The sequence below is a fragment of the Eulemur rufifrons genome, chromosome 18 (genome assembly GCF_041146395.1).
Source record: "Eulemur rufifrons isolate Redbay chromosome 18, OSU_ERuf_1, whole genome shotgun sequence".
NCBI classification, from domain to species: domain Eukaryota; kingdom Metazoa; phylum Chordata; class Mammalia; order Primates; family Lemuridae; genus Eulemur; species Eulemur rufifrons.
The window spans coordinates 37,774,082-37,845,714 of record NC_091000.1 but is presented as its reverse complement, the minus strand read 5'-3'; the positions used below and the strand labels follow the sequence as shown (position 1 = coordinate 37,845,714).

General features: G+C 47.6%; 1 protein-coding gene across 1 annotated transcript; it reads right to left on the bottom strand.

Annotated features, from left to right (window-relative positions):
• Positions 1 to 41,617: 41,617 nt before the first annotated feature.
• FHDC1 (FH2 domain containing 1) lies at positions 41,618 to 70,809 on the bottom strand. The gene is made up of 11 exons (XM_069493473.1): positions 70,312 to 70,809; positions 62,055 to 62,116; positions 61,292 to 61,394; positions 55,769 to 55,854; positions 55,583 to 55,683; positions 53,443 to 53,513; positions 53,232 to 53,339; positions 51,416 to 51,486; positions 49,240 to 49,357; positions 45,731 to 45,895; positions 41,618 to 43,690 (listed from the first exon to the last, which is right to left on the bottom strand). The coding sequence occupies exons 1-11, from the start codon at positions 70,807 to 70,809 to the stop codon at positions 41,618 to 41,620; spliced, it is 3,456 nt and encodes a 1,151-aa protein (XP_069349574.1).
• Between the last annotated feature and the right edge of the window lie 824 nt (positions 70,810 to 71,633).

Sequence of the window (71,633 nt, the reverse complement as noted above, 5' to 3'; positions counted from 1 at the left end):
TTTAGCACAATAAATGATCTTTGATTAAACCTGGACATCTTTGTATCATGTTATGAGACTCTGGATCTTACCTGAATCGTCCTTTTGACTGGCTTTCTCTGACAAGACAGAATTAGGGAAAGCACCCCCTCCTCACTGAGAGGTGGAGGTGGGAGCCCAGATTCCTCACTCAGCTCAGTGACAGCCAAGGTGGGGGTCTTCATGCCTGCGGGGTAGGCTCTCCGTTGACACTGTGGTGAGCGTGACTTCATTACCTCCAGGCAATGGTGAATGTCGTGACATTCCAGTAAGCTTTCTCTGACACCACCCCACCAGGGAGGAGGAGGGGTTCCTGTCTCATTACTGCCAGGTGTTCACCGGCACTGTGTGCATGTGTGTGACTCATTATAGGCTGGCAGAGAGGAAAGTTCTGGCTCCGTGCTGGGCCTTCTCTGACCACTCCCTGGTGAGGGTGTCGAGGTGTCTCATTGCAGCCTCATGAGGGCTGACATCTGGGCTCCCCGCTTGGCCTCTGCTGGCATGGGCTTGGGTGGGGTCATGGGTTTTGGCCAGAGTAGAGTGGATATTGTCTAAAAGTTTTTTGTCTTGTTCTGTTACCCCTTTCCTGGTCCTTTGTCTAGAGAGAGGAGCTTTTGTTGCGGCTTTTCATGTCTGTGCCCACTGACCCACTGACGTTTCCAGGTTGCCAGCTTCTTTAGCGTCACGTCTGGGATACATGAGGCAAAAAGTCAACCCAGAACTTCCCATCCTGCCAGTTCTTGGGCCCTGAGGTTCCTAGTCAGTCTGCCATCCTCTATGCCCCTTTCAGAGCCTTCTTATGTTTGTTTTACACACAATGTCTACAGTTGTTAGCTGTGCTTAGTGGGAGGAAAATGGAAGTTTGTCTAATCCATCTTCCAAAACCAGAAGATTCCTCGATAATTTGTTGTTGTTTTTGGTGATGGGGTCTTGCTCTGTCACCCAGGCTGAGGTGCAGTGGCATAATCATAGCTCACTGCAGTCTCGAACTCCTGGGCTCAAGTGATCCTCCTGCCTCAGCCTCCCAAGTCACTGGGACTAGAAGCACGCACCACCATGCCTGGCAACTCCTTTATTTTTTGTAGAGATGGGGTCTAACTATGTTGCCCAGGCTGGTCTGGAACTCCTGGCCTTAAGTAATCCTCTTGCTGCAGCCTCCCAAAGTGCTGGTATTACAGGTGTGAGTGACTGCACCTGGCCCTCAATAATTTGTTAAGAGTATGAAGAGTCCTGAGTTTGAGAAACTCTGCTCTAGAGAACCCAAAATGCATTTAAGTCACAGATCCTTGTTTTTGGGTTTATAATCTTGCTGTGAATATGACATCATTAGGAGTTTTTAACATTTAGCTCTTTATGTTAGACTATATATTTTTTAATAAAAATAAGCTACCTCCAATTATAAATGGTCACAAAAAAATCTCTTTCTGGTTATATTATTATTTTAGAGGCCTACTTTTCTGTTCCCCGCCCAGCACACCACACTGCACCACACCACACTGTAATGACAGGGATAGCAACAATCTGTGTTTGCATAACCCATGACAGTTTACAAAGTGTTCCCAAGCATTATGACATTCAATCTTCACAACAGTCATATAAGGTCAGCAGAACTAGCATCATCATTACCAAGGATGACACTCTGCTCGCACACACCGGTGTGGTTGTACCGGCTGCTAGAATAACAAAATACTTCTGTAAAAGCTGCCCTGAGCCCTCAAGTGCCCCCACCACTCTTTCCCCCACCTCCTAATGACTCTGCAGCAAAAAGATTAATGCAAGGCCCACACAGGGACCTCAGCCAGTAACAGTGTGCTCGGGTAGGGCCCTCCTGCTACTCTGGGTCACATGTTTTGATCCTCACTTATTAGTTTTCTACTCATGAGACACTGAGGCTTCAAGAGTAAGTGACTTGCTCATGGTCTCTGATTAGAATTTTCAGGAACCAAAGGCCCTGATATTACCTGAGGCAGAGCAGACAGTGTGGGCTGCAGCCCCGCCAAGCCCCCCTTCCCATTCATTTCTCCTGCCTCTGTGCCTGGCCACCTGCCGGTGCCCCAGATGACCTAGAGCACCGGTCCATGCAGCCTCCTCCCGGGGGGACCCCCGTCCATGCCTGCCACTCTCCCCTCTAAACTTCCCTTCCAAACACCTTGCTGAGCACTGCACACACCAGCTTATTTTCAGGGAGCAGAGAGAGGGCTCGATAATGAATCATAGGTGTAAGTTTTATATTTTTCTCCAAAGCTCGCTCATACACTCCTTGAGGAGAAGGACCGTGTCTTAGAATCCCAACTCACCTGGCCATGTGAGGCACACAGTGAGATCTTTAAAACCCACAAAACACATTGACTGGTGGCGGGTCAGCAGATGCACAGCACGAGACGTCGTGGATAGGAGGATGCAGTCACACAACAGTTTCTGCTCGTTTTTCTCCTGCTGGTTTTCCACCCACGTAAAGTTTCATACACACGCACACACCCATGAAACGAGATCTGCACGGCTCCAGATTTATTACGCCAGTGCCCTTGAACATTTAAGGAAAGGTTTTCATTTGACAGTTATGTGATCAGTGTGTGCTCACTCCCTGTACAATTTCTTAGGATGTAAATATTTTAAGAAATAAAAAAGGATGACATAAACTCAGATGAGTTAATGGGAAAGGGAGGTTCTAAGTGGAGCCCTTCCCTCTGACCGAGGACGTCTGGGCTGGCAAGTCGCTGCATTGCGGAGGCTCTGGCTGGCGCTACCCCGTGTCCCTCAAGACCACCCCCACCCCTGGGGACAACAGAATCATTTTCAGAAAACATTGCATGAAATCCTCTCCATCTATGGCAGCAGACTTGGTGTGGGTGACCCTGGTGAGATGAGACGGCCCCTAATTACGGGGCTTGACAGTCTGAGCTGTCACTGACCACAGTGGCGGCTGGGGAGGCCTGCAAGGACTTAGCTCCACGTGGAAGGGTTCGTCTCAGCCTGCAGCAGCCAGGCGCCAGGCTGGGGTGCTCAGGGAGCTCCCCCCAGCTCACTGCTGCCCTGGAGCCTCTTCCTACTCTGTGCCGGGGGCTGCTCTTTGAATGTTTGGGGTGCAAAAAAAACATTGCTGCCACACTGGGGATTCAGAAGCTGCCCGTTGGGGCAGTGGTGCACGCTGGCCTGCGGTTTGCATCTCTCTTGAGAAAGACACCTTTGCATCTCTCTTGAGAAAGACACCGTGAGAAGGTGGAGAGGAAAGTGAGAGGATTAAACAGGACCAGGAAAGAGAAAGGGGGAGGAGAAGGCTGTGAGGAAAGGAAGTGAGCGAGAGGATCCCAGGCGCCAGCCAGCGCCGGGAACAGAGGCGCCCCCGGCAGGGACATGCAGACGCCCGGGGTGCAGACAGGAGGGCTCAGCGGGTGCTCTGGGGGCCCCAGAACCCAGTGTTTGCTTTTCTAGGACTGGAGGCAAGACAACAAGCTGAAGCATAAAACTTGCTGCTCTTTGCTGCTGTCGGGGTGGAGAAGTTGTAGGTGATTGAAGAACGCGGGTGTTCTGTGGCAGGGCTGAGACTGCCGGAGAGGCTGGCAGGCCAGCGGGGCCCGCCCTGAGGGGCTGGGGGCTTCGGGAGACTCCAGGGGCCACTTGCCATCCAGCAAGCCTAGTGGCCAGTGCTCTCTCTCTCTCTCTCTCTCACACACACACACACACACACACACACACACACACGCAGGGTGCCTTCTCTGTACCCCCTTCCCTCTGTGCTCTGCTCCCGTGCAATAGTCTCAGGTGAGACACTCAGCTAAATTTAGAAACTCACCTCAATGGCTCCTCCCAGGTAATCTGTGTCTTAACAGGTCTTTTTAAGAGAGGGCCACACCCCCAGCAACGCCAGCCCCTGGTGCAGCTGGGCCTCCTGCCCCTCAGTCCCACCCCGCAGGCCCCGGCCTGCCCTCCCCTGTCCGGGATCCTCACCTGAGCCCCCCTCGTGTGGACTCCAGTCACAAGAACTCTGTTTTACATAACAGTGATTGTGGTTGACTCAAGTGTCTAACGAAAAACAGAACAAAACAAAATCTGACGTTTCTTGCAGTTGTAAACATTTTCTCCCCCAAGGGTTGGTGAGCTCTAAGAAGAGCTGTTTTCCTGAGATAATTACATCTTTAAGAAAACTGCAGCACTGTGTCTGCATTTGCAACGCCCAGGGAGTTGTTTATTGCTGAGAGCCTTCCCGCTGTCTCATTATCCAGCACCCGATTGGGGTGCCCAGGAGGCACCCTGCCTCCCCCACACGGGCCGAGCGCCTCAGCTGCTCTGGGCACGACGGCCCGAGTGGGCGAGCTCCCTGGAGTGGGGACCCGCTGTCCTCCACGCCCAGGTGTGGGCGGCTCAGGTGGGAAAACAATACTCGCTTTCATGGGAGGCAGGTGGTTTCGTTGCAACACAGAGCGAGAAGGGGCAGGCCGGCCTGTGAGAGGCTGCCTGGAGTGGAAGGAAATGTGTTTCCAGAGGGAAGGAGCCGACCAAGTGCCGTCGACGTGCCCAGCCCTCACGCCACCGCAGGGCTCGGCGCCAGCGCAGATACTCAGCCACGGAACCGCTCTGCATGGCAAGCAGCGGCTGTCCGAGCCCTCCCCCGCCCCAAGCACCTGGGCCTCCCTTGCAAGGTCCCTGGGCCTGGCCACAGCCCAGCGACCGGGCATTCACATGGGGCCCTCCCGGAACTTGCTCTTCCCTGGTGGGTCAGGGCTTCCAACGGGACTGGCACATATTTTTAGTTGTGCCTCCTTCAGAAAGCCTCCCCACCCACCAACTAAATTGGAATTAACTGTCCCTCTGAAGTCAGATGGCACATTGCTTCCACTTCGGGCACGTGCCACACCCTTTAGCGTATTCCTGTGTAGTGTGGCTGTTTACGCTCACGCTGTCCCCCCCCCCCTTTGCACAACGAGCCCTTCCCGGGGCCCACGCACCATTCATCAAGGGGTCCCCAGCACCCAGCACGGACGAAATGCCACAGGAGCATTTGCGATGTTGGCCTGGAGGTTGGGAGTCAAGGTGAGAAAGAAATTCTGCTGCGACAAGCAACATGTCCCTGAGTGCACGGCGTGTGTGCACGGCGTGTGTGCACGGCGTGTGTGCACGGCGTGTGTGCACGGTGTGTGTGCATGGCGTGTGTACACGTGCAAGTGGCAGTGGTGAGCAGACGATTTTGCCATTTCTGCTGATCTGAATGTAGAGAATGGAGACAGGTTTGGGTGGAGGCAGGGAAGCCACCAAGCAGGACAGCTTAGGATCAGAGTGGCCCGACTGGAACCACGACAGGCCTCTCCAGGCTCTGACTCTCACCACGTCAGGCTCTTTGGCTCTGTGCAAACCAAGGCTGCCTGTTGGAAATTTTAGCTTCTGCTCACTGAGATGCTGGAGGAGAGCGAGTCTGTGCAGGGGTCCATGAGGCACTTGGCCTGAAGATGCCCCAAGAAGGCTTCTGACTCAGCCTCTGCCCTGACAATTGACAAAACATCCTAGTGCCGGCCTCTCTTTCCAAAGTCTGCAGACAGGCGACGCTGCCCACAGGACCAGGAACGCCGAAGACAGAGGAGGGACTCGTAGCTGCCCTGCTGAGGCCGCCTGGAGCTCTGCGCTGGGCAGGGCCCGGGGCGGAGCACAAACTGCAAGATGATGGCAGACCAGTAGGTCTAGGTTTTGTTGAGTCTGAGTCTTACACGATTTGGGAGGACACTGATTGTGAGAAAGAACACAAAATTGCAAACACAAAATGAAATTCAGGGCCTTAGAAGGAGCATGCACAAGGACAGGGTCTGAATATTCATGAGCTTCACCATAAACTAGCCTCTGGTGCAAGAAGCAGGAGGGGGAGTGTATTCATTTCCTGTGTATTAGCTGCTGTGCAAAGTACCACGAATCAGGTGGATTAAAGCAGCAGAAATTCATTCTCTCACAGTTCCGGCGACTGGAGGTCTGAAATCAAGGTGTCGGCAGGGCCGTGCTGCCTCTGAAACCCGGAGGGGAGTCCCTGGCCTCTTCCTGGCTTCTGCAGACTTGCTGGCAGCCCTGGGCGTCCCTTGGCTTGCAGCTGTGTCACTCGCGTCTGTGCCTCTGCTGTCACGTGGCACTCTCCCCGTGTGTCTGTGTCTTCACCAGGCCTTCCCATAAGGGCACCAGACATATTGGATTAGGGGCTCCCCCTCCTCCAGTATGACTTCATCTTAACTGATTTCATCTGTGACAATCCTTGTTTCCAAATAAGGTCACGTTCTGAGGCACTGGGGTAAGGACGTCAACATATTGTTTTTGTGTGGAGGGGGCAGAATCCAACCCATAACGGATGGTAGGACGGGAAACGGGCAGTGATAACAGTGGTAGGAACAGCAGGAGCCCTTCTGGAACCTGAGGCTGGGGAGGTCCCCATTTGCTGCCCTGCTGGGCTCTCCGGGTAAGAACACATTCCACCCAGGCCCCTTGGAGGAAACAATCTCTGCAGACACCCTGATGGCCCGAGGCCCTCTGCTTCATCTTTACTGTGGGTGTCTTTAAGCCCACGGACTTCCAGCATCACACTGCTGGTCCCAGTCTTGGCCGTCTCCACCAGAACCCCTACGCCATCCCCACGAGTGTGTGCCCGGGCGCGTGGGTGCAGCGCACGCTGGAGTGAGGCCCAGGGAACCCAGTGCTGAGAAGCCCGGGTCCCAGTGCCTGAGACTTCACAGCCTGGGAAGCATGATGAATGCAGATCTGCCCACAAAACAATGCGCCCACCCATCCAGAGCCACAGGACCATGAAGGTCAACTCCCAAATGCTCACCAAGCTAACCGAGAGGGCGGGTGCACAGGTGGCGAAAGCCGAGGGTAATTTTGGCTGGACTGCATCGCTGTTTATGGTTGTCTTTCCTCTTAGAAAGATAAGATTGCCCTCTTAATTATGTTTTGCTTTATCTCCAAAATGAATTTTTGTTCCCTGAGCACCCTGCAACACAAGGGGTGGGAGCAGCCTGGAGCGTCTGGGTGACAGGGAGAAGCCAGATGGGATTAAAAACACACAGATCATTGCAAACTGGGTGCTCCACACGCATCCAGTAAACCCGGGCCTTCCCGACAAGGTCAGCCGTCGGCTGGTCTGGCTGCGTCAGCGTTCTAACTAGCTGGATGCCAGAGATGCCGTGCCGTTTTCAAGGAATCAAGTTCCAATGAAATACACCCAACATTCAAGTGCTACCTAATGTGGTCCATCCGTGCTGGTTCCATCGACTCCTCAGAATCCAGCAGTGGCCTGGGGATGTCACTCTGCACATGAATTATACACAGATGCAGTGCTGCGCCCGTGAGCCGTTTGGGGACTGGCTACATCTTGCTGGCCCAAGTCTCGCCTTTCTGCGGGTGACGGTTCTCCTCCTGTGCTAGTGCTCGGCAGCGTCTGTCAGAAAGCAGGGCTGCCCTTCAGAGTCCACTGCTCACAGTGACATCCTGACAGCTCCGGTCCCCAGGAGGACCCACAAAACAGCAGGTCACGGATGTGTGTGCACATGTCTGCTGCCCTCAAAGGGTTAAACAGGTTGTGCCCCATCTTTGCAGCGGTCACCATGCTGGTCACAAGACAAGTGCTTGCAGTGTGGTGACTGAAGTCTGCTTGGCGTATGTCACCTATCTTTGGGACTTGGATTTGTCCTACTTGGTGGTCACCAAACCACTGCAGACTGGAAACATCCGTTAGATAATACGTGATCAGCAGGGCAGGGTCTATTTTTGCTCTCATTGGAACCCAGTGACTAGCACGGTGCCCAGCACAGAGGGGGCCCTAATGGGAGTTTTTAGTTGCATGAACAAGGGAGTAAATAAACAAATGACATATTAAAATGAGAGGCATGGCCATCTGAACAGAGAGGACCCAGGCGAATCAAGGCCATGAGGCGAGGCTTCACGGCATGAGACCCCTGCCAGGCGACTGAAACTGAGTGGGATTCACCCGAGTAATGAGGGAAAAACCAGAGCCACTCCTGTCAACCACCTTCTAGGGATAGAAGGGCCTGCGCTGCTAGGGATGTCGGGGGCTCAGTCAACCATCACCCTGGAGGCTCAAGGTGATCATTGCCCCAGGGGATCAGGCTGGATCCTGACGTGGAGGCGTTAGGACTTTGCGATCATACGGCACAGGCCAGCTGCAAGAGGCCATGCAACGGTAGGTCCGGGCAATGGGGCCCTGAGTGGGTGTGTTTCATGTGCTGAAGGAGAAGGATTAGGGAAAGTCAACCTCTCCCTCCCACTTAGTACCCCGGACTCCTAACCATTTGCACCGACAGGTTTTCCACTCGGGCTTCTTGGATTTCCCTAAGGAAGCGTTTCAGCAGCAGCACCTGCTCCCGGTGTCCCGTCCTGATTCCCGCACAGGCTCATCCACCCCACACGTGCTCACCAAGCACCCACCGTGTGCCAGGCACTCTCGGGGCAACACGAGGCACTGCTTTCATAGAGCTTACATTCTCCAGCAAGAAAGACAGACAGCAAACAAGGAAAGAGAGAAGGAGATAATTGCTGGTGTGAAAGGCACAATAAGGAACATCAAGCAGGGCCACATGATAGAGTGTGACAAGATGGGGGTGGCAACTTTAGATACGGTGGTCAAAAAAGGTAGCTCTGCAGAAGAAATATTTGAGCTGAAAGCTATAGGTAAAGTAAACTCATGCCAAAAGTCATTAAAAAAGAATAGAGAATAAAATTTTGAAATTATATTAATTAGAAACTGAGCTCAACTGTTATTAACAAGAACTAACCAGAGTGGCTTATCTAAATTAGAGGTTTAATTCTCTCATCTAAAATAAGTAGAGGTAGGCAGTCCTGGGCTAGTGCAGTAGCTCATCAGGGGCCTCGCTGTTTCTGTCCTTCCGTTCCACCACTTCTAGTATCTGACTTCCAGCTTTATGGTCACATCATGGCTCACAATGGCTGCTAGAGCTCCAGCCATCACATCTGTATTCCAGGAAGGAAGAAGAGAAAGAGAAAGGGGCAGTAGGGGAACTGTCCAGTTATCTGTCTCCCTTTGAAGAAACTTTCATGGAAATTCCGTCAGTGAATTCCCATTTATAAATCTTTAGCCAGAACTGAGTCTCATGGCCACAGCAAGATGCATGGGAGGCAGAGAGATGTAACCTAGCTAGATACTGTTGCAAAGGTATTGGGTGTCTAATTAGTCATCTGTACTACCAGAGACCAGAAGATGCCTCTGCTACAGACTCTAAGAGCACCAGCTTCTGTTAACAACACTGACAGGATAGAATTTAAAGTGGGGCCATTTCCCCACAGGTGGCACTGAGGATGTAAATCAGGCTGGCTGCTCCTCCACTCCCACAGAACCCACCCTCAACTCTCCCTTGACTTCACCTCCCCTTATTAATGTCATTTGGACACATGCTGTTCTCTGAAAAATAAGAAATACATATTTTTTTTAAGCGCTTGCAGTAGGTTTAATAATGGCTACCCAAAGACATCAAGTCCTAACCCCTAGAACTTGTACACGTCACCTTATTTGGAAAAAGGGTCTTGGCAGATGTGATTAAATTAAGGATTTGGAGATGGGATTATCCCAGATTATTCAAATAGGCCCTAAATGCCTTCACAAGTGTCCTTGTAAGAGAGAAGCCAAAGGAGTTTTGAGAGACACCCAGAAAAGAAGCGGAGGGAGCGTGACCACAGAGGCAGAGATTGGACAGGTACGGCCACAAGCCAAGGAACACCTGAAGCCACCGGCAGCTGGAAGAGGCAGCGGGTGAATTTTACCCTAGAGCCTTCACGGGGAGAGGGACCCGCCAACACCTGGATTCAGGCTTCTGACTTCCAGAACTGTGAGAGAATACATTTCTGTTGTTTTAAGCCAACCGGTTTGTGGTACTTGGTCACAACAGCTCCGGTAAACTAATATAGCAGTGTACCAGCCTGCAGGGAACACCGGGTTAGAGGCACGTCTTATATTGTATACTAGTGGATTAAAGAATTAAACTTTAAAAATTAAATCGTGGAAAACCAGCAGAAAATGGAATATATATCAGATTTGTGAGAATATAATGATGTTCTTGGTTGAAGAAATAAAAAAAATCTCAAAAAACAATCTGCAAATCTAGACGTATAAAATTATAAAAGTTTTATAAGAAAAATGATGAAACTAAAATATTTAAAACTTGTATCTTGTGACAAGAGCATAAAACTAAATTATATGAAGGATTCTTTCAAATTTATGAACAAAACAGCTAGACCCTCACACATAAAGAGAGGAAATACGTAAACAGTTCTCACAATGGGAAAGTCAGTGAATGAGCAGGTGACAGCTTAATAACAATTGCTGCTTTTCTGTTGCTTTTGTTGTGTTAGGCTCTGGGTTAGACTCTTCAGAAACATCATCTCAAATCCCTGCACAACTCCTACAAGGCAGGTGTTATTATCCCCATTTTATAGATGAATAAACTAAGGCCCAGGAGTATGGACAAGGCTTAAGGAGACGGAATTTGAACCTGAGTCTGAGAAAATAATTATCATTGCAGGTAATCATTCATTCATTTATTAAATTAGTATTCATTTTACTTCTACTCTGTAGAAATGGGAACAGTGCTAGGACTGAGGATATAAGGATGGACAAGATGCCTCTTTTTTCCTTGGAGGCCAGGATACTAAGGGAGCAGGTGACAGACGTCCATGTGCATTCAGGTTTATTTCCAATGCTAACATCCAACAGTCGCACCAGGTGGTAGTGCCATTTTGGAAAGCAATTTTGCAGTTCACAGCTGGAACCGAAAAGAAATTCATGATCTTTGACCTAGTAATTCACCCCTGGGAAGTTATCTTAATAAAATAATTCAAAAGAAGTAAAAAGAACCATGCCACTATATGCTTATTGTAACCTTTAAAGAATAACAATAAAGCCTGGAGTGGTGGCTCATGCCTATAGTTCCAGCTATTCAATTGGCTGAGGCAGGAAGATCGCTTGAGCCCAGGAATTTGAGGCTGCAGTGAGCTATGATTGTGCCACTGCACTCCAGCCTGGGCAACAGAGCAAGACCCTGTCTTTTAAAAAACAAAAAAGAATAACAATAGGAAACTGAGAGACAGCAAAAGGTATTCTGAGACATCTGGAGACAAAAGCTTGGGTGCATGTGACTGATTGATAAACAGGACCGAAGATAAAAGCTCAGCAGTGCTGATCAAGCTATTCCATGACCCGAACCCTTGAAGCCCTGGTTCCCCCGGACTTGCCCTTTTCTCTGCCTTAGTCACAGATTCAGCCGGTTCTGGTCCCAGCATGTGTCTCTGTGACCAGCTTTGCTTCTGGCCCCGTCTGTACACACAGCCAAGGTGGCCAACACGAGGGGAACATGTTTTAATAGATTATGGTAGATAAACACTATGAAATATCATTCAGTCATTAAAAAAGAGATAGTCAGGAAGCCTATGTCAAAACATGGAAAAATGTTTTACAGCAGAAATAGCCTAGACTCTCATAAGGGGAAAGGTTTAATGGATTGTGGTAGACCAACACAATGGAACATTATGGTAGCTATTTTAAAAAGGGTGATTATGAAGACCATGCAGAGAGATGGAAAAAATGTTGGGTATTGTGATAAGTAAAAATAGCTAAATACAGAATTACATGGAACAGACTAGAAAAGGTCCCTCTACTTCCCAAATCTTCTATAATGTCATATGACTTTTACCATTATAAAAAATGGAATGTATACAAACAGAAAGTGATATGCAAAAGTTTTTGAGTTATGGTGGGATACGTGATTGAAACTTTAATTTTTCATTAGCATTATTTTTTTTTCAGTAAGATTAACAAAGCTTTGAAAAGATAATACATGTCAAAATTAAGAGAACTTTTCAAAGCCAGCAGTGAAATAAATATTTCTCGAGTGTCTTCAAAAACATTGTTCTAGGATCTAGTGACAAAGGTGAAGAAGGCTGATGTGGTACCTGCCCTCCCTCCTGCTTTCCTCTGTCCCCAGCCCCGTGGTAGATTATTTGCAAAGACGGCGCCCATGGTTCCTCCCTTCTTGTGTGTGCCCCTCCCATCAGGACATGGGGACGAAATTGCTTCCCTTTACCTCTGGGCTGGCCCCGTAACTTGCTTTGGCCATCACATGTGGTGGAGGTGACACTGTACGACTCTGGACCTAGGCTTACGAGCCTTCCTGCCTCTGTTTTTGCTCTCATGGAAGTCAGCTGCTTTGTAAACAAACCCAGCTGTCCTGCTACAGAGAAACCACATGGAGAGAGGTGCTGCAGGGGGCAGGGTTCAACCCAGCCAGCCCCTGGCTGCTCCAGCCACCCAGCTGAGGGGCCAGCTCTGGTAAAGCCACCCCAGCCAAAAATATGTAGAGAAGAGATGAGCCATCTACACCAAACCCTGCTGTAATTGCAGAGTTGTAAGCAAATAAATGCTTGTTGCTGTTTTAAGTCACTAAGTTTGTGGGTATTTTGTTACGTAGCAATAGCTAACGGAAACAACTCCAATCTCAAATACGCTGAAGGACTCTAGGACTAGGGCTGAGTCTCCCCTGGCTTTGCACAGAGCCTGGCACTTTATAAATGTTGGATGGATGGATTCAGGGGAGAGAGAGGCGAGCAGCAGAACAGACATAATGGCTAAATTTGACTGAGCACATTGTAACTCCTTTCCATATATTGATTCAATGAATTCTCAGAATAGCACAGTGGAAGAAATGTGACACAGAGAAGATAATCAATTCATCCAAGGTCAGGCACGGTGACAGAGCTGGTATTCAAACCCAGGCAGTCTGCAGCCCATGCACACAACTATTTTGCTGTGTTAAATAACATGATGAAGATTAAGAAGGAGTCTAAATGCTGGCTTCCCGAGTAAGTATAGAGAGAACCAGGACAGGATAATTATCAGGCAAGGGCCTGGGGCTGGGCTTCGTGAGGATGTTCTTGGCGTGGGGAGCCCGTGTCTGGTTCCACAGGGCAATTCCGCACACACAGCCCCTGAGCAGGGCGGGCTCCTCTGTGCACCCACAGCCTCCACATTTCTGGAATTCAGGGTTTCCCCTGGGCTTACCTATACAGATGGGTAAGTTATCTGTGTCCCCAAATCCCGGGCTGCAGACTATTACCTCTCCATGGCCTGTTAGGAACTGGGCCGCACAGCAGCAGGTGAGCGAGCGAAGCTTCATCTGTATTTACAGCCGCTCCCCATCCCTGGCATCACTGCCTGGGCTCCAACTCCTGTCAGATCAGCGGTGGCATTAGATTCTCATAGGAGCGTGAACCCTACTGTAAACTGCGCATGCGAGGGATCGAGGTTGCAGCTTCTTACGAGAATCTAATGCCTGATGAGCTGAGGTGGAGCCGAGGTGGTGATGCTAGCACTGGGGAGCAGCTGCAAATACAGATTATCATTAGCAGAGAGGTTTGACTGCACAGAGACCATAATAAATCACCGTCTCCCATCACCCCCAGAGGAAACCATCTAGTTGCAGGAAAACAATCTCAGGGCTCCCACTGATTCTGCGTTATGGTGAGTTGTATAATTATTTCATTATACTGTATATTACAGTGCAATAATAGAAATAAAGTGCACAATGAATGTAATGTGCTTGAATCATCCTAAAACCATTCCCCCACACCTGGGACCGTGGAAAAATTATCTTTCATGAAACCAGTCCATGGTGCCAGAAACGCTGGGGACCACTGAGTTAAATAATCCACACCTCACACGGGCTTCCATTTTATATAAACACTATATTGGAGAAATGGTGAATCTCGACAGGCCTGAGAGTTGGCAAGTTATGGCTCTGGAGCTGAAGCCTGCCTGCCACCTGTGTTTGTACGACCTATGGGTAAGAATATTTTTCACATTGTTTTAATGGCTGAAAAGAAATGTTTTTCAATACTATTTTTTGACGCGAAAATTATATGAAATTCAAATCTTGGTGCCCATACATCAAATTTTATTGAGATGCAGCCACACCCATTCACTTACTTATTTGTGTGGGTGTTACAGTGACAGAGTGACAGAGGGAGCGTGGCCTGCAAACCCCAAAATATTTACTAGATGACCCCTGGTCTAGTTAACACTTCATATATTGACATGATCTTAGCCTGTTTTCTATATAATTATAAATAACTCAAAAGATTACGGTATTGACAAAGCTTATGTCTATGGGTAGACAGGCTAAATACAAAATACTAGCATGTAGGAGAGATGCTTTTCCCGGTGCTCAGCCGAGGATCTAAAGACCAGGGTTATAGCCTGAGCTGTGACATTGTGGTGCGACCTTGGTTGGATCTTTCAACCTTCCTTAGCTTTAGTTTCTCCATCTTAAAATGTAACACTAGCTGCAGGGCTAGTATTCGGCCATCTGCAAGGGTGAAGGCAAACTGGCTGTTAAAAATGAAATATTCCCGTGCTAGTTGGTGAGTAAGTGTTGCCTTGAGCCCCAGGTGGGCTCCCAGCAGCCGGGCCCTAGCCACCACGTTCCCGCCACCTGCTCAGGATTCGGCAGCTAAAGGGTTAACATCCAGTGCTGCTGAGCTGTCCAACATCCTGTGCCCTCTTAGGGCTGGCAGGACCTGTGCCCCGTGGGTTGTAAAGTATTTCCAATATCGTCCCTTTCCCGAGCCCCACACAGTATTCTATTAGCGGGAAGCATCCATTTTTCTCCAAAACACACTTTCAACCCTTAGGCTTCATCTTTCTTCTAAACTAGTCATTATCATAAGGTTCTGATGTTTTGTCAGACTTCAGTCCCAAAGTGAGCAATTCAAATGAAAAAAAAAAAAAAGAAAGAAAGAAAGAAAAGAAAAACCAACAAACAAAATAAATAGAGTTCTGGGAAGGAAGGTAAGGGTGTGAATATTCGTGGACTTCGGGCCCACTGAATCTTGTGCCACGCGGGTGCCGAGCTGACTGACAGCCTGTCTGGAAACAGGGTTGATTCTGACCAAGCCCTGTCCCCAGAATCCTCTCAGCTTGTTCCTCCAGGCAGCTCCAAGTTACTGCATCATCTAGAATGTGCGGGCCTCCACCGCAATGATTCCCCTGGGAACAGGGGAGAAAGAGAGAAAGGGGTCCTCATCAATGCAGAGTGTGGCCAGCTGCCGGCTGCCAGGCCTGGGCACGTCCCCACCCAGATCACCACCTTCAGCCAAGGCGAACTGGATACAGCCAGCAGCCTTCCTTCTGCAATTCAAACCAGCCCAGGGAAGGTGACCTCGGAGTTGCCTCCCTTGGGGACTTTGAGTTTGTCTGCATGCAAACATCCCCCTTTCCCCTGATGGAGGTCCCAGCACCTCGCTGTTTTCAGGGCCTCAGGTGAATCACTCCCACTGCTGCTGTAGCCCTCCTAGGTGGAAGGGACCCAGGAGGAGCCAGGAGATCTGGGTTCAAATCCAGGTTCCGATGCCAGCTGGGCGATTCACCCATCTGTAGGATAGGGTTAATGCTTATCCTGCAACCACACAGCTCTGTTTTGAGGATTAGATGAGATGAAGCAGGTCAAAATCTCCAGTAAACATAGAGCCTTTGTGGTGTTGTTTGTGGTTCGCATCCTCTCTCTTGAGAGGCTCATTTGGCTCTTTTGGAAGCAAGTGGGAAGAGGTCAGGCACTTCACTGGAAGAGGAGACAGGGAAGGGCAACCCATCTTCCACTCGCCTCTAAAAGTGGCAAACTCAAAGCTCTGATCAAGGTCCGATGGAGGATGATACTGAACGAAGCTAATGAATGGCTCTAAGGAGCCACAGCTACCCTGGCTTGATTTTTTAGCTAACTTTTCTTTACTGAGAAAAATTCTTATTGTAATGCATCATACCCTGTGCTAGACCCTGAGTGGACTATCTGTTCTGTCTGTACAGATATGGAAACTGAGGCATGGAGAAGTTAAATGATTTGGGTGCCAGAACCCAAAACATAAGGCCCAGGTGGTGGTTTGGAAACAGTTTCTTCTTCTTCTCTGTCTGATAGGTAGGTTTGACGAATGTTCCTACCAACGCTATTCCTGTCATCACTCAAATAAAATACGGAAGAATTCCCTTATCCTAGTGAAGTCTCTCCTGCCCTTTTCCAATCAGCTCCCACCCATGGAGGAAATCTCTGTTCGATTTCTATCACGCTAGATTAGTTTGACCTGTTCTTGAATTTCACATAAATAGGATCATATGGTCAATGCTCTCGTAGGTCCAGCTTTGTGCGTATGTGTGTGACAGTCAGCCGTGGCGCTGTGCACATCAGTAGCTGGCTCTTTTTATTGCTGTGTAGTATTCCATCAAAGGAATATGCCCATTTTGTTTATCCATTCTCTCGTTGCTGGAGATCTGGGGTTGTGTCCAGTTTTTGGCCACTGTGAATAAAGCTACCGTGAACATTTCACATAAATCTTTTTGAGGACACATGCTTTTATTTTTCCTGGTAAATACCCGGAAGTATGATTGCTGCATGGTACGGTAGGTAGACTTTATAAGAAACTGCCAAAACCTTTCCATAGTGGCTTCCCAACCACTTTGACAAACTGTTTGGCAGTTTCTCAGAAAGACGTTGATCAGAGCTGGGAGTTTGCATCTTTTAGAAGCAAGAGCAGGGCCTGGCTCTCCCCTTCCCTGTACCTGCTTTCAATGAAGGGCCACCTACCAGCGTGTGTGACAGCTCCGGTTGCCCCGCATTCTCCACAGCACTTGCTACGGTCAGTCCTTTTAAACCTAGCTGTCCTGGCAGGCGTGGGGAGGGCCAGGACCGTATCGCCACCTGCCAGCCCCTTCGGCTCCTGGCCTTCATGGTGATTTCTGTGCCACCCCGGCTACTTCTCCAGGAGACACCTCAGATCACTGCCCTGATCACTTTCTGGGTCCCTGAAAACTTCACTTCCCCAGGGCCCTCAGAACAAGACCGGAGATCCTGCACTGGACTCTCCAGACCTCCCAGCCTGGCCTGCGCCTGCCTTTCTGGCCTCATTTTCCTCAGTGTCCCCACACCCTCCCAGTGGCCAGCAGAACTGCCGCCTCTGCCCTTGCTGCTCCCTGAGTCCCTTCAGAGGGCTTTGGTGGGGGGCGGTTAGTAACCTGAGGTCACTGCACTCATCTCCTGGGGACAGGAGCTGCCAAGCCCTGCCCCTCCTCCTCCACTGGGCGTGAGCTGCTGTAATTCTTTCATGGCGAGGCGAGGTGGGCCCAGGGCTCGGGTGCACTTGGGTGCTTTTGGAGGCGGGGTCTTTGCAGCAGAACAATTAGTGTCCCTCACCCCTTTGCCCTCATCTCCTACTCCTCCCACTTATCTGCCAGATCCATCCTGAGGTAGGAATTAGGAAGTGACACTCCCTGGCTCTGTGTGTGTTTTATTTTCAGCTCGCAGCCACCGTTTTCCATGTGCCTGCCCCGGCCCCTTCCTAGAGCTCACAGCAGCCTGGTTCCTGTCTGGCAGCTGAGGGCAGCGCAGATCACGGGCAGGGGACGTGAGCCGCTCGGCTGCTGGAGCGAGGGGGGCCGTGCTGGGGGCTGACCTCCCTCGGCCAGCCCTCCCCACTGTGTGGATCCGCTTTCTGGGAACCCCTGTCTCAGGCTGTCCCTGAAGACTCTCAGAAAGGGCCCAGGCTCACGCTGCCGTTATTGGATTCAAGCAGACTGGCAGGGTCTGCTTCTCCCCACCCCACGGTCCCTGTGTGTGTTCCCGGCTCCACGGCAGAAGTGACAGGAGGCCCTGACTCCACCACAGCCCCCACCTAGCACCATTCCTGGTGTCATTCCTGAGAACAACACCCTAAGGTGTTCCCCAGACACCTGCAGAGCACCCTGCACCGTGGTCTGGGCCAGGCTCTGAGTAAACCACCTACTCTGGCTGCCCAGATGTGGAAACTGAGGCACAGAGAAGTTAAGTGACTTGCGTACCAGGTCCATGATGTAAGTCTCAGGCTGTGATTTTGAAACAGCATCTTCTCTTTCTAAGAGGTAGGTTTGACGAACCTAGAACAGTGTACTCCTATATGTACAATCTCTGCCAGATGCCCAATGAAAAAAAGTGTCCTAAGGTCAAATCTGGAAATCACTGCACACAAATTTAAAGTATAGTAAAGACTCTGAGAAGTTAGGAAGTTGAGAAAATGGTTTAAGCTAGTGTTTGCTGGGGCTGCCGTAACAAAGTGACAAATTTGTGAATTGGGTGGCATACACAACGGAAATGTATTGTCTTCCAATTCTGGAGGCTGGAAGTCCAAGATCAAGGGACCCACTCTACTCCACTATGACCTTAACTAATTGCACTTGCAATGACCTTATTTCCAAATAATGTCACATTCTGAGGTTCTGGGGTTAGAACTTCAACATAAGAATTTGGGGAGGACACAATTCAACTAACTATGCTAGGATTTCCCACCTTTAATTTAGACTTATTGGGATTGGAAAGAGGTTGATGATATAGCTCAGGGGAACCAGAGCACACACTCCCAGGCCAGCCCCTAACTGTGCACCTTCCCCAAACTCAGGTGTCACTGGAGGGTCTGCCACCCCCTTGGGGGTGCCCAGTCTGAGCATCAGGCCTCAGCCCCTGCTAGGGGCAGACTGGGGGTTGGCTCAGATGAGAGGGGACTCCATGGGCTCCCTGAGGGGGCAGCCTAAGCCCCTGCCCGGAGGAGAAACAGAATCAGCCCACATTTACTGTTCATCCCAGCGCTGGGCGTAGGAAGAATGCTATGTCACCTGCCACCAGACTGAGCAGAAGAAAGATCAATTCTCTCTTGCTGTTCAGCATCCCCTGAGCCCTCGCAGTTTCCAGTACTTAATGGGGAACTGGAGCTCTGGGACAGGTGGGAATTTGTCTTTTGGCTGGGGCACAAATTTGACACCATCTGCTGGGGCTGGTGTTGGAAGTCCCTGGGCAGTGAGGGGCCTCGAGCTAAGCATCTGGGTGTGGCCTTCCTCCCTCTGCCCACACGCTCTGGGGAGTGACGGAGGCTTTCTTGGGGAAGAATGGCCCTGTCCGACTTCTGTCTTCTGACTGTCTCAAGGAACAGAGGGGGAATAGAAGCCTTTTTATTAAAACTGTACGCACAGCTGGCCCTCAACAAATCACTGAACTTGACATGAGCTTCTTATGAACCAGCGGCTCCCTTAAATACCACAGTAGGGAGGCTGTCCTGAGATATTATTGGCACAAAGAGTCACATTGAAGGGGACTAGGGGTGGCATTTAGATGAGCTGGGAGAATCAGTGAGGCCAGACAAGAAGGAGGGAACTGCGGGTCTGGAAGATGAAGGTCAAAGAGAGAATATGCTTGACGTTTAAGAGACCACACACATCTCAGGCAAGGAGAACACTGTGGAATACATCTGGAATACTAGCAAGTGTTTTCCTTGAAACTTAGGAAAAGCAGTTGTTGGAAGAATAAAAGCAAGTACTCCCTTTCAAGCAGGTGATACAGAAGTCATTAGCCCAGGATGTAATGCAGGCTGATGACATTATAAATAAGTTCCAAGAGTTTAAATCAATAGACAACTGATGACGCAATCATGGACTGTAAATCTAGCCACGTGAGGCACAGCTGGGGTTCCAAACGTACAGTGGGAACCGGTCTAAAATGTCACAGACTGGTGGTGAGCCCATAGCCTGATGAAAATCTATATTTACAAACATGATTCTAACTTTTAAAAGGATGCTTCCCCTTCCTCTCTGCCACTCAGATAACTTTTTTTTTTCTTCTTTCTACTAGTAACCACAGGTAGCATGTCATGGAGAAAAGGTCACAGGCGTAAGCACAGGAAGGTAGGTTTAAATCCTGGTTTTGCCTCTCATGGGCATGACTTTAGGCGAATTATTGAACTTCATCTGTTCAATCAGGATAATAATCAAACCAAATTCTTAGGAATCAGTGGGATAAATCATGTAAAATGCTTGGCACACAGTAGATGCTCAGTAAAATTAGTTCTCTATCCTTCCCCTGTCCGCAGGATTCTAGAGTAGAAATTAGCTTTTCTGAGCTGGGACAGACACAGCAGACGCCGGCTAGACAGAGAGAGAAAGTTCCTCTAAATCTGTGTCCCCATCCCGCTGTCTGGTTTCTCATAGCGCTGAGTTCTCTCCCAGCGTTAATGGGACTTGGGGAACTGGGGGTGAAGCAGCCCCCCCTGGCAACTTCCTCTCTTGAGAAGACCTTGACAGTGACCTCAGGCTATGTTCCTCATGGCCAAAAGACCTGACCAAATTCAACAATTTTAAGAGAAGGAAACTGTAAATAAATAAAAACTGTGAACATCTCCTTCTCCTCGCTCTACCCCACTTGGCATCATCACATGCTCCTCTCATTAGAAGCTGACTTCTTTCTTATTTGTAGGTTCTCTGTGCACGTATTTACATGCCCGGCACCAGGAGACAATGGGGGACAGGGAAGACACAGTCCCTGACCTCGTGGGACTCACAGCCCAGTGGAGGAAGAATCAAAGTTAACATTTCCTGTGGGAAAAGTCATCTTCCCCTTACAGGTTTAAGAACACCGGGGGCAGGGAGGAGGCCTGGGCAAGGGACCTTCCTTCATTGACCAGGACTCAGCCATGCTGCGTTGGGTGTGGTGGGGGGAGGGGGGGGACCAGAGGGAAAGGGAAAATGAAAGTGGGGTCAGAATGGAGGAGAAAGGGGTTTATTTACTAGGGGTTGGGGAGGCAAAGAGAGGGGAAGAAGAGAGGAGGCAAAGAGAGGGGAAGAAGAGAGGAGCCAGGCAAGACAGAGGACCCAGAGAGGGCAGCATCCTGGTAATGGCCACACGGTTGCTCCCTCCTCCCTCGCCTGCTCAGCTCGAGCCCACAGGCTGCACAGGAGAAGAGGAGGACAAGCTGGGCGATCCGTCCCAGGAGGAGAGTCCTGTTCCCACCAGCCCCCAAGAGAAGCTGTGTGTGGTCCCCTAATCCTCTGCTGCCTGGTGGGGGTCCAGGAAGTTCTGCTCTTCGCTTTCAGGGAGACTGCAGGTCCAAGGCACCCTCCCTGCAAGGTGGAGATTTGAATGAAAAAGGGGGAAAGGAAAGAAAATAAGTCCCCCGGAGCAGGCCCCTGACTCCCAGCATCCCCGCAGAGCCCCAACCACCAGCAGGTGGTCGGTTTGCCAGTGTAAATACCGTCAGGAACCGTGTTTCTTCATCGTAGGAGGGTAACTCCCCCTCCCACACCTCCCACATCCCCCCAAACCCCGCCCCGCAAGATGGGAGCTGCCAGGGTGATTGATTTGGCAGGTTTGCTTAGGACTGCCCCATTGCAAGCACCGAAAGTCCCATGTCCCTGGAACCCATTCAGTCCCAGGTCACCTCAAAGCTTCCTCAGGGCCACCCAGCTTTGGGTTTTTTCTGAGGGCTCCCTTAGGCAGCCACGGGGTCCCAGCCCCTCACACTGGGTTCACCCTCAAGGACTTTGCTCCGATTCTCCACAGCCATGGCAGAGAGCCCCCCGGGGGAGGCCACCCTCACAGACTCTGCCCGGCTCCCTCTCCCACCAGACGGGTCTCCGTGTCATCCCGGCCTGGTGCCCGGGGAGGGATAGGACATGCCGGACACGTTGCATTATCTCGCATGATCCTCCCAACCCTCCTGGGGAAGGGAGCAGATGAGGAAAAGGAGTGACAGACAAGTGGTGGCCCTGGGATTAAAATCCAGGTTTGGCAAACTCCGGAGCCCATTCTCTGAAAAACAAGAAATAACGAGGGGTTTGTAGGCGGTGGTGCAGGTGGGCAGATCTGTTACGGCAAGTGTTACAGCGAGTGGTCCCGAGCGGCACACGGAGAGTCGGAGAATCAACGTTTATTCGCCGGCGGGCTCAGAGGGGTCTCGCCACCAAATTCTGAGCCCCGTCTACCTAATTTTTCCCATTTTTATTAAGTTGGGGTGATCCAAGGGGAGAGGGGTCTCAGGTGACAATGCCCGCCAGGTAGTAAGTTTAGTGTCTGCACTAGGCAATAGGATTAGTGTTATGCTGAGGTGCCAAATGTTAGGTTAGTGATATGTTAATGTACCAGGTGTTAGGTTAGTGATATGCTGATGTGGGTCCTCCGTGAGGGGTGGGGGTCTCTGGCGGCTGCCGTGCCAAATAATAGATGGGAGTTTTCCTTATCAGATCTACTCTGAAAAAGCGCCATCAGGGCCACACTCATTTCAGAGACCTCCTCCATGGCGTATTTCAAAGACAGCTGTTTGTAACCTTCTCAGAAATGCGACGCTGTGCAGCTTGAGATTTTCTCTGGGTGCGGCTTACAGTGGTTGCCCTTGAAAATAAACCAAGGCCCGTAAGAAATCCCAGTGAGCCTTGAAATGTCAGAGAAAAGGCCTTAGTTCCCCAAACTAAATAATTTTTCTCTCACTCTCCTTAGGAATGCACCGATGTTTCACTGACTTAGAAATTTTCAGGGGAACTTGGAGCACATTTGCCACCAGCAGGGGCTTAGGGCATTGCCAGATGGTTCAGGACCTCTGGCCAAAATTTCCCAAGAATCTCTCTTAATCTCTTTTAGCTGCAAAGTGAGCACATCTCTAGTCCTTTCTGTAAGTTCAGGGAAGTACTTCTTCAATATTGCTTAATTTCTGTGAGTTGTAAAATGCGGAGATCTCTGTCCTTTCTATAATTCCAAGAGAGTGTTTCCTTGGGCCGCAGGGAGGAGAATACGGAGGCGGTCCCCTGCTGGCTTGCGGCTGCCTTTCAGACTTTCCACCGAGAACCCTCCCCGGCTCCTAATCCCCGTGGAACTCCTGGGGCAGCTCGACCTCCGCACCCCAGGGCTTTAACTTGCATTTATTGAACCCTCTGCACCGGGCCTGCCAGGGGCCATCCCAGGTGAACGTGTTCTTGACGTCCATCCACACCAGCCTCTTATTTGATTTGATATTTGATTCCTCAGGCTGGTGACAATGCCTGTCCCACGGCCAGCACTTGGTCATAGTGTGGGTGTCTTGTTGTACTAAGCATTATTTCACTTAAGTCTCATCAAAACCCTGAAATGGCATCTCCTCCAGAACACCTCTGTTTCTTGCCGTCCCGGCTCCCTATGAAGAGCCACAGGCCTCAACAGCATGAACCCCTGTGTGGCCGTCATCTGTGGAGCAGTGACATATGAGCCTGTCTGACTGGCTTGCTTTCTTGCACTACGACGTTATCCACGGCCCCTACGCCTGCTGCATTATGGATGAGCATGAATCACACAGGAGAGAAGGTTCTGACGAGGCCTCCCTCCTTCCGCTAAAGGAAAAGCACAGCCGTCGCCATCTCCTCAGGTGTGTGTCATTCCTGCCAGGCTGAGGTGGGAAAACCTGGTCACTGATTGAACCTTAAAATACTGCACCTGTTTGGAGTCTCAAAAGCCCAGAGCCCTGGGCACTGTGCTCACTTTCTAAGTGACATGTGAACCTGAACATGAAAAAAGAAGCAATGGTATGAGTCACCGCCCTGTGCGGGAGGGGAAGGTGGAGATTCTCTCCACTCCTCCCTCCCACCTCTGGTTCTCAAGGGCCAAACTGGTCCTCTCTGCAAAGCAGGATTTTCTTGGTGGTGCCTGACTCAGGTCCCCTTTGGGGCTGGTCCTGAGAGCATTCGGCAAACCAGATCTGCTCGCCCTGTTTGCGGCGGAGCCGTGCCAAGGGGGATTAACCCAGTGGAGCTAGGATGTGACAAGTGGATGGGAGCCTCGTCAGCTGCCGGGCCCCGCCGTGGAGGACTCTGGTTCCCAAGGGCCCGAGAAGCTCCTGCCGTCCTCTGCTGCAGAACAGAGCCGCTTTCCTCCTCCGTCCTGCCCGGGCCCCTGGGCTCTGCCTTGCGGTTTCTGGCCGCTCGAGCAGGTGCCGGAGAACCACCAGCATCTAGGGAACCACCTGCCCTTCTTCCCATCCGGGCTTCCGGCAAAGGCCTGGAAGGCACGAAGCCACGTTGAACTTGTACAGAATATATTGGTTTCCAGGCGGGGTTCCTCTTCCTGCTGTTCTGTGTTCTCTAGAGCATTTGCCATTGTTGGCTGACGGATTTTTAACCACACTGTCCCTTCCTAGAGGCTGCAACCACAGAGAAGGGCTGCTGGGAAGAAATCGTCACAGAACATCATGTCTGAACCCCGCCTTGTGCTCTTTCTGTGGACAGAAGGAGGCACGAGGGGACTGGACCCAACATCTGCACTGTGCAGCGGAGGAGAGTAAAGTCCAGACGAGGGGAATGTCTTGTTCTGTGTCACACGGTTACCTCTTCCCGGGCCAGAACCGGACCCAAGTCTGCTGGTCTTCAGTCTCCCTCCCAGGCACCATCAACTCACCCCGTTGTATTTTCCGTACGGCAGCGCCCAGGGTCTGAAAGTGCTTATATGTTATCCTTACACCATTATTCTCTGTCTTCGCTTCACCCACACACCCACCAGCACGTCAGCTCCTTGGGACTCTGTCTCTCTCATCTGCAAGGTGTCCCTGTGCCTGCGTGGTGGCTGGCATGCTGCTCAGTGTGTGTTGCTGACTTGTCCCTGACCCTGGCCTGCCTTTAGTGGCCTTAGGACCCAGGTGTCTAAGAAGGAGCCCTAAGCCAGAGGCTCACTCAGGTAAATAAGGCAGCTTATCCTCACTAGACTCTCATTTAAATGAACCAGGCCGGTCACGATTAGACAAGTAAGGAGAACAGTGCCGTGAGTCACTCTTTGCTCCTGCCTCTGACACCGGGAGAGGTTACCTCACCCACCTCAAGGCAGGAAGAACTGCCGGATTACTCACCTGCCCGAGAGCTCGTTGCCAGCTGCAAGTTCTCCTGCGTGTCCACGGGGTGGTGTTGAGAAACCAAGGGCAGTGGCCGAATGACCTGTGGAGCGGGATCCCACTGTGGACCATGGTGCACACGTGTAGTCTGTGTATACACGCAGAGAAGAAGGACCTGGGCGACGCATATATTCCAATGAACACCATTAAGAGTGGGTGCCCTGAAGGGGAGACTTGGTTTTGGGGTGTAGTATTTAGGGAAGGCAACTCTTACTTTGTACAGTGTACATTTTCATGCATAAGTACTTGAAATAAAATTACTATGAATAATTTTTAAAAGTAAATTCTCAGGTGGGTGAGGTGGCTCACACCTGTAATGCCAGCACTTTGGAAGGCTGAGGCAGGAGAATTACTTGAGGCCAGGAGTTAGAGACCAGCCTGAGCAACATAGCGAGATCCTGTCTCTACAAAAAATAGAAAAATTAGCCAGGTGTGGTGGCATGCGCCTGTAGTCCCGGCTACTTGGGAGGCTGAGGTGGGAGGATTGCTCGAGCACAGGAGTTCGAGTTTGCAAAGAGCTATGATGATGCCACTGCACTCCAGCCCTAGTGACAGAGCGAGACCCTGTCTCAAAAAACAAACAACCCCCCCCCAAAAAACAACAAAAGAAATTCTTCCTGAGAATCCAAAATAGCTGTGTTGTGTCCACCTCCTTTCTCACTTTCTCCACCCGCTCCTTCTTTCTTTCTATTCTACCTGGCTGTCAGTAGGCCCAGGAACTCAAAACTCTGGCTTAAACCAAAGCAAATCGTTGAATATAGCAGCAGGTCTAGGCTTCAAATGTTTAGACCCCTGAGGAATCAGGTCAAAGATTTCACTGACCAGCAGGCTTGCTGGGTTCCAGGGACACAAATTGCCCCTCCAATCCCAGACAACCACCTCTTTTTTTTTCTATCCACTTTCTCAGGCCTTTTCTCTTCAGAGACACATGCCTAGATTTAGCGTCTAAATGACACGTCCTCTCCTAGCAGCAAAGAGTGCACTAAGGACATGTGATAAGGCAGCAGCTTCCCAAACTTTGGGTTGCATCTGAACGCCCTGGGGAGCTTTTGCTGTGATTTGCACCCCACTGAGACTCCTGGAGGTCCACCTGCATCCCAGGTAGGGTAGGAAGCGAGGGAGAATGGCAGAGTGCCACAGGGTGAGCTGCTTTTTGAAAACACCAACTGAATTTATTCTATTTTTATTTCAAAACATAAGCTCCCGGTGATTTTGACATCTCCCTAAGCAGAGATCCACAGCTATGTGTCACTCTGACCAAGCTGGGCTGAAAAGATTCCCCAACTCCTGTTGGCCCCCTCTCAGGAAGGGCATGGGGGTCTGGGGGGGGCGGGGGCTGCAGGCGGGAAGCGAGTGTCACCGGCGTGGCAATGGCATTAGAGGCCAGCTCTTGGCACCGGCTCACGTAGGGAGCAGGAAGCTGGTGCAGCCTGGGGTTTTCCTGCTCTATGGGGCTCTGCTGAGCACAGGTTTCAGTCGTGGCCCTCGGTGGGGAGGGACAGCTGAGGCCGCACCGGTTTTCAACTTGGCCACCTGGCGATGGTTCTGAGGTCAGGGGACAAAAGGAGAGATTCAAAGGAAACAAACAAATAGACCAAGCTGCTGGGTGGGGGGACGGTGGGAGGAGAAGAAAGAACTGAGGCGCTGGTAACCCCCAAACACTTTCCCTGAGAGCAGCAGAGCCTGAAAGTCCAGTTTGGAGAATGGGTGGAGAGGAAAAGAAAATTTCTCTCCAGCAAAGCGCACGTTGAAGTAAGCAGAAAGGTAATTATCTCTCCCTCGGGTAAGGAGGCTCCCTCCGTGCGGCACAGTCAAGACGGCCCTACTCACTTCAAAGGCCGCCTTTTAGGTTTTGATTTCAGGACAGGGGAAAGAAAACACCCCCCCCCCCCACAGCCTGTGAGCACGAGCACAAGGAGAAGGCTGTGGGGTCCCTCTGCCTTGGAGCTGTGCCCCGTCTCTCTGTCCTGAGGATGAAGACAGCAGAGAGCCTGGGTCACCTTTCCCAGGGCCCAGGTGGGAAGGAGACATGTCCTCCGTCTTCCAGGCAAGGCTGACAATTGGCCCAGCGACCTTCCCTTGTTTCTGAAAAACAATTCTGCCCACGGTTGTTTGCTTTACGTGGCTGGGGACCCCCGTTCCACAGGGGAGGTGACTCCCTGGCACAAAAGGGCTCTCTGACTATTTGCCCAGTGAGCGCCTACCTACCAGCACCTCAGATGCCTTGGCTCTTCTCTGGACACCCAGGGCCATGCATTTCTGCACCTTTCCACAGGTGTGTGTGTGTGTGTGAAGTGCTGACCCTGAGGAGCCAATGTCCGCCCCCACGTCCACTCAGAGGGCCCCCAGGCACCTGTCACCCACACCCAGGTCCACACTTCCCGCCTCTGCCCCTCCTGCAAGGCCCATCTCCCTTCACCCTGGCTGCCCACCACCAAGGCTCAGCCCCTCGTCCCCTGCCTGCCCTCAGTCTCTTCCCTCACCAATCAGCTCCAGAAAGCCTTCTAAAGTGCCAATTTGTTCCTGCCATACCTGCTTCTGCTCTTGAAACAGCCCTTTATAAAGTTAATAAAAGGCCATAAGGTGGGAACAGTGGAAGGGGCTGAACCCTGCCAAGATATAGGCAGTTCCAGCCATTGTTCCCCGGCTTGCTGTCCTATAATTGCTCACTGCTCAGGAGTCACATAGCTGATGGTCATAAAGATTCTTAGCTTTCTTAATTGCTCCCACAGATAACATCACCCTTGTGAAACCCAAGGCTGGTCTGAGATATCTTCCAGACCCTGCATTCCGGTGGCCCAACCGACCCACCCAGACCAGTGGCCCATACCAAGGAACCAACTCAACTGGTCTTGCCACCTGGAACTGACTCAGTGCAAGAAGACAATTTCTGCTTCCCGACCCTGTGAGTTCATCCCCAGCCAATCAGCAGACGCAATTCCCCAGCCCTTTGCCCGCCAAACTGCCTTTAAAAACCCTGACCCACAAATTCTCAGGGAGGTGGATTTGAGAAATTCCTCTCCTCGCATGGCGCCTTTCTCTGCTGTAACCCCTGCTGTCTCAGCGTATTGGCTTCCTCTTGAGCAGCCAGCGATGAACCTGGTTGGGTGGTCACACTCTCTGATGAATCTCTGTCCCCAAGATGCAGTCCACACGGCCCCTCTTAGCTCTTCCTCCTGCCCACACCGATTTCCTCTGCAGACTCACCTCCCTGCTCCCTGTGGCCCGAGCCTCCCACTCCAGACACCCAGGACCCCCGAGTCCCCAAGCTCGCTGCACTGTCCTCCGCAGGCCTCAGCACAGGGCCCTGCTCAGAGTGGCCCTCGCCACTGCCTCCTTGACAGAATTCAGCCCACACTTCCCTCCCCAGTGCTGCCGGAGTTGGCCAGCCCCCTTCTCTGCCTCCAATGTTCTGGGTGACAACTGTGTCTTATTTTTTTTAAAAAACTCCTCTCTATGCATTATAGTGATTTATTTTTTCACATCCCCCTCCCCTACTGGACAGTGAGCTATTGAGAGTTTCCCTAGGCCAGGCGCTAGCACAGGGTTGGCACCTAGCTGATGCTCAAAGAAAGAGAAAGAAAAGAGAGAAAAGGGGGGAGAGGAAGAGGAAGGTACTGGGCTAGTTGCTAAACTTGAAGTCAAAAGCTTTTCTTAGTTGAAACTTGTATCTGAAGCTCAGAGATGTGTCTGGTATAAGGCGAGGGAGACCCCCATTCTCAGGCCCTGCACGTGCAGATAAGCACCCGAGAGCACGACCTCCCTGGATTTTCTGCACTAGGCCCCCCTCTTCCCTCGTCCTAGTCCCTTGCCTTCCTCACGGCCCAAGCTCACTCACTGATTGGTAAATTCGGCGGCTGCTTGCTGGGCATCTGCTGTGTCAGCTCTGTCTTAGGCACAGGGCATAACACAACTGTGGATGTGGACGAGGAAAATACCGTGCCTGCCCTTAGAGAACTCGTGGTCTAGGAGAGACAGACGAGCTGATAGTAAATCAATTCACATTTGATTACAAACCATCATGTGGGCTATAAAAGAAGGGCATATATGGCTCTTAAAATAGGAGCCGATCAATGAAAAAACGTGCCTTCCCCAGAGAGAGGGGAGAATCTAGAACCAGCGTCAGAGAAGAGAATCTAGAACTCAGTCAAAATTCAACAGCTCTTGTTCGGCAAGCCCTTCTCTGGCCTCTGCCTCCCCGGGACGTGCAGCTGTTCCCGCTGCCCCACCCCCAGAACCGTCTGGCAATACCCAGTGACGCTGAACATACGGCCACTTTATGAGGCAGCAGTTCCCAAGAAACTGTTAAGGGGATGACTGTGGAAATGTTCACAGCGGTGACGTGGTGTGTAAGTAACGCAGGTGTTCAGCACTAGGGGAAAGGATAAGAACAATGCGGTGGCCACATACAAAGGAATTCTATGCATCAGTGGGAATCAACCAGCTAGATATACACACGCAAACATAGAGGGATCATAAAACAGAGTGCCGAGGGAAGAGACAGAATGATATTCATAGCATGCTGTCATTTATGAAGTTAAAAACACACACCCAAAATTGCACTAGGTATTTTACAAGGATCTGTCTAGATATAGACATGCAGATATACACACACCCCACACATACACACATACACATCTACGTGCCTCCTGGGGAGATGAGAATGGGACTGGAGATTAGAGATAAAGGGGGGAGAATAAAATAGTATCCAGAGTGAAAGGGCTTTGCACAGACGGATGATAACGGAGCACCAAGAACTGAAGAGCACAGCCAGCTCCCGCCTCTGCTCCTGTGGTCCGACACAAAGCAAGGCGATACAGAACCCACACAGCTGTAAAAATCCTGGCTTGCACGGGCACGGCAATTTTATTCCATTTTTTTCAGGGGCCTTAGGAATTGTTCCAACCCAATTTCCCACTTAAGGGTTAAGGAACCCAAGGCCCAGAGAGGGCACATGAGTTGTCCCAGTTGCACAGCTCCTTGGTGGCAAAAGAAGATGGTTCTAGCAGGTTCTAGCCTCCAGCTGGCACTGGCTGGGTTCCACTCTCTGCCTGGTTCCATTTTCCATCTGCTCAACCTGACAGCTCCACAGTGTTTGTTTAAGGGCGTGGCCATGTTTATCTCAGCACATGGGCGCCCAGTCTGAAGTAATGCACTGGCATTAACTGGCCTTTCCTCTGTGGAGTTCAAGGTGGAGAACTCATAGGAGGGAGGCTCAGGTGCTGCTTTATCTTTGTTGTTTAGTGTTTTTTCTCTTTCCTGGACAACCGCCTCAAACCTCCGATGAGCTCATTGACTCACCTGGGCAGGTAAGCGCAGCACCTGGACGGGGCTTTAATGGGAATGACTCCTGGTTGGAGGAAATGATGTCATCGTGCTGAGAGCAGGAGGAGCGAGGCGTTAAAGGACCCATCTTTCCCACAGCCAGTTCAGCATTTGCTCTGAGCGTGACATGTCCAGAAGTCCCTGCGGAGTGTGGGGATAATGTGTTGATGTCAACAATTTTGCTGGAACCCACAGACCCATAAAACTGCTGACAAGAAAATTGAACAGGGTATGAATGTGGGTGGTCGGTCAAGGTTTATGACAGGAATTTTCCTGAGGTGGGTAAGAACAACGAGTGCCTGAGAGCCTCTCAGAGAAGCACCCTTCAAAATGGGTTTCTATCAATAACGCCCCCAAATCCTGCATGGCCGGTTGTTTTTAATTATTAAAGCACAGTAAACACACATAGGGAAAATTGCACATAAGGATGAATTTTTACAGATTGCACGTGTTCACGTACTCAGCACCCTGATCATGACACAGAACATTCCCAGACCACAGAATCCCTCCTTCTTGCCCCTGGCCCTGTGTCCCTGGCCCTGTGTCCCCAGCCCTGTGTCCCTTTCGGGTTGCTCCCTCCCCTCCCGGCCTCCTGCCTTCTGGCAGCACAGATGAGTTCTGCATCCCCCACGTGAACTCCCCCGGCGTCAGGGTCAGTGGATGTCAGCAGACAAGAAAACCTGTGCTAGTTTACTGAGCTCCAGATGTTCGGGGTTCCCGCCCACTTGGACTGTGAAGCTCTTGGAAATCTCCTCTTGACATGGGTGGGCCGTGCCACCAGTTCTGTCTGTTGCTAGACTGAGGTGCAGTTGAGGGTCTGGAAGATCTCTCAGGGAGGCCAATATATCAATCAAAGTAAGGAACCTTTTTCTCGGGGGGCTGTGTTTCCATTCAGGTTGAATCTACAGCAAAATATCATTCAGATTAGCTCCTGGAAAGAATAGTACATAGTTAAAAACTCAGTTTCTACTCAGTTCTAATAAACCACCTGCCACTCAAGATTAAAGCCCCTTTAAAATGAGCTCCCTTGACCCTACTGTACCTGGTGAGATAGGCAGGTGACGAGCCATGTTCCCTTCCTGGGGCTGCAGAGGCACAAAGAGCGATGTGGCTTGCTTGGCACCAAGTCCCAGTGAGTTGGCAGAGCCCTGGCCGATCTGCCAGGGGCCGAGGCTGGCGCCCAGCTCGCCTTGCACCATCTCACATCCAGGGGCTCCATGCAACAGGCTTCGGCTCTGTGCTGAGCCCCTGGGCCATGCCGGCGGGCCGCGGGCTGCAGATGTGATGCAGGTGCCTGGGGCGACTCCTGCACTTTCCCCCACAAGGCCCCAGCGGGGACACGCCTGAAAGATGTGCTGGATTCCTGGAAGCAGCCAAACATTGAGGCCACACGAGAGAAGCGATTGTCTGGTGTGCTCAAATTGCTCTTAGAACTTCTCTTTTGGAAATTCTTTCAGAGCCAGGTGATAAGCCACAGCTCTTTCATCTCGTGGGTGCATCTCATGTGTGATGGAGCCTGTTTTGACGGCCCACAGGTTTGCTCACGTGTGTCCCCTTCAGAGAACAGAGCCCTGGCCAATTGTCACGTAGCATTCAGGAAATATTCACAGAACAGAATTCCCTAATAATCTGATCTACCATTTATTGAGCACCTCTTTTTTTTTTTTTTTTTGAGACAGAGTCTCACTCTGTTGCCTGGGCTAGAGTGCCATGGCGTCAGCCTAGCTCACAGCAACCTCAAACTCCTGGACTCAAGCAATCCTCCTGCCTCAGCCTCCCGAGTAGCTGGGACTACAGGCATGCGCCACCATGCCCGGCTAATTTTTCTATATATATATATTTAGCTGTCCATATAATTTGTTTCTATTTTTAGTAGAGATGGGGTCTCGCTCTTGCTCAGGCTGGTCTCAAACTCCTGAGCTCAAACGATGTGCCCGCCTCAGCCTCCCAGAGTGCTAGGATTACAGTTGTGGCCTATTGAGCACCTCTTACGCACCATTTAAATAGCCACCTCGAAAGATGGGCTTGGTTTTTCCCATTTTACAGATGAGAAACCGAGACTCCCCAAGGTAACCCACTTAGCAAATGCAGAGTTGGGATTTGAACCAGGTCTGTCTGGCCCCAAAGCCCAAGCTCTCACCCATCAGTGTTCGCAGGTCCTCAGATCCTGAGGAGGCAACACAAAGACCAGTGAGGGGAGGGCTCGCTGAGCCCCTTCTAGCCCCTTCTAGGAGGGGTAGGGGTGGAGGTGTTGGCGTAGATGTGAGCACGGAGGGTGGGCGTGGTGTGGGCCAGCATCCCTAACACTCTTACCGAGAACCGTGCCATTAGAATGAAAGAATGCCAACCCTGAAGGGAACTTGGAGGGTACTGAGCCCATGTCCCTCGGAGGAACGAGGCAACAGACATTTAGGGAGGATGTGTAACCAGCCCAGGTCCACCCAGGATTAGACCAGGGGGTCTCACGAATTCCAGGCCTCTGAGCTTTCCCCAGCACCTTTCGGCCTCCCCTTTGCCTGTGTCCTGCAGACTCTGGGGCGCTGGATGTCTCTTCCTTTTTTTGTCTTGCCTTCCTTGTAGCTGGGGTGGCAGCTGCAATGTGGGTGGAGGACACCCCAGTGCAGGTGGCCACAGGGAAGCAGGGGATGCCCAGGTGGGGGCAGGAAGGCACATGCCGAGCCCCAGAGTCTCCCCGTGGCTCATGTGTCTGCCGGGCTTTGTTGACCTTGTGGGAGAGCTCAGGCCTTTCCCTGCGAGAACACAGTGCCTGCTGCTGTGTAGAGAGCAAGTGTCAGGCAAGCATTACCCGGGAGAGGGACGCCTGGAGTCCTGGGCGGGAGGGATTCCTCTGAAGACTTTGGCCTCCAGGATGAGATCATGTGCTTTGGAAGCAAATGCGTTTTATAGATCCAATAAATTAGACACAATCTAGCTATGTTTGTACTGTCAGTGTCATGGAACCATGACTGCTTTCTCCATTGGAGGAAGAAGCAGAAATAAAGGCTTAGCTGGGATCAGTGACCTGCCCAAAGTCACCAAGCAGGTACGGGCAGCGCCAAGGTGAGGACCCATTGTTCTGGGTGATCAGGCTGCTGTGATCAGGGGCCTGCTGAATGTCCTGCCTGATGCACACGGGTTTCTAGAGCCTTCTCCCTCTGCAGACAGAACTCCAGGAGCCAGCCCGCATCACTCGCCCCTGCAGGAGCGCTGCTCCAGCTGAGAAGTTGGCGTGTCTGGGCTCCGACCTAGAAGAGTGATAATGGCAAACACACTGTGTCGACATACTTAGTCATTTAACCCTCTCAACTGCTCTGAAGTTACATACAGCAATGATTCCCAAGCAGAGATGTTCAGCAATTTGCCTGAGGACACTCAGCTAATAAGGGGCCAGGCGGGCAGTTCCTAGCTGCTGGTAGAGGGCAGGCACCCAGCCCGTCCATCTCCCAGTATCCCCTGGAATGTGTCGGGCCCTTTGCACATCAGGGATGTGGGGGTCATGCTTGAAATGCCTGGTGGTTGCTTCTCCCTGCTCTCAGTGCCTGAGGGCGTGCCTTAGGGGTGTCCAGGACAGGTGAAGGCAGCAGCCGGCAATGGGGCTGTGACCACAACAAGCCTGAGGGTTTGTGAGGCCTCCGTGAGGTTGCCATTCCTCAATGCAAAGCATAGGTCAGGTGCCTCAGGCACTCAGCGCTGTGTCATCTTTGCCCTCATTCCTTTTCTGGCCTCTAAGGTCCCTCCTCTCCTACAAGCCCTTTACTCCCTCTATGGGGCCTTCCGCCAGGATCCCTGGGTCCTGCCACCTCTACCTACGTGGGCCAAGCCCAGGCAGAGGCAGGGACCTGACACTGAGGGAGAGCCCTGAGGAGTGGGTCTTAATCATGCACTTTCCTAGGGAATGGAGATCCCTGAATCCGCCCCTCTTTAATTCAATTCCATCAGCCCACACGGCTGAGTACCCCCCTAGTGCTGGTCCTCGCCAGGTCCTGGAGAGCTCCACAGATGAGCAACACGCCCACACCACCCAACACGCACACCCTGAGGAGGTTGCAGCCCAGTTCAGGAGTCAAGTAAACAGGAGTCATGCTGCACAAGGTAGGTGGGGCCAAGTGTGATGACCCATGTGCCCTGAGAGCTCAGGGGAGGGACAGGTTAATGCCAAGGCGAGGGGTCAGAGGAGAGTTGATGGAGGGGATGAAGTCTTAGAGCTGGACTTGCAGGACAGTTGGGATTCTGAGAAGCCATTAGACAGCACAGGCCTGATCACCCCATTCTAGGCTCCCTGCAAGACTCAGAGCTTCCCAGAATCACGAACTTTTCTTAACTCCCACTGAGAATCTGTCATAAGGTGATGGTCCTTGTGCTCCTGAGTCCACCATATGGAGAAGCGAAGAGGAGTAAATTGTCCAAGGCGACAGTGGGCTCTAGGCCCAGGAGCTACTCAGGAAGTGCTTTCTGGTGTGCTGCTGCTGATGGTGGCCCTCAGGCTTGTTCCCATGACATATTAAAGTGCAGCTGACCCTCCAGGAGGTGATCGATCCCTGCAAAGGAAAAGTGGCCTTCAGGGGCTACTTGAGCAACCCAGCAACTGAGTCTGGGGCAGTCATTTCACAGGTTTGAAGTGGTCCGGTGGAAGGGACTTACAGACCTGCAGCCCAGCAAGCTGGGCATGCAGCTTCAGTGCAAGCTCATTCTGTCCCTGAGGATTTATCTCCATTGTGTTCCGGAACACCACAGAATAAGATGAATCCCACCACCACGTTCTCATTACCCCTTTCCAGTTTAAATGGTCCTGGTGGCCCCAGTTGCTCATCCTCAAGCATGGGGCCCAGACCCTTGGCTGTCCTGGTCATTCTCTGTCTTGCTTCAGCTCGTCAAGGTTCCTCCTGAAAGGTAGGGCCAGGGCCCAGGACAGTGTGCAGATGGGGACTGACCAGCCACTCCATGAATGTGGCCAAGGATGGTGCTTTTGGTGGCCATATGAAACCATTGGTTCACAGGTTCCCCCCTCACCTCTTCCAGAAGGAATTTCTCCACTGGCAAATGGGAATAACATTTCACCTCCTGCTTGGTGGCTGGGATGGTGAGAGTGTGGTGAGTAACTGTCTGCAAAGCCGTGCGCTTCTTGGGAGACAAGCTCTAGCCAGCGTTCAACCCACTATGAGCTGGTTGAGAAAAGCAGGGGCTTGAGAAAGGGCTGAGAACAATTAGGCACCTTATCCAGCTGCTTATCTCGTGACTCTCACTTCTATTGTATTAGAGTCGACTATGAACTTGGGAGTAGGAGGCCCTGAGCAGGAAGGGAGGCTGTTCTGCTGCCTCCAGTCTCACAGCAGTGGTGAAGAAGCCTGCCCTGCAGGCAGCCCACCTCTTCCTTCTCCTCCCTGGGGATGAATCAGCTGGTGGGAACCGCTGGTGCCTTGGGAAAGAAGGAAACAACAGCTGACTGGCGAAGCCATAGTGAATGGAGGCACTGTGCTTTCTGCGGGGGCAACTTCTAAAGCTGAACCATCGTTTTCATTCAAATGTGGTTCAAACCCTTTTTCTGCATTTGCCCAAACTGGCAAAATGGTTGTTTCTGCAAGCAGCAAGGCTGGTTCAGACTCTTTCAGCAACATTCTCAGACTGATGGAGAGCCATTTTCAACACGGAAGGGGTGAAGAGGTTAAATTATTCTGTGCTGACAGCTTTGGAAAGAAGCAGGCTCAGTCCTCCTTCCAGGGAGGGATTCCACATCCTAAAATGGGTGGGGGGCCTGTCTCCCCGTGTCCCTTCTTGCCTGTGAGCCTCCCAGGCTGCACTGAGTCAGCACCCTGGAGAGCTGCGCCCCACCCCCTTCCTAAGCGATGAGGTCAGCACAGATGCTGGTCCGCTGGCCCCAGAACACAGCAAGAGGGAAGGAGCTGCAGCCACCAGCCAAAGCCCCCAGGAACAGAGTTGAAGTGATCCTCGTGGAACAGGATTCCAAAGAGCAGATTCGCTGACAAAAATCTTACTGTGGTCACCCAGACTGGGGGAGGCGGGGAGGGTGGCATTGTTCAACACTTATGAGCAAATTGCTTCACATACACTACGTTATAATCTTTCTAAAGGGCAGCCATTGCAAGATTCGAGTGAAACGTCACTTCCGATGCTCCCCTGGAGCCGCTGTTACGGAAGCTGTCATACTGCACTCTGAGAGCGCAGACTCACAGGAGTGGGCAAGCACACGACTGGGGGGGGCTTCTGCTTTAAGGTCCAAGTTAGACCAACTAACTCCTCAGGCGCTTAGGAGGCAGCTCTCCTCCTCATCGGCGCGGAGCTCAGAGTAAATGCCTCTCCATCACCTGCTCAGGGCGAGACACATCTATATTGACCCAGTATTGGCTCCAAGAGGGGCCTAGCCCAGAGAGCAGCTCATTAGCCGGCAACCGAGTCCTGGAATTCTTACCAGTCAGCCTTCTGGCCTCTCTCCAACCCACTGGTTCTCCGTAGCAGGATGGAAAATGAATCACTGGGAAGTCGTTTAAAGTGCAAATATTGGGGCCCATTGGAAAGAGTCTGCGTTGGTAAGTCTGGGGTGGGACCAGGAATCACCAGCCCCAGGTGATCCCACTATCCACGGGATACTCCACACCGTGGGTGCCACTGGGTGCTCCAAGTCAGGAGGCCCCGAGGAGAGCTCACCACCAGCTGCGAAAATCTCAGTTCTCACGGAGGTGGTCCGCTTGCCCAGCTACCGGCTAACCTTGCTCATGGGGCCATGACCCTGGCCACACAGGTGGCCTCCTCACAACCTCTGCTACCTTGTCATTCATTGTCCAGGAAGCTAGGGGATGAACCCAGCCTTCCTCCTGGAAAATTGAAAGCTGAAGGCATGCACTTTCATTGGGCCAGTGCACTATTAAGAAGAACACACAAAAGGTAGTCGCAGATATAGAAATGGCTCATATTTCCTGGAGTTGACCTGGGAGCTGGGGAGCCCCTGTGTCTGCCTCTGCATGCAGCCTGAGGGACTGACCTCAGGAGCGGAGAGGTCTTTTCTTATCCAGCAATGGAGAGTGACCAGTAGTTCACTGGCTACCAGTGCCCTAAATTGGCAGTGTCTTAGCCTTGACGTGATGCCACGAGCTAAGAGAGAAAACTTCCTGGCACCCTGCCCTTTCCCCCAGAAACACTGCTATAAGGAAGTTCTCTTTTGCAGACATATCAGTGCCACAGTCCTTCGGTACATGGCATCTTAATCTGTTCAGGCTGCTGTAACAGAATGCCGTAGACGTAGGGCCTTATGAACATCAGACATTTACTTCTCACAGTCTGGAGGCTGAGAAGTTTGAGATCAGGGCACTGACAGATTCGTTGTCTGGGAAAGTGCATTCTGAACACCTCAAGTCTAATTGCAAGCAAACTTGGGGAGCATCTGCTTGCGAGTTACAGATTGTCTGTATGACTTAGCCCTTGACTGCCCTTGAATGATTCCGAGAGCCTGGCATGAATCTACCAATGGGGACTTCAAGCAAGCATCCTCATCGAGAGACTCAGGCACCTCCACTCCACAGGGGAACTGTCAGGGATGCCAGGCTCTGGGGGGTCCTTGGCAAAGGGGCCATGAATGAGTGGACCCTGAATGCTGCTTGGGGCCATGACCCCTCTTGCAGTGGAGTCCAATTGTCCCACTGACCAACCAGGAAGCCAAAAGCCCCATCAGGGCCCCTTCTGGGCAGAGCTGTGGCCCGGAAGCCAGAAAAAGCATTTTTTTCAACTACAAGAATGTTACCTTTATCTTCACTTAGGTGACCCAGTGCCATAGGACATTTTAACTGGCAATATTAGAGGATGAAAAAGCCCCCAGGGAGAGGTTGCTCTAGGCTACGTTTTCAGCCCTGCTACAGACTCAGACTGAGCTGCGCTTTGCTGTCCCATACAGAGGTGTGGAATAGGGTGATTCTGCAGACCCACTGCACCCCATTTTGTTTGGTTTGTGCTCATCACCCAAATAATTTTAAGAAGTATTTACTGAGTACCCAGATGCAATTTTCCTTATTGAAATTTGGTTTATATATTTGGTGCTAATATGTGTTTGGGGACACATACACACAAAAAAAGAAACCTCTTCTAATTTTTTGGCAGGGCTAGAGCATAAAGCAAAAGTATAATGAAGAACTAAAAACAAAGTTTAAGTTTCAATGGAAAATTCTGTGAAATTGCAAAATATCATCACTGCCAGATGGGAGGAGGTAGGAGAAGGATACTGCACCCTAAGAGGCAGAAGTTCATGAATTTGTACACCTGATGAATTAATAGATCTACCAGAGTATGCTGGGGCCTCTCACCACACCACCTAACTATGTAGAATCTTGAATGAACAATTAAGAAATGGTGGCCCCTTTGATTCAATGAGCATCTTTGGGAGGAGGACTGGAACACAGGTTCCTTGTGAAAGCCATAAAATAAAAAGGTGAAAAGAAAATTACTTGAGACCCACTAGGAAAATGAAAGCATTTGAGGAGGGATTATGTTAATAATCCCTTTTCCGGTGTCCCGAATTATTTATAACACAGGCACACAGGCAAAACCAGGTTTTAAATGTCCAGGGTATAAGCAGCAGCTCACAACCAGAACATCAGTGACTCTCGTGTTGATGTCTGGCCCAGGGATATCCCTCTAACCCACTACATAAAATAGGAGAGCAGCTAGGACCAAAACGTTATATAAACCCTAGGCATAAGGTGCATCTGACGCTCAATCCGCCTTTCTTTTCCAATATGCATCAACACTGCATTTCAAATAAAGCGACACCTCCCTCCCTCTCTGCTTGTTCCTGAGCCAGTCACAGAAGTGAGCCGCGATTTCCTAATGGTGCTGTGAGCCAACACACAGGACACACAGGAGCAGATCCAGACTTGCAGGGCCCACGGAGAGTACACAAAGCCTGGCCCCACATGGAATACTGCAAGGTGAACACTCCATCAACGGCCTGCGTGTCAGACGCGTGCTTGCATCCCGACGGGTCTGGGGCAAGGCCACCCCTAAGCCCTCAATTATGCGCAGGTTCCGTGCTACCAAGACGACACACAGCCAGCAGCCTCATTTTGACTCTCAAGGACAAGACTGCTGTGTCCCAACACTCCTTCGCTTCCTGTATCCCAGCTTCTCTCTGGACAGGAAATTAAGTACTGTCCCAGTAGGACCACACAGACGCATGCATAGAAGAAGCCGATGTAAAATACAACTCCCTTAAACAGGAACTTTATTAAACTACATGTTACATAAAAGAACATATAAATGGGCCTTTAAATACATTCATTTCATCTTAGACAAATTTACATAGAAACTTATTTACAGTTCTCCATTGTATACTTAAATTATTTTTCCAAGCTTACTACCAATAAAAGGTAATAGAATGATCACCTGCTCACACAGATGCATACAGAAATTGTCCACAGGGCTAAATAAAGCACCGCTTCCCAGGAAACTCAGCTTATTCACTTTTACAGCAATGACTCATTCTGAAGGTGCTTTCTTCTGAACTGTCCTTGAAGTGAGGCCTTTGCTTTAGAGATGCCCAAGTTTGGTTCTGAGAAACTGATGCAGGATAGAGACGAGTTCTGGGTTGTTTACATGCCTTGGACTCTCAGAGCTGGAAGGACCCTTGGAGACCATTGTGCCCCATGTATGTGGACCGGGAAACAGAGGTTCAGGGAGAAGAAGTGACTTGCCAAAGTCACACAGCATCAGTGATAGGGCAGGGACTGGAACCCAGTACCCAAGGTCCCTCCAAGGGGTCCCGACCCCTTCAGTATCCACAGTCCACAAATGCATGACCTCTTTCATCTGTTTCCCACCCACCCATATTTTCAACTTGTCTACCTGGCTAAGTAGATGATGTCTTGAGATGGTGAAAAGCAGCTCAGGATTCCCACAGGCATCTTAGTGGAGCCCTGGAATTCCTATTTCAGGGCTGGTTTTACAAGAGGTTTTGTGGTCAGGAGCCTCACTTCTTCAATCATAACGTTTATCTTTAAAGCCTGGCTGACTTGCGGAAGCTCAGAGTTTCCAATTAATTTGGATAAAAGGCAACATTCTACAGGACGGAGGCTGTAACATTGGACTCACCACAAATGCATCGTGTTTGCCTAAATTCCTCCACCTACCAATGTTGGATTTAAAATGAGGTTTCACTAGTAAGTGGCCCAAAGTGGAGAAAAGCAGGGAGGGGGGGCAAGTTTTAAAAAACAAAATACTTTCAAGAACTCCCCCATTTCCCAATTAACTTCAGAGAGAAGTAGTGAAATGGGCATTGGGTAGAAAAAGTACATGTTTTCAACCCTTTCTTTTGAATAAAGCCGATTTTTCCCCCCAATTTTTCCTGATGATACACATTCTTCTGAAAGCAATTTTTTGAGGTCTGTTTTAAAAAAACTCGATTTGGTTTTTATCAGGATTTAAAAACCTCTGTGATAAGAGATGTCATCAATAAAAAGATGAGGGGGGTGGGAGGACTCTCTCCAGGCCACATTAGAAAAACAAGGAAGGCCGGGAGCTGGCAGAGAGAGAAGAAAGGGAGCAGACAGACCGCGAGACAAAAGGGTTATTCTTCCCTGTAACCAGAGTGAACACAGGTCATAGCAGCCTTCATTCAGTTTTATAACAGACACACAAATGGAGAAACACAGAAAAGGAAAGATGTGCTCAGCCAAACAGCCCTGATGCCTTTCCATTAAAATATGGCACTTTTACATTGCAGAGAATCCAGCCTTCTCCCAGAGGCTGCCGCCCGCCTGCAGGGGAGGCCTGCCCTGCAGCCACGCGGCCCGAGAGGCTCACTGCCCATGACACCCACCCTGAATACACAGGGGCACCTGCTTTCTGTCCAGCGGAGCCCAACTTTCCCTCCTATTCATGCTCAAACGTCTCACCCAGAGTCACGCAAGGAGAAATGGGCAGGCCAGAAAGTCTTCAAGGAGATGGAGCCAATCACAGGATATCTAAGGGCTTTCGGAGAAGTCCAGTCGCCAGCAATGGACCAGGTGTGGGCAGGTGGAACCCCGAGGCCAGGGAACACAGGATGATAAAAATATCTTCATATTAAGGAGATATATATATATATATATATATTCCCCCCCCCCCCCCGGAGGCATTTCTTTCACTCTGCAAAAGGAACCAACTAAAACAACATTTAATTTTTATAGTATTAAAAAATAAGTCTTTAATATATAAAAACTGGCCAGAAAAAAAATTCTTATACTTGTTACATAAGAATGTCACCTTGCACGTGAGAGTGTTTGTTTGGGGGGCGGGAGTTAGGGTCAGTGCCAGGGTGTGAGAGGGGCGCTGGCCCCGCCCACCCAGGCCTGGATTTACAGCAGGAGTCGGCACAGCAGGCTGCAGTCCCCAGGCCTCCCAGACTGTACCTTCGGTGACCTGATCGTTAGCAGATGGCACCATAGGTTGCTTTATGCATAGCAAAGACATTCAGGGATGCCTCTTCCCGGGTCCTCAACCCAGAAGTCCGTCCTTCCCATCTGAATGCCAGCAGACGAGAGAGGAGGACAGGTACTCATCACTTCCGTAAGGGACTGAGGATTTTCCCCAGTGCGGTCCGATTGGAGTCCTTCAGTCTGAGCGAGGCCCTCTCCCCAGCCCCTCTGCCCTTCAGAGGGACCTCCGTGTGGGCCCTGGGGCCCGCAGCAGGCTCTGGGCACTTCCTGGGGGCCCGGGCGCTGCTGGCCCGCTTCAGGGTACCGCTGTCCTTGAGGGCAGCATCCTCAGGGCCACCCTTCACCCTCAGCTGCCGCTGCGACACTGTCCGCGTGATGCCAGGGGCTCTGGCCGCAGGAGGGGCATCCGTTCTCATGCACCGGGATGACGAGGCCACCGTGTTTCGGGCGAAGCTCGGGACCGGGGGTGGGACCCGGGGGACGCTGGGGTTCGGCGGGGTCTTGGGCTCTTCTTCGGGACTCTCTGGGCCCTGGGAGCTGGAGCGGCAGATCTTATTTTCCTCGGGCTTCTGTCTGGGGACGTTCCTAAGGGGCTTGGCGCTGGGCTTCTTGAGAGAGCCCCTGCGCTGCAGCGGGGTCTCCTTCCCCTGCCGGGCACTGCTGGTGCCAGGCACCCGCGACGGCCTCTGCTCCTCGGCCGCCGCCCCAGCCCCCACGGGCCTCCTGGGCGACGTGTCCGCGGTCCCCCTCACGGAGCTCCGGCGCGACCACGGCGTGTCTGCGCTGCTGGGGGAGTCCCGGGGGGGCGCCCGGGACGGCGGGTCCGGCCGCTTGCAGCCGCCCGCGCCGCGGCTGGCCCGGGAGATGGGCACGACCTTGCGCATGGTCTCGCTCTCCGACGCCGTCAGCGTGCGCACCGGCCGCGGCGCCGGGCCCGGGCCCCGCCGCACGCCCGGCTTGGGGGCCCCCGGAGGCGCCTCTTTGAGGAAGTTTCTCTTTGGTGCTGTAACATCCTTGCCTTTGGCGAGTCTGTCCCTGGGAAGGCCACCCTTGCAGCTGGGCTCACTCTTCACCGAGGCCGGGGCAGCAGCCTCCGCAGGAGGGCTGGATGCAAGGTCAGAGGAGACCTGGCTGCCCTTCGTTGTGTCCCCAACCCCAGAAGACACGGAGCCATCCCCTTGGCCCCCTTCCTCCGGCTCTCCTGCTCCAGGTCTGGAGTCGGTTCCCTCCGAGCAGTCCAGGGTGAGCGAGCAGTCGGTGGCGTCGGAGATGTACAAGAGAGGCCCAGGATCTTTGTTCTCAGGGTCGCTGCTACCTGCAGACACCAAGGCCGTGTCGCTGGGCTGGGCAGGGGCAGCCCGGTCATCCCCCAGGGCTAGGCTGAGAGCCCCCTGGGCATCTCTGTCCCCTGGTGCCAGGCTGCTGCTGCTGGCACTGAGTGACTGCGGGCACCCATCCCCTGGAGACACCGGCTCCGCTGGGCTCGAGTCATTCAGGGTCGGCCGGGATGTCTCCTCCACGATCTTGGGACTCTGGAGATTGAACTGGGCCAGGCCTGTCACCAGCTCATGCTCCTTAATCCCCAGAGCCAGTGGCGAGAGCGGAGGGGACCGGGCCGGACCCAAGCCCACAGGCTCGCTGTTCCTCTTTCGCAGGACGCTGCTCCCCCCGCGCCGGGCCCGGGGGAAGGCCGCGGCAACCTCTTCACCCCCGGCGGCCGCAGGCGGGTTCCGCCAAGCAGAGGGAGGCTCAGGGGCTTTCTCCTGGCTCTCCGAGGCCTGCGGTTTGTGAGCACAGTCGGAATTCTGGTCCCTTGGCTCTGCAGACTCCATCCAGGCCACCGTGGGCCGGGGCTGCCGGGAGCTGCTCCGGGGCAGGCTGTTGAACTTGTTGAGCTCCTCGGGGCTGCCGGTGGAGCTCTCCAAGAAGGTCAGCAGTTCCCGGTCGGCAGAGACGCCCAGGGAGAGGCGGGAGCGGCGGGTGTTGGGGGGCCGGTAGGAGGGGCTGATGGGCCTGGGGTGCAGGAAAGCGGGCAGGTCTTCTGCACCCTTCTTGGTCAGCAGCAACACATCGTTCTCACTGCTGCTCCGGCCAAAGCCCCCAAGCTCCCCGGCCGCCCAGGAGCGCCGCTTCTGCTCCAGCTCCTTCATCCGCTGCAGCTGCCTCAGCTCCTGTACCTCACGGTCGTGGTTGTCCTGAACCAGAGGTGGAGAGAGGCCGGAAGATGCATGAGACACGTGGGACACACCTGCGAGTCCTGAGCCACCTACCCTAAGACCCAATGAGAGAGCCATGTACAGAGGGGAGCTCTGGGTCGTGCCCCACACTGAGAAAGAGATTCTGTGTGTGTGGAGGGAGGGGGAGGCTCTCTAAAGCTAGAGGGGATCTGACCAGAGGGGCACACTAGGCCTGGCCCCAACAATCTGTCTACGGTTCACACCTGATCCTTGGGCCCAGCTACCAGCTTCCCAGCCAGGCATGGTCCCCTCAGTGTGGGCTGTGATTCCACATATGCATGCGACCTCAACTCCAAGGAAAGTCACTTGGTTTCTAAGCAGTCCAAGACGGATTTCTAGCAAAGTGCTATTATAGGCAATTGCAGAGAGAAAAATACTATGAGTGTTTGAAGAGTGAGCCTCAAATTGTACTTCTATGTTGCACGGATCTATCTGCACATGTGCACACACACACTCAAGTGCAGCACATTCTACCTAATGATTTAGATGCATAACATGTACTCAAGATATTAAGAGATGCCTTTTAACTCTGTTCTCCAACTGCTCCTTGGTTACCAAAAACAAAACAAAACACCCACCACAAATACCATGATGGCTCTGCCCCTTATGCCCCCAACCTGTTCCCACAATCAGAGAAGAGGAGCAGGTATGTTTTATTAATCCTTCAATACTTCACTGTTCTCCAAAGCACCCAGCCCTTCCCAACAAAACTGCACCAGAACAAATGCACAAACCAAATCACACTTTACTGCCCGGCTGTGTGCTTTAAATATAGTGTCATGTAAATATGTGGATCTCACAACCCAAATCTGTTATTGTTAGCAGTTTTTACTTGACAATCAGTTTCCTCCAATGGTGGCCTTTCCCTTCCAAGTTTCTGTGAGGCTCTGGCTGGGGACTCTTGGCTCCTCCTGCAGCTCTGGCCTCAGCCTCTCCCATCGTCCCCACGTCCCCACGTCTCTCAGGCTTTCTCCTTTCAAGGCTGCCTGTGGGGGGTGGGGCCGGTTCCTGGCGCTAAGGACAGCGGGGCTGAGAGCATCACACAGGTGGCCTCACGGGCCTGCAGAATTCCAAGTGGGAGTGAGGGCCTCCGAAGGAGCCAACTTGGCCTCTACACCCACCACTGCCTCCCACAGCTGAGCTCACTGCTTGGCCAGAGGAGCGAAAACGTGGCCACAGGCTGAGCCTCCTTCTCTCAGCTGGACAGAGAAAGGAGGGGTTGAGAATGCAAAGCAATTCTGAGCCTGAGAGAAAGTCCCTCAAGGAATTTCAGCCACAGACAAATCTGCAGGGGAAGAGATGACTCACAAGTATTGGGTTCCTCATCACCACCTGAAATGAAGGGATTCAAGTTGTTGTTTTGTTTTTAATTGGCAGATTAAAGTTTTATTTGCAAAGCCAAACAAACCCAGAGAGTTTTCTGGCTTCTAAATTAAACCCAGAGATTATTCGAATTGGTGGTGGAAGGGCAAGACATGTAGCTGTTGTGCTCAATATAGCAGCAGGCTTTGAAAATATTTGAGAATTTCGAAGGCTGCTCTGGCCAAGGACAACACAATTCCCGTGGTGCCAACCCCACAGGTGGAAGGGAAGGCCCTCCCGTCAGCAACAGAAGTCCCCCTGAAAGAGGACATTCTCTGCTGGGGAAGGGGTGAGAAAGACATTCAGGATCTTCGGGAGACTTTTAAATATGACTGCCACCATAGAGCAAGCTTCCTAACAAAATGCTTTTAGGGCATTGATGAGTGTGTTGGTATGAGCAGCAAAGCCGCAGAGGCGGCCAAATGCCAGGCTCCTGATGATACGGGAGCCTCAGGGCTGGGACGGCAGAGCTACTTCCCTGCAATCCCAGCCGAGAGGCTGGCAATACACCTGGGCCTGACGTCCCTGAAACCAGAGAGACACCGAACTATCTTTCTGCCATAGCAGAGGACTGCGTCAAGAAGAAAAATTAAAATCCCAACAACTCTGAAAACCCAGACATGCTACCAGCCATACCTTAACTGCTTTGTTGAATTTGGTACAGAAGTCTCTAAATATCTGAAAGCATTCGTCCAGTTTCATGGTTTCTTTGTCTTCACAGAAAAAATCTATAAGGGTGTGGGCCTCATCCTGGAGCTCTCGTTTCCAGCATTCCAGTTCTGTCAGCTTTTCTATGGCAAACTGCGGAAAAACAAATGAGCACACACTGAAGTAAAAACACAGTCAGCTGGTGAGGCACTCAGCACTGCGTCGGGTGCCCAGGGAAGATGTGCTCCTGGGGTTCAATTTCAGGTCTCGGGAAAGGCAAGGCTTATGGCAAGGCCAGTGTACTCAGAGCCAAAAGGAAAATAATTCAACCCAAGCAAAACCTTGGGGAAAGCAAAGTGAACTCCTGTGTAAGACCTAGAAGCACCAAGACAGATTTAAAAGCTTTAACCTGTAGAATGCCACTAACAAAACTTTCACCTTTAATGTTTGCTGGAAAAAATGACATAGGTATGGAGTGGGTTTTTATCAAGAAAGATCCATTTTGCATCTGTTTTTCCTTCTCTTAAAACTGAGTCTTAATCTGGCCGAGAGTCGACTTTAGGGTCCCTGAAGTTACTTGTATTGAAAAGTTGTCAGTTTTGCCCTGGGGAGAGGCAGTTTAAATTTAATCCCAAATGAGCTCTATCAGGATCCGTGTTACCTGCACTCAAGGACTGAAGCCCTTGTGCCTAAACCAGGGGTGTCTATCCACGTCAGCTGGGAGCTTTAACAGTCCACGCTGGTACCCCACTCATGCAATTCAGTAGGTTTAGGGTGGATTCAGCACTAATATTCTACTAAAACTGCCCAGGAGATTCTGATGGGTTCTTTTGGTTAGGAATTAGTCTTCTACATATCCACTGTCTTTACTTCTTTATTTTCTCCTAACTCTTCTAGGACAAATAAGTCTCTGAGGCCCCTAGAAACCCTGGTACTGCCTCAACAAAGTGGTGGCAATGAAAGAAGCTTGCTTTCCTCCAGCGAGTCCCCAAAGCTTTTAGGATGGGATCTGCCACATCCAAGGGTCACAAGCCCACTTCCCTGCCGGCAGTTCAGTGACAGTGTGTTGACTGTGTTGACGGTAAAGAGGAAGCAGCCTGGAGAGGGAGAGGAAGGACCTCAGCTAGACTCTCCAGGGGAGACCGAATACCTGGACTCACACCGAAACTTTATGCTGCTTTCTTGTTTACTGGAGAATAATGCTGATATGAAGAAGGAATGTAGAAATATGTTACTTGATGAAATTATGTGTATCGTGTTTTTAAAAAAGGCTTATATTTGAAAAAACTTTTTTTGTGAAGTGGGGATGAGCTTAGAAAATGGTAAAGCCATAAGTTGCCCACCTTCAAGGAGTGGGACTGCTGTTTGGACATGCTTGGAGAGCTACAGAACCTACAGAGAATTCTCTTAAGACACCACCTCCTACCCACTCCAACCCACGGTACCCCTTAAAAGCCCTTTTCTTAAACCAAACACATTCAAGAGGTAGTAGGAAACCAAAACTATTTAAGAAACCAAATACCAGGGAAAGTAACCATCTGAGTCAGTAGCCCAAGGCAGCATGTGCATTCATGATGTATTTTTCTTTACGGAGAGAATGGTATTAATGAAAGGATAAATCTTTGCCTGTCATTCTTTCACAGGGGGAAGATGGAGCCCAGCCAAGAACAGCTCGACTGCAGAAAAACAGGCCTCTTGAAAGAATCTACACGGGAGCTTAGCTCCACCTCGTATGTCCCCTCTCTAGATCCTGTGGGGACTGACAGAACACCAGGAAGGAAAAATTAAACTGCTGAAGTCACCCTTCGGACAGTGAAACATTCAGACTATGGATCTGAAAAGTAACCATGCTCCGAATTGTTTGCCATGAGTTCTACATGATTAGGGCCACAAATAAAAAAGTCCAAGGCTACACTGGCAAAGCAAGAATGGCAACAGGCTTGCAGTTGTGATATCAAATTCAACTTGACATCTCTAACTTGCCTGCTACAAACCAAAGTTCCAAACCAATTCACTCAGTATTTCTTGCCCACAGGTCAAAATACTGAAATAAATCTGCAAAACTGTTCCTGTTTTCTTTGTGCTCAAAAACCTTGAATGATGCCCCACTGCTTGTGGTAGAAAGTCCAGTGTTTAGAGTGGTGTTCAGAGACCTGCCTGGCCTGCCCTAACCTACCTTGAAAAACGTTATCTCACCTATTCAAAAAGAAGTTGAATTTAAGAAACAAAAGTACATAGCTATGTAGAATATTTTATTTACAGAGAGAAAAATGACTAAAATGACTAACAGAAGAGTTTAAAGAGTTAAAACAAGCTCGCTTGCCTTTGAAGACTAGTCTAGAGGTGAGGATGATCCTTTCATATTAATATTTAGTATTAGATACTAATATTTAATATAAGAACTTGGGGGAATGAAACGTCCAGAATTTTAATCTAGATGTGTGAGGGTCCTTATTCTTGAATTTCTGAATGTGATTTATGCATCTGACTGTGCTTAGTCTTTAGTATTTTTGTGGTAGTGGTGGTGGTAGTGTTTGCTTTGTTTTTGTACTTTGAGAAAAAATGTGTGTACTTTAACAGGAAAATTAGAGTTTGGTTATACTTAAAAGAAAATACAGAGCACGTGATTAATAATAAAAATAAACTCACAGCCCAGCCAAACAAAATCAAACGTCTGCCGACATGAGCTAAAGCTTATAATATTTCGAAGCAGCTGAATTAATGAGTGAAGACTTCAGCTGGCACGATCCTGGGAGCACGCTGTTCCTCCCCAGTGCCAAGGGCAGCCCTGCCGCACAGAGTCCGCCCCGCGGGTCTCAGAGCACTAGCAGCACTTCAGGTAGCACACCATTTCACCGAAGACTAAGAGCAGGAGACAGGGCCACTTTTTTTTAAAATAAGGAAGATAAAAGAAGTATGTCAGACTATGTGATTAGTGAGTCACAGTGAGCTGTCACAAACATGTCCACTCTGCTGTTTTTTGTTGATGTTATTCGGCATAGCTCCTGACACACCCTGTGGACCTGATGTATTCCGGGTGTTGATAGGCACAGCTATCGTGTGTTCCGTTCCCATTATAAAACATGCCAAAACGCAGCTTGTTTCTTCAATATGAACAAGTGAAGCAATGACAGCCCAAGTTCTAAGGTGTCTTGATGACTCCTGTGGAACTTCATTCTGCTACCCAAAATCTGACTGCATAGTCCAAATGTAAGCGCCATAAGTTGATACCATTTCACTACAGTAAAGTACAATAATGCAAATTGAGCTACGATAAACAGAAGCCCAGTCCCTAAACAAATACCTGACATTTCTGTCATACTCAATTCCTCTGCAAAGAATGGGCACTGAAATACAAAGTTCCTTTTACTAACTTGGGGGAAAAAATATGAATGGGAACCTGATGCTTCCACAAATACTCCCATGCAAATTTAACAGGCCTCAGTGGTGCTGCTGCAAGACGTGATTAGAGGGGCTGGCGTGAATCCCCTACGAACCTGAATGAAATCTTCCATCTGCTGACAAAGTTCACCATCCCGCTGGATGTTTTCCTTCAGCGATCTCGTCCTGGCAAACAGCGAGTGCAGCTCTGCCTCCGTGTTATCCAGAGATAATCTGAAAGAAGAAAGGGGAGAGTGGGCAGTTGGCACAAGGAAGCCTGTGTCGTGTGGGTACATCAAACAAGACCAACTATTGGTCAACCTTGGAAACAGAAAGGGGAGCTACTGCAATTACATTCACCTACCCCTGTATTTAGATCTTGTGTGTTTCCTCCTGTTTTTTTAAGCGGTGATTCCTTCCTAAAGACATACACTGGTTCAAAGAGAGCAGGCTGTAACTTTGCTCTCGCAGGTGAGATGACTCAAACTATGGGACTTACAGAGTTTCTCATAAAATAGGTCTGAAGAGCTTTACATAATAAGTGTTAAAAATTAAAAGCCATCAGGACTCTGGGAGATACATGCTTTCCTCCAGCCACTAAACACATTAAGCTCTCATGAGGAGCAAGGCAATATATGTTGATAATCCTGATTCTAAGGGTACTATGGAGATGGTAAGCTGACTTCACGGTGTTCGCCACAGATACCCAGAGCAAGCTCTCTGTATTTTACAGAGAACTAAAACACAGCTAACAGTTCTGCAACTTAATGATTCAGTCCATTGCAATGCTTTTGTTATATACATCGAATTGAGATGAGCAGAACATGAATGATGGTTTTGTCACCTGGTAAAGTGAGCAGGTGAAACCTAAAATCCAGGTGAAATTCATAAATTAGGTTGCATTCACGTTTCCATTATTGATTCTAATTTTTCTTTATGCAATAAAGTTTTCCAACTTCATTGGTCATTGGTGCCCATCTGAGATGTGTTTGTACTTCACAAGTGTATTTCGCCTTCTATTTCAAACCAACCAACCAACCTACCTTACTGAATAGGGTTTTTCTAAGCTAAACTTCCAATCCAACTCTGACCAGAAATGCCAATTCAAAAATGTAATGGTAATTTCTCTATATATATCTCTTAGTATCATTTCTATGCTAGTCAGAGTAAAGGTATTCCCACACAAATTTCCTTTAGTAATTCAAAAACAAAGCAGTTCATATCTTATGAGATGCCCATTCCAGAGATCTGTAAACATGAATTATGAACTGTTTACACCTTTGAACTGATAATCCTATTTTGGAAAAGACATATGATCTCTGGTTAGATGTTCACAGAGTCAGTAACATTGAGCTCCCAGTCAATGACAGGGCTATGAGCTCTGGTTCGTTTGTTCATATGCATATGGTTCACAGCTGGATATAGCCACGGAACGAATAAATATATGATATGAACTGGGTTCATACATGAAGTGGTGTGCTGAGCCTGCTCATCAGAGCCAACTGTGGGTATCTCTTCCCAACTCTGCATTCGGTAACACTGTGTTGGTAGCTTGCAATCAGCCCTGGCAGCAGTATTCAGGGCATGGAAATCAGCAAATGCTACAAATCAGGACTTTTTTCTCAAAGAGCTGATTAGTGATCATTTACTACAGGATGCATGGATATGTATTGTAAATTTAAAAACACAGAACTCAAAACAGCACATACACACTGATTATAGCGACGTTAAAATACACATCTACATTAGGATCAGAAGCAAATTAGAGTGATGTAAACAGATCTTTACGTTTGGTAGATAATTTCTCTATAAAGTCGAGTGACTAATTTAAAATAAAATCCTTTCATAGCTCTTGGTATGGTTCCAACCACTTCTAATGCAATAGAAAATAAATGTACCATGTCAAATTCTACAAGGAAACAAACAGTAATGTATGTCCCTGAAAGTTTGATTGATATATATTAACTCCCAAGGTAATAGGCTGTGTTGCTTAAACTCTACCTTTTGGGTGTGGAGGGATTTGAAGTTCTTAATCCATATTTTTTTACACCGATGATATTCATTAGAAGAGACCAAAATAGTTTTTTACTTTAGTTTAAAAACCCCAAATTCCAAAGGTGCTCATACACATATCTTAAGCAAATGTAAAAGAAAGTTGAAAGTTCAACTAGAGGAAACCTTTTCAAGTTTAAACTGAAATCTAAAAGTTGTAACTATTCATCAGTTTTCATAAGAAGGTAATTTAAAACAAACTTGAATTCTCACAATTCACTGCCAGTCTACCTTGCTTACCTAGCAGCCTCCTGAACATGATGTAGTTTCTCTGAAAAGTTCAGAAGAATGGCATCTTTCTTTTGGGCTTCCTGGAACAAAGACAGAATTTTCTCTCACTATATGGATAAAACTGGAAGGCAATAATTTTCTTAGGGCTTAAAGGAAACTTAAAATCACTGCTCCTGTTTTTAAACTTGACACATTCAAAGCAATTCATTGAGACATGAACTCTGATATTCTTAGTAAGATTTACCAGAACTCCTCTACTCTCAAGATACATTTAACTTCCCAGAGCAATTAATCTTGACGTGAAATACAATTCATGTGCACTAAAACTCAATAGAAGGAGGTGGCAGCTTACTAGGGCCCATTGTTTCTAGGAGAATCCAATATATCCTGCTTAAATACCACCCATACCTATGAGTATGCCTTTAAATGATTGAGCTACCTTCAGCTGTTAAACCAGTTTGCAAACTGAGTTTAATCAGAAGGAACACAAGCTATGGAGGTGTTTGGATTCTTCCTTCACCTGTTCAGAGGGTGAGAGGAAGGCAGGTGGGAAGGGAGCAATTACTGACTCAGGAAACTTCCCCACATGGGCCGGGACCAAGTTACACAGAGCACCTGGACACATGGATCTGGGAGAACTCTGCCAGAATGCTACCTGCGATCCATGCTGGGTAAGGAACACATTTCCTTCTTTTAATGCTCTGAAAATTAACTTTCCAATCAAGTACCAAATTAAACATGACCCTCTGTCTTCTGAAGAATATAGTAATAACAGTGTGCATTATTTGTGGAGAGCATACTACATGCAAACATTGAGCTAAGCCCTCTCAATTACCTGGTTTTGAGGTAAGTTATCACCACTCCCATCATTAGATGAAGAAATTGAGGGTCTTAAGGCTTAAGTAACGTGTCTGAGGAAGTACAGCTAGCGAAGGACAGCCAAAGTCTCCAGTCCTGCCCTGTTCTGAAGCCCGCATGCAAAACAAACATGCAACATGGCTTCCTCCCAGGTTAAAGCTACATGTATATCACTGATGTCAAAACAACACGGTGATTCAATGGAGAAAAAGCAAATCAGTACAATTAGCTGAGATCATTCAACAGCAAAGAGATCACTGTCCTTGGCTGATCTTTCACTGTGTACCTTGCTATTTTGGCGTTACAAAGACCCAGTCAAGACAAGAACCAATGGACAGGGTCAGACCCCAAGCCTGTGCTGGCAGCCCTGTGCTGTGACGCATGGCTCACAGAGAAAAAAGGAAAGAAAGGAAGTGATCTTTCTACACATATCTGGTCAAAAGCTAGTCAATTCCACGTGGAAAATGATTCACTACCCAGCCCTCTATTCTCCGTCCCTATGGCCACTACCCTCCTCAACTCGCACCAAATAATTGCAGCAAACTCTCACCAAGACACGTCCCTATTTCTAGTTCTCTCTCCACTCCGGCCCAGCCTCCATGGTGCCTTATTTTCCCAAAAGCAAAAACAGAAAACTGGTCATGCTGTTATGCTGTGCACAAGCTTCTGTTGGCCCCCCACTGCTAAAGCGTGAAATCCAAATTCCTCACCTTTGACATTTGAATCCTTCATAACTGGCTTCATCAGCCTCTCTGCCTCACTCCCCCCACTTCCCTGCAGCCCTATAACCCTAGGTGCCATTCACCTCGGGAATCTACAAATAGTGCTTCTGCAAACAGAACCTTCTCGGAACTCCCCATACCCTTTCCTAACTCTGTTTGACACCACCTCATGCCTGGGAAAAACTTCACCGTCTCCCAGGGGGATTCATACACATTCTTTCCCTGTATTAATCATTTCCACATACCTGTGCAACAAAGTGCAGAAGATTCATTCCAGGTTTATTTGCTTTTGTGTCTGCCAATTTGAGCAAAGAAGACAGTTTAAATCCTACTGCATTGCCAGCATACCCTCCCTAAAGAAGACAAATCAAGAAAAAATATATATATATATATATATACACACCTTTAGAAGGACAAAGTTGAAAATACATTTCAATTGTTTTGAATTTTACTTACTGCATTCATGATATTCCCAGCCTGGAGCACCAAGTGCAATATCGAATGTAGCTCCTCACATGACATCAGCTCTATCAAAAAGAACACACCACACCACGTTAGAGAAGCCTTCAGCTTCAGATGCACAGGAGACAGCTACCACATCCAAGTTCAAGTGTGTCTGAAGCAATTTCTGACCCTAAACGGTACACAAAGACTGAAAAAACAGAGCAGCACCTTCTACGGTATACCTGACACACCACCTGCTCCTGGCAATGTCATAGTGTTTGACTGGGAATCAAATATATGTGACAGGTAAATATCACAGAATAGCTCATAAAGAGAATTTTCAAGTACTGGAAAATACAACAGCCTAATGAAAAGCAGTACACTGTGTTACAAAAGTTAACTCTCTTCTCAGCAGTCATTTCTTTAATTTTTTCTTTATATCCACTAGCCTTTGAGACTGCATTTATAGAATATGAAAACCAATAGCAGCCAGCATTTTGCTCAGCCAATGAGTTATGAAGAGATTAAAAAAATAAACAGGCTGGGATGACATGTAAATAATTTGCAAAACACTAACCCTGAGGGCTCAGGCACCCAGAGAATCTTTCCATTTTATTCAAAGCTACATATTTCATTTGGACTGGCTGAAGGTTTTAAAAAGAAACTTATCACTGTATTATGTTGGTAAACTAGCTCTTTATGAACACCAATCTTTTGTACACCTATGCAAATAAACAAAATTAAAAATGTTTTCATATATTTGAAAAGCTAAAAAGAAAACCTGATGATTAAAATTATGCTATATATGGATAATAAAATGTCACCTATGATATTTTTAAGTTAATATTCTCCGTTAAGTCTGGTATTACTTTCAAAAAAATTACGTTTGGATCACTGCCTACATTACGTTATCTAAGGCGGCCAGTTTTGGAAGGGCAACCAGATAAGAAACGTTTCTGCCGTGCCCACAAATTTGCATTGCTCAATATGAAAACATATTCTTCCAGAACAATCTTTCCAAGTTGCTGCAATAACCTTGGTATGGGAAAAATCTTAAAAGGCCTGTATATCGAAAGGAAAAAAGAATTCTTCTTCTTAGTCTCCTCGCTAAAATGAAGAAAATGTGAAGGATCGGAGAGAAAAATTTTATGTCAACACAAGCCAGAGAGCAACTAAACAGGAAAGACAAATAGGAACAAACAGTTCTACAACAACAACTAGAAATCCCGAAAATGACCAAAAGGAAGTCAGGCTGGCTCTGATGAGTGCTGGAAAACGTGAGGGTCAAGGAGAGCCAGAGCATTTGCCCGGGAGATGAGCAGGAGGCGGCTGCAACTCTGCCAGGCCTACAGTCCCAGCGCCATGAATGCCAGAACCCAAAGCTTCTGTCCCCACCGGATGAGACATACAGCAACCCTGACAGGAGTCTGTCCACGCTGGGCAGGCACTAATTTAAAGAGTTGTTCAAAGAAATATAAATGACCAACTTGCCCCTCTCAAGCTTAAACAGCCCACCTGAAATTGGGAGTCTGGAGAAGTAGGTGGGAAAAGATACCATAGAACAGAAAGGTCAGGAACCCGGGCACGAGAGTCACACCGTTGATGCCTAGAAAGGCCATCGGCTTCTGGAACAGCAGGGACCCAGCCACCAACAGAGGCCAGAACAGGGAGAGGAGAGGCAGCTGGCCCAGGGGCCCAGGCTTTGTGCATGCACACACCACATACCACACCACACACATACACACACACACACACACACACACACGCACATACACAGACGCTACCTGCCACAAACACACTCCATGCACATACATACACACTACATACCACAGAGACATACACACAGAAAAAGCTAACCTAGGAGGGGAGTAAGAGTGAGTTGCAACCAGAAAGGCTTACTCTGAAGCTTTTGATGAAAGAAACTTCCTTTCAAGGCAGGATAATATGCAAATCAATAGTCATTCCGAGCAGTGGGGGAAGTGAATGGAAATAAATCTCAAATGCATCCCTAGTAACATCTCATTTCCCTTTTTAGGGTATATCAGAAATACGGGACTTTCCATTTCTAATTTTAATTGAATTTTTTTACAAAAATAAACTGCTACCAAAATTAATAAAAACAAGTTGTATGAAGGATCATATGTTTACTTACCTTTCGTAGCAGTTCTTAAAATTGTTATATCTGTGTATAAAGAAGAACAAGAAGGTAAAAATTCCTTCTTTAGCACCATGGCTTCAATCCGAAGTGAATAGCTAGAAAATAAAAAGTAAAGCTGTAGAATTGAATGTCATTAGTTTATAAATCTTACTCTACAAAGAACAATGATCAGTGACTTACTTTGGCACCTGAATTAAGCAGTGCAGAAAGGAGTCTGCCAGAGACAGCTTGGACACATCGCCACTAAATGTTTTTAATTTCTTTACCTAAAAGACAAATGGATAAGGAGATAGAGGAAAAAATCACTTACGATTAAAAGTTAAGATTACTTAAAATTTTATCCTAGAATTCTTCTAAGAACATAGGATTTCAGTGCTAAATTCAAATACAGACCTAGGAAAAGACAGAAAAGGAAACCATCACATCTACTCCTTTGTTTTTTACAAGAAAAAAACAAAACTCACAGATTTGAAAGTGAAGAGCGAGTGTCACATGCATCTATAGACATCTAGTCCCCTGCAAGTCAGAGAGCTGGAGCCACCAGAATCCTCAAGAAGGTTACCAAAGGGATGGGCTAAAGAAGGATCAGTTTTAAGGATGAAGATTTTCTGTAAGCAATAATCTGGAAGTGAGATCATTGTTTGGGAGAAGAAAGAAGAGACTAGATAGTCATTATAACATGGTCCTTTAAGTCATAAGTGAAAAAAATCTTATTTTGAGTATTTTGGATATAAAATACGTAGACTGGGTAAGATCTAACACAGATCTTTCTGGGGTCAAATGGCACTTCACATACAATAGCTTTAAAGGAAAGGACTACAGCATCTTCAGGTGAGCGCCTACTGGCTCTCCAGCAGGGAGAAAAAAAAGAAAAATTGCTTAAACAACTGAAAGATCAATGTTAAGATTTTCTCCTATGAAAAGATCAGATAATAAAAATAATTAATAGTATGTGCAGTCGGATCTCACTTCTATACATTTTTTTAAATGTTATCTCCTACCCTCCAAACCTCCCATGTGCACACCTGCATACACGCACAGGAAAAAGACGAAAAGGGCCCATGGGCACTGGGTGATAGGACTACAGGGATTACTGTTTTCTTTTGCTGCTCATTTTATTTTCTAAAACATCCACAGCGATCATGTATTTTTCTCTTATACAAAAGTAAACTAAACTAAGTTTTTAAACACACAAGTATTCCTTCAACTGTAGTAAAGGAAAAAAAGAAGAGTTCTGACATAGGTAAATAGCCAAATTACTAGCAGGTGGGGTGGAGGTGAAGAGTTTCAAACAGCGTTACGTAATAGGTCACGCCTTCCCCACACAGAAAACTGGACCAATCCCATGGCAAAACCACTTCTCAGTCCACTGTTAATAGAGAGTCATCCAACAATATTCTTCATAGTAAGTGGTACCTTTACACTATTAGTGAAGTATACAGCCTATCCTTGCAGCTAACTGTGACCAGCAAGTCCTTTCCACTTTTTACCATTCTTTATAAAGCTTATTTTCTTCCACCCTCTGGGTTATGACTAATAACATAATTTTAAGTCCTTTGAAAAATAGGAAATGCCAGTTCAAAAACTTAAAGAAAGGAATATTTGCAATATCTACCTCAATTATTGGAAAATATGAAAAACAAAATGTAACAGTACAAATTCACGCCCTAGTATTAAGTCTGGTCCTTAAGACTGTTTTCTTTCTTTTTTAGGGCAGAAATTACATTTCCCCTACCATGAGAGCCCGAAAGTGAATCTATCATTTTTTGCCTCACTACATTTCAGGGCATATGGCACTTCTGGTTTAGCTAAACCCAAATCAGTGCCTGGTTTCTGAACTGAGAAATCCACAGGATGAATGCTGATTTCTTCTAAGCTAGAGTTTAACAATTCACTATATATGGGCAAGGGCAGAGTGTGGTTGTACCTTTTATAAAACCACATATGTAGCCTGTGTAAAGCTTCTGAAAATAATAGCAGTTTTTGGTCGAAAGCATAAGAACAAGTCATGCTAAGTAAACTTGGTAAATCTTTCCATTAAACATGTGCTGAACTGTAAGGGAGCAATGATTAATCTCCTTCACTTGTGTAAAAGGCTAAAAATGTTTATGGATTTCAAGAGAAGGGTGATGGAAAGACTATTTAATTTAAATGCCATGTATACAGTTCTTCGTTTTATTTCAAAATAAGATTTATGGTCATTAAGAGGGATTACTGTACCTTCACAGTGGTAGGGAAGTAAAAAAGAGAGGTGAACAAACCCTATAATTATTATGCATTCTCATCGTCATTATCAAAAAGCATTTATTAAACATTGTTAGGCATAATTTTGTTGGCTGGGCCAAGACACACTCATTATGACCCTGGCTGTGCCCGGTTTTTGTCCTAATAGAGCATGCTCCTGGAGCCACAGGTTCCAAAGGGCAGGCTCCTTCATACTGTCTAACTCCAGTCACAAGGCCTGGAAATGCAGGATTTCCCACCAATGTGGCCACCCAACAGACGACCCCTGGGCTTCCTCCCTGTTCTTCCCCTGGCGGCAGGAGAGTAAATGAAGAAGACAGGAAAGAAGTAATAAAAATGTCCAGAGGAGGCAACTCAAACTGCTTCCAGAGAAACAGCAAGTTTCTACCAGCCCCAGCCCTGACACTGAGGCAGCAGACCAGGAACCAGCAGACTGGGTGAGGGCCCTCCGGTGTGGGAACACTGTGCCGGACAAGAGCACACTCCCAGGCCTTCATTTCTGGGTCCACCTTCTTCCTCTGCAAGTGTTAACCACACGTTTGAAGAAGGATGAACAAACATGACAGATAAAAAGATTTGTGGCAGAGGGCAGAGAAATTTCTGACAACCTTGGCTTCGGTCCGCCTGTCAGCTGAGAGGGCGGGAGAAAAAAGGGGGCTGTTTCCGTTCATATTTTTCAGCGCACTGATAAGATTACAGTATTATTCAAGTGACACTTACACTAGTACTTTGTGATAGCAGAGGTGATGAAAAGGCTGGGAGGTGAGTGCAGTGGAGGTTTTGACAACCTTTGCCCTTCCTTCCTCCAAGGGAGGCAGTGGAGTGCTACAGAAAGGATGCACTGCGGTGGGGCCAGAGGGATCAGTGTTCAAGTCCACCCTGTCCTGTATCACCCTGAAATCATGTGACTCCAGGCTACTTATGGCTAATTCATGGGAGCCTCAGTTTCTCATTTGTAAAATAGGGAATATAATGTTGCTGCAAGGATTAAATGAAAAATACACAAAAGAATCATTGCTCTGATTTATTCACTTTCTGTGTACCAGGCACTAGGCTAAACACCTTAAATATATGATCTCATTTCACTTCATTCTGCCCTGTCCGGTGCCTGGGACATGCGGGCACTCAATAAATGTTTAGTCCTCACTTGTGCTAAAAATGAGTGTACAATGTTACACCACCAGCTTAGCTTAGTAACGTGGTTACGCAGGCACTTAAGCATCCATTAGCATATTTCTGCCACATTCCTAAACCTCTCTTCCTTGGCCCTGCCTCCTCCTTTGCTTCATCCTACAACCTCCATCCAGAGACTCAGACTCCAGGGTTGGCCCTGGGTCCGGGTGGTGCGGGAGCCACAAAGCATTCACAACAAAGCCAATCTGTCCTTGCAGCGGGCATCAGTCCCGAGGTGGCTTTGGCTTTCCCTGAGACGCTTCCCACAGCACAGATATCCCAGAGTGTTCAGGGAGAGGCTCCCAGCCGGGGACTGTCAGGGTGTTCCTGCTGAAGGAAGCTTCCAGTTGAGTTTGGAGGGTGTGGTGAGCTGAAGCTTAGTAGTAATGTAAACAAGGAGGAGGAGTGTGACCGAGCTTGTCAGATATTCAGACTGATGGCCTTGCAGCAGGAGGGTGAGGGGAGGAACAGCTACAGCCCGGTTTGGTGGCTGGGAAGGCCTTACAGGGTCCCACCATGTTTCATCTCCGAGGTCAGCTAACAGGTCAGCAGCTACCTGCCTGGGGGTGAGACAGACTCAGGGACTTGGGACAGCATTTAGGTGGGTTTTTGTCATCTTGTCCTTAACATTCTTCCTTCTGAATTATATCCCACACACAACTCAAAAAAACCCAGAATTCTTTTAACATGTGAGAGGTTTGACAGCTAATTTGACTCTCTGAAAAATCCCTTTGCGTTTTCTAATCACCTTTCGAATGAAAAATGAAGATATTAGGAACATCCTATTCAGTTTCCCACCTCTTCACGGCATGAAGCTGGCAGCCTCCCTCATGTCTAACTTTCATTTAGTTAGCAATTTAGAGCTTTTCAGAGCACTTTCACACGGGCTATCAAATTTGATCCTCACTTAAAAAAAACCCGATGAGGTCAGTTAGGAGTGGGTATGCAGAGCGATCCTAAGGAGGAGTCATGAAAACAGCCCAAGTGGGAATAAGGTTTCAAGAGCAACTAAATCTTTTTAAAACTCTAATCAGTTAAAACCTATCCATCCTCATGAAGATTTTGGAACTCCCAGTCTTTGTATAAAAGAAAGACTAAGGTCTGTTCAGTATGTACGATCCAGGGTAAATTATGATTTAATGTACCTTTCCTTTAAGACTTTAAGACCCTTTACTAACATTAATAATTGCCATTAATTAATCTTGGCTTAGGTTAATTACACTTAATTTGCAAACAGAAAACTTGAGATAGAAAGAGTGCCCCAGGTTATTAGATATACCTAGATAAAACTAGAGACTCTAGTTACTCACTAACATCCTAAATTTGACATTGTGAGTTTAACATTAATCAATGTAAAAGAAAAAGTACAAATATATCTCTCTTGTTGTTATTAATGGCACTAAAGTCAAGTTCCATAAATTATGTGTGGGAAGAAGAGTGGGAAGGGGAGGGAGGAGTCAGAAGTGTGTGTGAAGAGGGTAAGTTATATAAGAAGTCACCCTTTATTTTACTTATAAAAAACTTTGTAAGATTCTATATTATTTGTTTACAAGCACATGCATTTGTGTCATTTCTTATTGAATTTTTTTTAAGAAATTTCTGTTCAGAAATAAAGGACAATATCCCACTATTGGAAGATTTTATATTACTGTTATTCTGTTTTTTCCTATTAAGCTACTAACCATTCAACAATTCAGTTAATTTAGTTCAAACAAAATAAATAACTTTATATTATGACACTATATTGCTATCACAACAATTTTCACCTTTGAATCAACTATGTAGACAACATTTATGAACAATTTACCTACCTCCCCAAATTTTTAGAGCATCTTTATTCAAAATGGTTTTCATTTTTTTTAAAAAAGTCTATGTATTGTAAAATAACTTGAGTAAAGGTCATCTTTAGATGATGGAAAAGGAACTGAAATGTGTTGAGCTCCCATGTGCCAAGAATCACGTTAGATCCATAACTAGGGTTTAATCATGTTGACAATCCAATGAGGTAAGCGTCATTATCCTCCTTTTACAAGTGAGGAAACTAAAGTTCACAGGACTTAAGAACCTTGTCCAAGTTTCTCAATTAAGGGTACAGCTTGAAGTTGAACTTAGATTCTCTGACTCCATAACCCATGTTCTTTCTACTGGGTTACTTACTACTTTTATTGTAAGAAAACTGGCTCTGGGTAGGAGAGTGCCCTTTCCAGGTGAGTTTTGACACTCCTAAAAATATTAAGCTTTTATGATCACTCCTAACACCCAAACCTCACGCGCCAAATTCCTTACCTCTTCTGACTCTGGCAAAAGCTTAAGAAATTCTCGCAATGTCTCTGATCCATAATGCTCACTCTTTCCTTGATGAATGTCTTCTACAATGGACTGAGGAGACCTTGAAAAGATAATGAATCACATTCCATTTCACGTTTGCTGGAGTGCCAAAAGAGACACAAACCAGTGGAAATTAAAACAAATCTCCTCCACCCTCTTCCCCATCCCGCCTCCTTCCCAATCTGGCCCGGTGGTTTTGTGTCAATGCTCACGACAGCCCCACTGCTGGGAAAGGGGGACCCTGACACACGGCTTCAGAGGCCCCTTCACCCAGGGAGCCATCCTCGGTCATTCCAAAAAGGTTGAAAGCAACAGACAAGCACTGGGGGAAGAAAAATAACCCCCTTTGGTCTCATTGGAACCCCTGCAGAGCTCTCTCCTTTCTACTTTAGAACATGTAAATTCAACCGTAAATCCAACCCCCACTGAAGGAGCAGCACTAAAGATGAATCTATAAATTCCCTGATGTGACAGGCTTGAATGGACACCCTGGGGCAATTCTCCATAAACTTCAAGCCACTACTTTATGTGTTCATGAAGGAAAACTGCAGAAAGTGACAGACCCTTGCAGACTCAAGTCATGTGTCTGAGAAGGGTCTGAAGATGTGAGGAATGAGTTTCACTCCTATTAGAATTAGAATTTTAGCTCCGTCACACCCACAGACTTTGATACTGACAGTATGGATATGACTAAAATTTCAAAAGTGTGCAAAAATCTTACTTCTTAAATTGCTTAAGAAATATTCCAATGTTCATGCTCCGTTTTGCGTCCAAGATAGTAATCTGAAAAAAATAGGGATATATAAGATTATTAAAGTACAAAAAAAAAAAAAGAATTGGAAAAAAGAAGAGAATGAAAACCTATCAAAGTACAACACTGATTTTTAAGAGAATAATTCCCAACGTGTAAATCTGGTGATTAAATTGATAGTCCTAGCATAGTTTTACAAATATTAAAATATTACCATCTCCCCAAACTTTCTGCAATGATATTTCATCAACTGTAATAATAATACATATCTATTTTAATATTATATAACTTATAATATATAGATGGTCCCAACTTAACGATGGGACTTAAGATTTTGACTTATGGTTTTTCGACTTAATGATGGGCTTATCAGGATGAAGCCCCATCTAAGTTGAGGAGCATCCCTACAGCTGTCCCTCAGTATCCACGGGGGACTGGTTCCAGGACCAGGACACCCTGTGGACACCAAAATCTAAAGATGCTCCAGACTCATATAAAATTGCATCGTATCTGCATATAACCTACACACAATCTCCTGTATTCTTTAAATCATCTCTAGATTACTTATCACACCTAATACGATGTAAATGTTATATAAATAATTGTTATACTATATTTTAAAATTTGTCTTTTTTTATTGGTGTATTGTTATTTTTTATTGTGTCTTTTTTCAAATATTTTCGATCCCTGGTTGGTTAAATCTGAGGATGAGGAACTCATGGATGTGGAAGGCCAACTGGATAATATATGTTTAAAATTTTTTAAATTTAGCAATTTCCTCTTAGACTAATATATAGCCCACACTTCAAAGCCTCACTTTCAAAATGTAGGTCTTAGCATAGCAAGAAGCACATGAGATTTGAACTGAAAAAGTAAAAAATAACTCTGAAGATATTGTAGAATGATTCCCAACCCCAATTTATGGATGTAAAAGAACCAATAAGGTTATTTTCAAACACATCATGAAATATTCATTTTTTTTCTAAAAGAAAGATGTCATTTTATTGAAAAAGACTATATATGTCCAATAGCCCTTTAAAGAAGAAGTAAAGAAGTGTCCTATATTTTATTTACTCAGAATTTTAAAAAGGAAATTCTTGTGCAATGTGCATTTCACCAAGTCTAAGATGCATAATTTTTTTTGAATTTTTAACACCTCTGGAATCAAGGTGTGTCTTATAATACATGGCATCTTTTGGTTTAATGAAATATAATATAGCTATTTTAACACAGTGTCAAAACTCAGATTTTGGCTAAAATAGTTTTTAACTGTTTAAAATTAATAATTTACCAGACTAGAAATAAGAACTCTTTTTTGGTTGTTAAATACAGAAGCCATTTCTGTTTCTGGAAGTAAATATTCAGTTATGTGTGGAGGAAAGATAACCTTAAAACTGCTGTATTTTTTTCCATTTGTTTTTGGTAACGGGAGACTGGCTAAAATAGGAATGTTGTCATAATGCTCTTCCTTTCCAAATGTATGTAATTCATTGTGAACAAAAGAGAATCAGGTTTCAGACTAAACTCCTGATCTCTGGGTCTGTTTCTGAGTTTACAAGAAGCAACAAGACTGTTAACCAACATTAATATCGCTTCCTGGCTGTAAGGTTAAATTTTTACAAGAGTATGGTTGCCTTCTTTTGAAGACTAATCTTTAACAATCACATTATTTACTAATGTAGGGTTTACTTCATCTTAACACAATCACCTGCCAGCCATAAAATAAACTCCCAAGCTAAAAAAGCAGACTCCTTATTGGAATCCTACCCAGGAATTACAGTTCAAGTTCAGTGTGAAGGAGGGAGGAGGAAAGAAAGGATGAGAATAAAACCTGCCAAACTCAACACCCTTTAAAAGCTCATACCAAAAAAAAAAAAAAAAAAAGAATCTCAATTTATTAAGACAGAAAACTGTGTTTTTTACAATTCATAAATTAAAAGGCCACAGTGAGAACACATACATTGCTCCAGTTATATACACACCCAAAGAACTTCCTCTGCCTTCACTTCTACCTAAAATGGGGAAATAACTTGTTTTATATTTCTCTCATTAAATTGCCACCCTCTGCTATATTTAACCCTTGATTGCAGCATCCTTCTACCTGCCCCCACCCCCCATGTCCCAAGCCCCACCCCTCAACCCTCTGGGACTCTGTACACTTGGCCTAGATCCAGAGCTATTGTTGGAAAAGCCAGGGAGAAAAATTACTCTTATTAACCCTATATGACAGACAAGGAAACTGAGCCTCAGAGATGTCATTATTTAACTTTCCCAAGGCAGTATTTGAACTGAAATGTTAGCCTGGGTTTCTATGATTCCTTCTCACTCTAGTTGCTATGAGTTTTAGTATCAGTGAGCTTCCTAGAGAGATGTAGCAAATGTTCCCCCACCAGCCTGGTATGCACATTGGGAGTTTTCACCAGGAATGGGGGCAGATTTGTAGAAAGCCCTCCATACTGCCTGGCTAAGTCCCCTGCTGACCCCAGAGTTGTATGTGTGAAATGACAGATAGGAATCATGTTCTCCCCAGGCAAGATATCCTCCAAGAGCCTAAGCCCTGGCCCTACAGAGCAACCCATCCACCTCAACATAGAGGCAGCCTCAGCCTGTAGCAGTTGTCTCTACAGCTCAAGCTGTGTTTCGGAAACCGGTCACCATTTAACAGAGCTCAATGGTATTCCTAAGGAAAAACCTGGGCTGGCCAGGACCCAGCACCTTGCAAGGAAAACAAAGGCCAGCACTTCACCCAAACAACATGAAAATGAGACAACTGATAACACTTAGGGACAGTCCCACTCTCTCCTGGCATCTTCAGATTTTCCTGGTGCACGAGGACACTCTTTCTCTACTTTATCCATTTGATCCTTCTAAAAAGCTATTATAAAAGTGACTGTTAAAGTCCTTTAAAGAGGGTTATCACTACACATGTAAATTAGCTTATCTCACTTCCCAAATGCCTGCTGTCTCTAAGCTGGGCCATTCAGAAATGAATCCGTGTGGGATTGGCCAGTGTTCCAGAATCACTCAGAGCAGTGGAATCTGCACATGGGATCCCAGTGAGACCTGTTAGCTGCACAAGCTGACTAGTCAGAGACGAGAAATTGCCTAAAGAATGGGGATGAACAGAACCGGCCAGTGAATGAGCTGCATCACTCCCTTCCTCCCACCAGTTCTAATCAATTGGCAATCTACTCTTCTGGTCACAGCAGGACAGGCAGGACTGCCACTGAGGTCAGTGCCTGTAACAGCAGGCACAGTCCGCGTTCCAAGGGGTTCATTAGTTCTTCCACTAAAAGTCCTATCGAAGAGCAGCAAACAAGGGAGCTAGAAATGTAAGGTAATGTAGGGTAACGCGCTCAACCCACTTCAAGGATTTCCCTCTGGGCTGTGAAGGGGACCTGGGCCATCATAATCGTTTCCCCACAGACTGCCAGGGTGGCCGGGCTTGTTCTGATGCCCTCTGAGACAGAGTCAGCAGTGCTCTGCTACTCACCAAGGGGAGCGAATGGCTACCATCCCTCTTGCTACAACCTCCAAACAAGCTCTCCTAGTTTCTTCCACAATTCTTGTAGTTTCACCTGGTATCAATCCACTACAAAATCTGCCTCCCATATTCTCAAAGGAAGAAAAAACTTTTTTTTTTAAGCTGGGTAAAATACAAATAACATTTACCATAACCATTTGGAAGGGTACAGTTGGGCAGCATTAAGTAATTAAGTACATCCATCACCATCCATCCATCTCCAGAATTCTTCACGTCTTGCACAAGTGAAACTCTGTATCCATTAAACAATAACTTCCCATTCCCCTCTCCCCAGCCCCTGGCAAGCACCATTCTACTTTCTGCCTCTGTGAATTTGGCTACTCTAGGTACCTCATATAAGTGAAATCACACAGTATTTGTTCTTTTGTGACAGGCTTATCTCACTTAGCATAATGTCCTCAAGGTGGAGGAAGAAACGTTTTAAACCACTTTTGTTTCCGTATGTCAAAGGGAGCTTCTCAAGCAACACTACATAGTGACTAGTTCAATCCCACTTCAAATTCTGAGGCACAAAATTTTAAAAGTCTCCCTCTGTGCTCCAGCGTGGACTTGGCTTTTGGTTTTTCATAGTTTTTCATTTTCTTTTTTATTTTTGGTTGGCTACCAGTTGGAAATTGTTCTTCTCCCCATTCTGGGAAAAAAAATGAAAATCTGGTCACATTTTTTTCCAAATATATTTCAAATATTCTATCTAGTTCTACAGTTTTGGATTGCGAATGTGTCCCGGAATTCTAGAACATACTGGGATCATAACAAATTGAGAAAGAATGACAGATACCTGAATTGCAGTGTGGGAGCATAAAACATTACTTCTCATAAATTTAGAAAAATGAATCTTCCTTCCATACCTCCCTTCTCTCTTCCTCTCTCCTTTCCTCTTTTTCTGATTAGCTATTTGAGTTATTTAACATTTCATATATGGTCAATGTAATATTGCCACAGATATCACAGTGAATGACCTCAAGTGTTCCAACATTTGTGTTTTCTTTGAGAGTTCTGATCTGTTGATGCCTTGTAAGCAAGTTCCTTTGAGTTCTGTCCAGTTCAATAAACTTTCATTTTCTTTGGAGGATTCCAAGTGGCCAAGACATATCTCTACCCTTTCGCACTGGCCAAACTGTAGAGGGAGACACGCGCAGCCCCGACTAACACTGGTGGGAGGCTCTGGGGGGACTGAGGAATGTCGGTAACAGATGGACAGGGAAACTACGGTCTTCTCAGGGGTAAGATCAGTGTACTCTGAAAAGGTGAGTTTGAGCTGAATCTTTTTATTAGCATCCTTAATAATATATCTTTATTCCTAATTACTTTATTGCTTTTTGTTATTGTACCATCACATCTGTAGTCTTTTCAAGTTAATTTTTAGTTTACAAAGATACAAGGATAATATTTCATAATTTTTCATCCCTACTAAATGTCCTAATTTACTATTTTAAGAGTTGTTCTTTCTAAGTTCAGCCATGCTCAAACCCAAATCTTCCCTGTCTCCTGGCAAATTCTTCCTTTGGAGTATAACGGAACTTATTTGTAATGATTTATGAGCCCTTTAAAGTATAAGCCAGTCACAGAATGTTAGGCTGTGTCCGTAGGAGGTTATTGTATTTCAAGGGGACAAATCTGATCCTCAGCACATTTGAACCTCCAGGATTGTGGCCTGTGTTGTAACGTGCTGATGCCACGTTTCGAGGCTCAGGATTGGTCCCTCTGCTGACCATGTGGCTGGGGGTTATTCTCCTGTCTAAATAGACAGACGGTGACCACTATTACTTTTGACCCTGGACTCTCTCTACTTATTGCAGTGAGTTGGAAGATTTATTACTGATCCTTGTCAGATTATAACTCTGCTGAGTTATAACTTCTTTAGAAGAAAATCTAAGGAGGGAAGGAAGTTGCACGTACCATATTCTTTTACTGGAAAAAAGTTTATATACTACTTCAAGCCAGGTGGGAAATAACATGAAAAATTGAAAATAATTCTGGCTAACCTCTGTTATGCAACAATGTTACCTAACATGCATTTAAATGGATCAGTCTAAACTACTTATCATACCTGAATACTGAAGAGTTGATGAATTAGATTATCGTATGATACACAGTCATGGTGATTTAATTTTTCTTTCTAGTATGCTGTCTCTCAGATTAGGATCTACAAATGTTGAAAGTAAAGATCTTTGTACACCCATGTTCATAGCAGCATTATTCACAATAGCCAAAATGTGGAAGCAACTCGACTGTCCAAGGACAGATGAATGAAAAAACAAAATGTGGTACAAACACACAGTGGAGTATTATTTGGCCTTAAAATTGTGACATGTGCTACAACATGGATGAACCTTGAGGACATTATGCTAAGTGAAACAAGCCAGTGACAAAAGAAACAATTACTGTGTGATTCTACTTATATGAGGTACCAAGAGCAGTCAAACGCATAGAGACAGAAAGTAGACTGGTGGTTGCCAAGGGCTGGGGGAGAGGGGAATGGGAAGTTATTGTTTAACGGATACAGAGATTCAGTTTTGTAAGATAAAAAGAGTTCTGGAGATGGATGATGGTGATGGCTGCATGACAAAGTGAATGTACTTAATGCTACTGAAATGTACACTTAGGCCGGGCGCGGTGGCTCACGCCTGTAATCCTAGCACTCTAGGAGGCCAAGGCAGGAGCATCGCTTGAGGTCAGGAGTCCGAGACCAGCCTGAGCAAGAGGGAGACCCTGTCTCTACTAAAAATAGAAAGAAATTATCTGGACAACTAAAAATACATAGAAAAAAAAATTAGCCAGGCATGGTGGCGCATGCCTGTTAGTCCCAGCTACTCGGGAGGCTGAGGCAGAAGGATTGCTTAAGCCCAGGAGTTTGAGGTTGCTGTGAGCTAGGCTGAAATGTACACTTAAAAATGGTTAAGATGGTAAAGTTTATATGTATTTTTTTTACCACAATTAAAAATAATTTTGAAACTATTTTTAAAAAATAATTAATTCTTAAAAGAAGAAGTTAAATTTTAAAAAAGTAGAAATCTACCTACGATGCAAGGGTAGAAGGAGGTGAGAAGAGAGACATTTTTCCCTGAATTTTAGATCTGGCCTGGAAATGGACATTTCTGCTTCTGCCACAGTTGGGAAAAGATGCCACACTCCTGCTACTTTCCTCCCTGAGTGGCTCTTAATCTCTCTTTAATTCACAAACATGAAGCAGCAAGTTCCCCCGTAGCCCTCTGGAACTTTCCCGATTCACAAATGATGCCACCTAGTCTGTCCTGCCGGCTGCCTCCCCAGGGACATGGTGAGCTAACCCCCTTCTGTTACAAGAGCTGCCCTGAGACATGTGCCTCATTTCCCACCATTTCTTCAGTATTCTTGCATTTCAGTAAGGAGAGCAAGCAGACAATGGTGAGAAATGACCTACTGTACAATAAAGAACCTCTGTTGGGAGCTGGGGCAAAGGCCAGGGTACTGAGGAAATGACTTTTTGCTCCTTCCAATATTGAAAGGATACTCTAACAAATAAAAGGACTTTGCATAAAAGGAAGAGACAAGAAAGCCTGTGTTCAGCACTGAAGGCACTAAGGGTTCTCTTGAAGATTTCCTTCTCAAATTTATTTCACAGTTCACACTTAATTTTAATCCCAGTGTTCTCTGCATTTCATAATAAATAGACTCTTGGCTATTTCAACAGGGGATCAAACAACCAGCTTTAAGGACCCCCAGGTGAATTAGTGGAGAGAAGGAGTTTACATGAGCCAGAAAGAGAAAAGAGGTCAATATTGTCAGCACAAGAATTCAATAACGCAGAGAGCTGCTACGTCTTCCCAGGGCCCTGCCCACTCTCTTATCTAGTCAACTCCATCTTTGACCTATTTTCTCTGCTCCTTTACAACAGATTTTTAAAAATGATGGATTTATGTTGTCTTTTTTTCTCCTCTTTCTCTCTTTTGTTGTTTTTTGGGCAACATTCTTTCCTTTTAATCCTTAATTTCCTAATTATTTCTTCTGGCAAGTAGAGGTTTCTTAATTTACTTTCATGTTTTGAAACTGACTGTATCTACAAATGCAATTTTTGATTCAGTTTCTATAATATATGGAGATCTGTAGCCCTGGGGTCATGCTTTCATTTAACTTCTTATACTTTAATAGCTTTATTTATTTTCTCAAAGTAATACATTTAGTGTTAATTGAAACATGCTTCCTATAAAGTCTACCTGAAAATAGCTTTATGTTTTGGCTCTCTGGAAATCTCTGTTCCACAATGGTCATAACTTAATTCAGGATCTGAGGAATGAAGACCATCGAAAGACTTGTTAAAGAAAAACCGAAGAATAAAATAAGGGTAAAATCCTAAGGATGGATATTAGTTGATGTTATTGAATAAAAGGCATTTTGTCCCAGACAGCTCCAGTTCATCCCAGATAACCAAGTTTAGGAACTCAGCTTTTTGTTTCAACAGATGCTAACAATAGTGGACTTGAGCAGAATTTCTCCACCATGGGAACCCTCAGCAGATGTGCTAGACAAGGCAGTGCTGAGGGGCCAAAGACCAGTGCCCCAAATAGCATGTTCTGTGCATGAGGTCTGGGAGGATATGGCACACACACTTACACTTCTGCCACACTCGGCCCAAGCTTATCACATAAGGCCCTGACAATGCAGTCAGTGTGTTAAGGATTATCCCTCCACGTCCATTCTTACCTCTTCTCGAGTGTCCCTGAAGGATGAGTTTAAAGTTCCTCCTCTCCTAGAAAGGGAAGACTTGGTGGGGTCTTCTTGCTGCCCAAAGAGCTCCTCGATGGTCTTTGTATCGATTTGGTAGTGATGCTGCTGCCTGGCTGCCAAGGTCCAGATGTTGGTTTTGCCACGAACTTGCTCCTCTGGAATGGTTTTCCAAAAAAAGCTTCTCATCCGCTTTTTCTTACCAAGGTGGCTGTAGCCGTTCATGTGAGAAATTGGGGGTGGTCCTGGAGGGGGAGGTGGGACAGGAGGCCCCCCAGGTAGTGGAGGTGGTAGGGGTGGAGGGGGAGAAGGAGGAAACCCCTCCCCTAAATATGGACATGGTGGAGGTGGAGGGGGTGGAGGAGGAGGTGGAGGAGCTGCTGGAGGTGGTGTTTGCCCAATCATGAATCCAGCTGCCGTGGCGATAGTCCCATTTTCTTTATCACTGACCAAGGAGACACAATTCATAACATGCATAGTACTGCTGTCTTCTGAGGAGATAATTTCTTGACCTTGGGGAAGCAGACACAAACATCAAACTTGTGTCATACTTTTTCGCCCGCTATCTGCTGCCACCAAAAAGGGCAACTGTGCTGCAGGTCATCTTCCAAACCTACCAAGACAAAACAGATGTAAAAATCAGTACAGGCAAACGTTTTCATACCAGCTTTTCCCTTCAGAGGCTAGTGTCAATCGTGCCATATTAGTTGGATATTAAGATCAGTGAGGGGCAACATCCCCCAAAGTGCATTAAAAGGAATTAATACTTTTCTAAATGTGAACCAAATTTTACTGTCTGGAAATACTGCCTAAGCAGCACCAGTAAGTCCAATTTGGAAACCTTCCATTAATCAATAAAGAACACATTTATTGAGAGCCTATAGGTTCAGCAAGTATTGTTCACTTCATGAATAAACTACTTGTTCACTAACTGGTTCATGCTCTTCAGGCAATGGATACCCAACCCCTAGGGAAACTGCCCAAATTGCTGAAGCATTAGGCATTAGTGACCCTGCCTTTTTCCAGTCTGGACATGTTTCCTACCAATCAGTAGGTCAACAGGCATCTTCTACCTTGTACAGAACAGGCAGGGCATTTGGATGACAAAATTATGGCCTAGCTCATTTCCCTGGGGTCAGGGCCACCAAGTTCCTTCTCTACTTGGTGATGTGGCTTCTCTTCAAAGAGAGTAGAAAATGGCAGATGTGAGGATTGAAGGTTCCAGCTCTAAATCAAGCTTTACTTTTTACAATTTTAGACAAGTCACTTTGCCTCACTAGACTTGAGTTTTCCCATTTGTA

What these genes read in the sequence shown, in the direction of transcription:
- FHDC1 (XM_069493473.1), bottom strand. Translation starts at nt 70,809, where the DNA reads ATGCATGTTATGAATTGTGTCTCCTTGGTCAGTGATAAAGAAAATGGG. An exon ending in TTTCTTAAGCAATTTAAGAA is followed by an intron (nt 61,395 to 62,054) that starts GTAAGATTTTTG and finishes TATCTTTTCAAG; the next exon opens with GTCTCCTCAGTCCATTGTAG. An exon ending in AGATGGAAGATTTCATTCAG is followed by an intron (nt 45,896 to 49,239) that starts GTTCGTAGGGGA and finishes GTTTTTCCGCAG; the next exon opens with TTTGCCATAGAAAAGCTGAC.